This window comes from Medicago truncatula, chromosome 3, assembly GCF_003473485.1.
Source record: "Medicago truncatula cultivar Jemalong A17 chromosome 3, MtrunA17r5.0-ANR, whole genome shotgun sequence".
NCBI lineage: Eukaryota > Viridiplantae > Streptophyta > Magnoliopsida > Fabales > Fabaceae > Medicago > Medicago truncatula.
This window is the reverse complement of record NC_053044.1, coordinates 20,480,516-20,552,604: the sequence shown is the minus strand read 5'-3', so window position 1 is coordinate 20,552,604 and position 72,089 is coordinate 20,480,516. Positions and strand designations below refer to the sequence as shown.

General features: G+C 34.9%; 5 protein-coding genes across 8 annotated transcripts in view; 1 reads left to right on the top strand and 4 right to left on the bottom strand.

Moving 5' to 3' along the window:
- Positions 1-4,698, bottom strand: part of LOC11413574 (uncharacterized) — a 9,380-nt gene extending 4,682 nt beyond the window's left edge. For both annotated transcript variants that reach the window (XM_024779869.2, XM_003599824.4), the window contains exons 1-6: positions 4,327-4,698; positions 3,563-3,606; positions 3,356-3,476; positions 3,157-3,250; positions 909-1,489; positions 48-300 (exon numbers count right to left, since the gene is read on the bottom strand). In XM_024779869.2, coding sequence (XP_024635637.1) covers positions 48-300; positions 909-1,489; positions 3,157-3,250; positions 3,356-3,476; positions 3,563-3,606; positions 4,327-4,525 — 1,292 coding nt within the window. In that variant the 5' untranslated portion in view covers positions 4,526-4,698. The remainder of the gene's footprint in view (positions 1-47; positions 301-908; positions 1,490-3,156; positions 3,251-3,355; positions 3,477-3,562; positions 3,607-4,326) is intronic.
- Positions 4,699-23,598: 18,900 nt separating this feature from the next.
- On the bottom strand, positions 23,599-28,669 carry LOC112420124 (uncharacterized). Its single transcript, XM_039831966.1, has 2 exons — positions 24,164-28,669; positions 23,599-24,054 (listed from the first exon to the last, which is right to left on the bottom strand). The coding sequence occupies exons 1-2, from the start codon at positions 28,667-28,669 to the stop codon at positions 23,599-23,601; spliced, it is 4,962 nt and encodes a 1,653-aa protein (XP_039687900.1).
- Positions 28,670-29,435: 766 nt separating this feature from the next.
- LOC112419836 (uncharacterized) lies at positions 29,436-30,587 on the bottom strand. Its single transcript, XM_039831308.1, has 3 exons — positions 29,953-30,587; positions 29,799-29,871; positions 29,436-29,576 (listed from the first exon to the last, which is right to left on the bottom strand). Exons 1-2 carry the CDS (start codon positions 30,535-30,537, stop codon positions 29,851-29,853), a joined length of 606 nt encoding a protein of 201 aa, XP_039687242.1. The 5' UTR covers positions 30,538-30,587; the 3' UTR covers positions 29,436-29,576; positions 29,799-29,850.
- A 496-nt stretch (positions 30,588-31,083) lies between these two features.
- On the bottom strand, positions 31,084-32,070 carry LOC112420123 (protein FAR1-RELATED SEQUENCE 5-like). Its single transcript, XM_024778761.2, has one exon. It carries the CDS (start codon positions 32,068-32,070, stop codon positions 31,084-31,086), a length of 987 nt encoding a protein of 328 aa, XP_024634529.2.
- A 4,326-nt stretch (positions 32,071-36,396) lies between these two features.
- Positions 36,397-43,099, top strand: LOC11407954 (proline--tRNA ligase, cytoplasmic). 3 transcript variants are annotated; one of them, XM_024779662.2, is made up of 12 exons: positions 36,397-36,731; positions 38,173-38,261; positions 39,324-39,416; positions 39,661-39,777; positions 40,047-40,234; positions 40,468-40,534; positions 40,946-41,068; positions 41,159-41,311; positions 41,422-41,706; positions 41,814-42,032; positions 42,515-42,608; positions 42,742-43,099. In XM_024779662.2, the coding sequence occupies exons 2-12, from the start codon at positions 38,181-38,183 to the stop codon at positions 42,804-42,806; spliced, it is 1,485 nt and encodes a 494-aa protein (XP_024635430.1). In that variant the 5' UTR covers positions 36,397-36,731; positions 38,173-38,180; the 3' UTR covers positions 42,807-43,099. The 3 variants fall into 3 exon arrangements, with proteins under 3 accessions (XP_024635430.1, XP_024635429.1, XP_039688361.1); XM_024779661.2 differs by having other exon boundaries at positions 36,397-36,736; XM_039832427.1 differs by lacking the exon at positions 36,397-36,731 and adding an exon at positions 37,268-37,439.
- Positions 43,100-72,089: the final 28,990 nt, after the last annotated feature.

Sequence of the window (72,089 nt, the reverse complement as noted above, 5' to 3'; positions counted from 1 at the left end):
AATAGACAAAGCTGAATATATCAAAAGTTGGAAACAGAAGAAAATACCTGGCATGCGGGAACTGAGCCAAAGAATCATCTACAGCTGCAGATTTCATCTCCAACCTACTTCTGGAAAGCTTATTAGGAGCAAAAATCTCAGAAGATGCAGAATTATTGACACCCTTGTATGTACCAAAACTCAAATGTGAACACTCAGCACCCAAGGCTTGTAAATGATTTGGAAGAACCACTGTATCCTCTTCTAGGTTGGAATCTTTCATACTTAACTGCTGGAGATCCGAAACAACAGATGACACACCTGCAAGGACATCATTAGAAAATTTATTAGAATGAAGCAATTCATGACCTGCTCTTTACAAGGAAAAGGGTGAAAAATATCTACTGTAGGTGAATATTGAATTGCTTGCTCATTTTTGCTTTTAGTATGACAATAAGTAATGCTTAAAGAATTGATCATTCACAAAAAGAAAAAATCTGAAAAATAGAACGGTGTTGCATTTGGGTCAACAACAACTTAATAAAGCATTTGTTCAATACATATTTATAAGCTAATTATATGCAAAGCCAAATACCTATTTGTGATTATATATCATAAGATAAAGCCAAATAAGCTATAGAAATGCTCTTCCAAATGTCTTTTATTTACTCAATAGTTAGAAACTATAGCTTTTGGAAAAAAGCAATCTCATAGAAAGCCTGTTTTCTAAAAGGTATTAAAGCTGAATGCAAGGGACATGTTCACTCATAAGAACTTCACAATTTTCGTCGAAAGCCTATTTTTTGAAGTTACCATATATCAAAATAAATGAGAATTTCACAATATTTAGAGTAAATGATAGCATTTCCCTATGACTCATGCAAAGAAGGTTTAATGCCATGTTCTAAAAGCTGAGTCACAGTAGTTACCTTCATGATGCTCATAAGAACTACAAAAATTGGAGGTAGGAGTATTCTTTAAATTAGAGTTGGAATGTGACCCTGGTCTAGCGTTGTTAGATATAGAAGCAGATTCAATTTTTGCAGAAATAGCATTATCACCACTAGCGATTTCCTCCTGTGAAACTTGGGCTGCACCTAAGTTACAGTTCTTGTGTAAACTTACTTCAGTAACATGCAAGTTAGGATGCTCAAATGGACCGTTAGCCTTCGGTGAAGAGGACATGTTTAGTGTCTGTGCATCTCCAGTGATTGGTTGTTCAATTACAGGCCACTTATCATGAAAACCTTGTAGCTCAGAATTATTTTGATAGGGCAGACTCAAGTTGGACTCCAAATTTCCAGATAATGAAACTCCTAAGGAATTACAATCGTTATGTGAAATGGTATCTTGAGATGCTGTGCCCATTCTTACAATGTCTGCCATCGAAAGATGTCCTTTGCTCACTCCTACCGACCAGGGTTGAGATGCTTGAGACACTTGGGCAGTATCTGACATGGAAACACCTGATACTAATGACTGTCTTCCATTATCAGTACTTAATGAATCGCTGCACCAAATTTTCAAAAAAATGAGGCAAATACTTGGAACAGTTTATTTGTGAAAATAATCACAACAACATTCTAATGACAGTGATATCAATAAGTCAGGCAAACAAAAAAATACGTTCACATTTCATATTAGTAATTTAGCAAGGAAAAAACTCATAAAACAGAAATATTAGTACACTAGTAGATAGAGAAACCCGGGTTCCACCATAGCAGATTCCAAAGAAGGGTCAGACCAATTACAGGTCTATAGGAAGGCAGTCTTCCGTTGCATTTACAACAGGATGATTCCATGATTGGAACTTATGACCTATTATTAGGCAGATGAAAGTAACTCTAACAGTTGCATTAAGACTCCCCATCAGATATTAGTACACTATTTACTGATTATTTATACCATAAAAAATACAAGTAATGCATACAAAAAAAATGCAGAGTTCAGTTGCTGTCACTAACATCCGATAGCAGTAAGAGATACCTCCCATGACCTGCATGTCACACTGAAACAAACATAGCTACAGTAGCTGGCAGAACCACGGATCAAAACTTTCAGCATTTCTAATTTTCAAAATTTTATTGAACACAAGCAAGAGTGAAAAACAATGCCTATGAGGAGATTTTTTAAATAAGGGAAAATGATTAAACATCCATTAAGTCTTCAAATTCATCCGGTCACCAACCATAAAGTTCCCTGAGGATTCAAATGGGGCCACTAAACTTTTAAAAGACAATATGATAATGGACTTATGAACAATGACAATCACATGAATATACTTTTTCCAAGAAGAAAGGCAAAAACAGAATAACAATAGATAAAGCAGCAGTGTTGTCAATTGCGGATTGTGGAAAATGGTGATTTCTTCAAATTCCTCTATGCTGCAACACGATAGTGCTGCTATAGTTGCTATTTGACAGCACTATGTGCGAAATAGCATATTGCGGTACTATAGCAATTTGTTCAAATTCCACTAATGTTATAGCCGCTATTGACAACATCAGAAAGCGACAAAGAGAATATTCACAAAAGGATACCATATATGAAAATCATCATCAAAACTACTATTGGGCACTGGTACGGAAAGCGACAAAGAGAATATTCACAAAATGATACCATATATGAAAATCATCATCAAAACTACTATTGCGCCCTGTTACGTGGTGTTCCAGTCATCAACCATATGATAATGGACTTATGAACAATAACAATCGATGAATATCCTTTCAAAGAAAAAACAAAAAACAGAAGACTACCAAGAGTATTAAAGCGACAGTGTTGTCAATTGTAGATTGTGGAGAATAGCAATTTTTTCAAATTCTTCTATGATGCAACACGATAGTGCTGCTATAATCGCTAGTTGACAGCACTATGTGTTAACTATCATATTGCGGAACTATAGCGATTTTTTCAAATTCCGCTATGCTATAGCCACTATCTGACAACATTGGAAAGCGACAAGGAAAACTATGGCAACGTGGCAACATCGGGAAGCAACAAAGAAAACATTGACAAAATGATACGATATACGAAAATCATCATCAAAATCACCAATGTAACATTCTCAGCACATGGCCTGTCTCGTGGAATAACTGACATCAAGCCACAAGCCATCAATAGCAAAATTAAGCATTAATAAAGTCAACGCCAAATTAGATTTTAAATAATACTCACACTTTTGTATTTTTCGCTACATAATGAGCCGTCGAAGACGTAACCGATGCACCAACTGACCCAACCTCTTGCTTGTCAACCGCTTTACCATGTTCTGACATACGTTACACATATTCAACAACGTAAGACAGTGCAATACTAAAAACCAATGGCGCATTAAACGACAGATTATTAAATGTTTCACAGTCAATGAAGATACCTTTATAAGCCGCATGTTGAAATCCACTTTGCACAACACCAGGATCATTAACAATGCTGATTTTGCTTCCCTTATACCCCGTACTCTTACTCTTTGGCCTCGTCTCTGTCGCCTCCTTCATCTAAAGTCAAAATACATACACACATTATTCATCATCAAACTCAAATTCAATCTCATATCAATATTAACATAACGTAACAAAATTACCTCTTTTCTTTTTTCACGTTTGCTTCTCACCTCACGAAACGTATCTACAATTAAAACATTGCACACTTACAATTAAATTCACACACAATTTGCATTAAAAAATATATTTTTTATAAAAGACTACCCATCATTTGTATATACAACTAACATCCCAGCTATGTCGGCATCCAACCAACCGCTAATGATCATTTGCAAAACTTATAAAAATCATCAAACTGATTCATAAATCACAAACAACTTAAAGGTGTATCATCAACACTTCTGATCGAAGGTTTGTCTCGATGTCCAACACCGACACAACAGTGATTACACTTAAGTATGTCACTGTTTCAAAAAAAAAAAAAAACTAATCGACGTGTCAGTGTCAGTGTCTGTATCCGGTGTCCATGCTTCATAATTAAAAAACAATTAATCAAACATAAACAAATGTATCAGCATCGACGTGTCCGTGTCTATATCCGTTGTCCGTAATTCATAATTAAAGAAACAATTAAACAAACATAAACAAATGTATCATCAATAATTAAAAAAACAAATAAACAAGATAAACAAATGTATCATCAAAACCTATAAAATAAACTCAAAAATCACTTTTTTTTCACTCTGAAAACCGTAACAAAACATCAAAACCACACAAACACACAAAAATCAAAAACCGATTTCATCATCTTCACTAATTTTCTTCCATGCAACAAAATCAAAACGTTAGAAACGTAACCGAACAAAAAAAAACGATAGCGAAAAATTCTCAAGAATCGAAAAACCTTGAGAGAGAAGCTTCTCAACAGCGAGATTAGGGTCCATATCACACTCCCTAAGAACATCATAGATCTCTTGTTCCGTACAATTCACAATCTCTTTAACCGCCGCAACGACATTCTTCGCCGTCGTAACAACTTCTTTCACCGCCTTCACTCCTCCACCGCCGCCGCTGTTACGGTTAACAACACTCTCACTCCCCATTCGGATTATTTCAACCGCGCTTATTTTAATAATCGCTTTTGCGTCACGGCGAGGTTTTTTCTGATTAAGAACGGAACAAAAAGAAGAAAAGCTTTTTGTTTGTGTGACACTAAAATCGCTTTCGTTCTATCGCGCTTTTGGGTTTTGATGATGATAAATAAATTAATTATAAATTATTTGTTTGTATATATAGCGGTTTTTTTTTTTCTTTCTTTCTTTTCTTTTGCTTTGCTTGTGGACTGTGATTGAGTAAAGTGTTGTAGTGTATCTACACAAGATATTTGGGCTGTGTGTTATGCTTACTTGTTATGATTTTTTAGGCTAAATTACACCTGAAATCTTTTAAGTTTGAGGTTTATAAACGCATTTAATTTTGAAGTTATTTGGATCATATATATAAATAAGTTTGTAAACGCTTTCAATCTATTCATTCTGTTAACCAAACGAATAACAATGATGTGGTAGAATGATTGAATAAAAAACGTTTACAAATTTAAATGATCAATTTGTTACAAACCTCAAACTTAAGGATATCCGGTGTAATTTAACCATTTTTTATTAGCTTAGATATTATGCACTGACGATGTAAAATATGCATATACAAGGAAGTTTGCTACATCAAGTAATGAATGAATGAGGAAATATACGAATTATCATATTTACTAATTGACGTCCCAACATACCATTTGATTTAATGAATATGTAAAATAATTATAAGTATATAAATTAAACTTTATTTTTTACACGATTAAACTCTTTTAAAAAAATGAGTTTAATAATAAGGAGTTGACGGTCTAAAATAATTTTGCACACACAATCAATCAAAACATTTCGAATCGCCACATTAATTTATGTTTTTAATTTATCTGGAAATTCTAAATGTTCGGATTGATTGTGTGTGCGCAAAAATGTATAGATACCATTAAATTCTTAAAAATTGGGATTATTTATTAAGGGCCCGTTTGTTATGGATTAAAATAAAAGTGATTTTTCCATAAAATAATTTAGATATTATTTTATAGAGATTTTATGAAAAATCAGAATCTATTTTGCGTTTGTTTACCCTAATAAAAATCATTTTTGTAAAAAAAATGGGAACATGCATTGATATTGTTACATGCATTGATATTGTTACGAAACAATTGATCTTATTCAAAACCAGTGAAATAAGAAGACAATTGATGTATTGTTACGACTCACGGAAGGGCGAGTGGAAAAGCGGAAAAGGAAGAGCAGTGAAAGTTATTCTCAAAATGGCTGAGGACTTTATACCAGATATCAAGTAATTAGTACACATACTATGCTAGTATGCTGGATAGAATTGAAAAAGATCAACACATGCATGATAATTGCACCAGCCCTCAAACTACTCTAGAGTTTGTGGAAGATAACGAATTGTATCTAGGATTGACACAATTTCTATTGTACCTGCTTTATATTGTATCTCAGTTTCTATCGAATTGCATCCTATTATTGTTAATATGTACCTTATTAATATTTAATATTGCCTCAACTTATACTCAATGCATAGAGATTGAGCACATTCTACTGATATCGCTTTATTTTATTTTTTTGCCCTTTTCTTTATGAATACTTCAGGTTGAACAAAATAAAGTTCATATTTTGTAGTATATATGTAGTCCACGAACAAATTGAAAACTAACAACACTCTATAAAGACTGAAAAATTAATATCATATGTCTCTATTGATGATCGCAACACAACACTTTTAAGTTCATGTCCACAAAGCAAAGTACTTTATGCCAACAAAGTATATATATCCTACAATCAGGTGATCTATTTAGTAGTGTTTATCGTATTTTCATCATGGTTTACTATCTACTAGACTGATTTTTTGTAATAAAGTCCAAAATGAGCATCACAGTGAAAAATTCTACCCACCTTCTATTAAAGGTTGTAGAGAATCAACACTGTCATTTGCTTGAACATGGACAGAAAATCACATACAAAGTAGTTTATTGTTATCTTCAATTGTCAATTCCTTTCCCTTTTGGAAAGAGAGAACAGGGCAAAATCAATCAATTGCACAAGTGTTTGTATTCTGGACCAAATCAAAAGCAAATACACAATGGCAGTGGCAGCCAACCACAACAGCACAAGGTGTAACGCCCTCTTTCAATTATTTAATTGAGTCTAGAAGTTATTAAGATGAGTTTATATTATATTTATATGATATATGTGTGATTTAAGAGGTTTATATGATTGAGGTGGTTTTACGTGATTTTATGAGGAGTTGTGACTTATTTTATTGTTTAATAAAATAAGATTTGAAAATAAAATAAATATTGAGTTTAGGGGTTGTTTTGAGATGTGAGAGTTTTGTGGGAGAAAGATAAATAAGATAAGATAGATGGAAGAGCTATAAATAGGAAAAACCTAATTAGAAAAATAAAACGTACGTATGATCAGTTTTTCGAAAAAGGGAGAAAAAGCCAAGAGAAGAGCAAGAAGACCTAGGAAGCTGTGATTTTGAGTATTAAGGTAAGGGTGAGACTAACTTTGCAATTCTATTAAGTTTGTGATTCAATGGTTAGGTTTAACATGATGTAGGATGAGTTTTAGAGGTTTTGAAAACTAGGTCAAAATTGTAGAATTAATGATTAAACAGTGGAAACTTGTTAGATTGATGTAGAAACTGTTCCTAGACCTTAGATGATGTGTAGGATGAGTTCTGGAATCAATGTTAGACTTAAAACCATGAGAAAAGATGAATTTTCGTGAAAACTGCACTTCTGCCCAAGCCAACATTCATCGCTCGCCCTCGCGAACGATGATCCTCACCTCGCGAGGGATGAACTTCATCGCTCGCCACGCGAGCAACTTTTACCCGCCTCGCGAGTTGCACGTCGCCGCTCGCCATCGCGAACAGATGAACTCGCCATAGCGAGCATGACCAGAGAGCTATCCAAATTTCGTAATTTTGACTTTTGAGTTGATCCTTAGATGTTTCTGAGTGCCTGAACATGTCTAATAATGATTAGGAAAGATTGGAGAATGAGGTTGAACCTGGGAAGACTTTAGATTGAATTTTGTGAATTGAATCCGAACTCGTCGTGGCGAGCAGAGGCTCTCGCCTCGTGAGTACTGGTGTTACAGACTGCCTTGTTTAGGTTAAATGCGCTCTTTGTCGCACGAGTTGATGTGAGTTAATCTTAGAGGTTAGAAACTAAGTTGTTTATCTTGCTGTTGTTGTTCCAGTAAGACTAATCCATATGAATTGATGTTGTTTATAATGTTATATAATTTTATATACATTAAATGAATTATGTTTGATATTTGAGATGTTGTTGATTGCATTCGATATTGTTATATCATGATGATTTGCATACTGCCTATGTTGCTGTTCGTTGTTTAACTAAGCTGCATGAGTCGGTCTAAGTTGATGATGATGATGTTCCAAATTATTGGACTTATAAGATGATGTTGTTTTAAGTTGCTAAGATGATGTGTCCATGCATTAACATTCATTGTTGGGGGCTTGATGCCCTGGAGCCTTTGCTCACTATGTTGGGGGCTTGATGCCCTGGAGCTTTAGCTCAATTATGTTGGGGGCTTGATGCCCTGGAAGTATATTAATACTTATTACGTTGATTGGTACCACATGCATATAAGATGTATGAGTCCCATAGTCGCATTTGTCGAGTCAAAGATGATAAGTTGTGAAGTTGTGATTGTTTATATGAACCATGAATGAAGTGATAAATGATACATTATTATCTATGATGAATATTATGATGATTTCTTGTTGTTAAATATAATTGTTGAATTATATTCTTAATATTATTGTTTTGTGAAATCTCACCCCTTCTGCTTGGAAATGTTGCTCTTCGTATGAGTAACTTGCAGGTGATCAATTTTAAGTAGCTGGTGTTGCTGTCGTGAGTGGTCGTCCCTCACTGTGTCCTTTTAGGTGCTCTAATACGTAACGGGATGAGATCTTTTGTGGCTATTTCTTGTTCCTTTATGTATTTGATTTATGAATAAGTTGTTTAACTGAATTTATGAGATATTTTGATGAGGCGTGTGTGCCAAGACTTTTATATGATGATGAATTTAATCCGCTGCAATGTTTTGGAATTTGATTCATGTGGAAAGATAATTAGTTAATTATCTTATTTATGATTTTTAGAAGTGTAGCATTCCGGTTATATGTTGATTACTCTGATAATATGTTTGAAATTTTTAAGTTGGGAAATCGGGGTGTTATACACAAGGCAAAAAAGAAAAACCTGCAATATATAGCAGGAAAAAAAATGCCCCTGCCAAAGATCCAAAACCACAAAAACAACAAAGGCCACTACAGTACCAAAACCCGGCTGCCGACAACAGACGATCGCCATAAAGACTGAAAATTAATATCATATGTCTCTACTAACGATCATAACACAACGCTTTTAAGTTTATGTCCAAGGAGCAAAGTACTTTATGCCAACAAAGTATATATAGCCTACAATCAGGTGATCTATTTAGTAGTGCTAATCATATTTTCATCATGGCTTACTATCTACTAGACTGATGTTTTGTAATAAAGTCCAAATTGAGCATCACAATGAAATTTTTTACCTACCTTCTATGAACGGTTGTAGAGAATCAACTATGTCGTTTACCTGAACTTGTACAGAAAATCACATACAAAGTCTTAATGACATATCCATTCCAATTAAGCTACACCAATGGCCAAGACACATTAGGCCAATGGAGATCACTCATCAAACACAACTCACACCCCTTATAAAATACAAAGCAGATAGGAAAATAAAAATTAAGATAGAAGCAATGCTAAAAATAAATAATCAAGGCAACTCCATAAATATAATAAAAAAATAACAAAAGTTTGGGCAACTAGGCCAATATCCAAAGAAACAATCAATACAAATAAAAACAACTGGCTCATTAAAAACCTTGAAGGAAAAAAGAGTGCAGTGTTAAACAACATTAAACAAATCTAACCAAAGTAATCAAAAAACAAAAGGAAGCAACAATAGAAGAAAGTTCCTACAAGTTAATGCGAGTGGCTATTGTAGACATGCGTGCAATATCCTAGAAAAAAAAATTAGTTGAAATATTTTGATTGCTCGACATTGTTCATATCGTGCCACGCTTTTTCAGCTTTCTCCACCAGGATGTCTTTGTATTCATTATGCTCACCCAACAACAAATCAACTGCCACCTTCATTCTAACAACATCTTCTTTCATCTGTAAGATTAATTGACAATATCAATACTGATGCGAAGACTTAATTGATAATGTTGCAAAAATAATTGAATATGTTAACTTCATGATACCCACCACGACATGTATGTTAGGTGTAAAAGATGAACCCATTGCTAGCCATTGTAAGACCCAAACAGCAAAATGTTGACTGTTTATTTAAAATGTACAAATATCACATGTGATTCAAAGTAGTGTATATAAATGGAAAGTGAATATACAATAGTTAAAATAAATTGAATATTTTGTTACCAAAATCCTTCAGAAACAAGTCCTACAGGCTCAGCCATATCCCAATTGTCTATGTGCTGAACTTCACATAGAAAGTGGGGTGGAAATTGTTCACTTTGAACCATGGTTTGTACCATTTCATTAATAATTTGCCACTACAAAATTGGTAAAACATAATAAGATAATAAATTAACGAAAAGTTCAAATACAAACTATCACAAGTGTCAAGTACTTACCAATTTATTAATGTCGTTTTGTCTAGGGATTATATTTCTTTTCTCAAAACCTGGATCTAGGTGGTACGAAATTTGGTCATCAATGAATGCAACCATAAGAAACCAATTGCAAACACAATCATAAATTGGCAAATAAATCTGTTGAAATGGTTATAGTATGTCAGGTTATACACATCAAATTGCATCATAATATGTTTATTGGAAATTTAACGTGTAATGAAAATAAATTCATACATGCTTTAGATTTTCAATTGGAGTCATCCAATTTTTCCCATACTTCTCGATTAGCTCTTCAATTGTATTACGACGGAATGCATCTCTCTACAAAACATAAAAAGAATAATGTAAAAATCTAGTTTGTCTTACCATGAATAAGCATATAATATTTTAATTACTATCACTAACAAATACATACCACAAATGAGGGGGGAGTGACCATATACTTGGTACATCAACGTTCCTCTCAATTCATGTCACCTTAGAGGACATCATCTGAAGTATATACAATCATTTAATAGTATTATTAATTGACTGCAAACAATTATTTTAAAAGTTGTGGTCTTGTAAGTGAAATTAAATTACCTTAGTGTCAACTATTCTTCCAGGACATAGAGTCTGAAATTCATTTCGTGAGCCTATGAGGGTTTCAACCTTGAACAATTCCTCACTACATGCATCAAAAACAATTTAAAGTTATATATGATGCCATTATTTGTCAACATGGAATTTGAAAATGATTACTGCTTCAAAATCAATACCTTAGATCATTCTTGGAATGAAAAACATAACATGAAACATGTTCTTCCACAGGTTGGAGTTTCATTTCTGATGTCGTAACAAAGTTGGTCTCAACAAACTGTTAATTAGAAATTGATTACATATACGATGTGAGAAAATAAAAATACAAATATATAAAAATATAATTTAATGATATATGTTCACCTTAGACATCATATTAGCCTCCTTGATATCTAACTTAGGAGACTTAAAATGTCTCCACGTGGGTAAGGTTGAGAAGGACAATCTTCTTGACATTGTTGAAGAAAACTTGTTTTTCTTCTATGACAATTTAGAAATTGTAACTAACAATATAATCATTTTAGGATACTTGTTATAATTGATTTTTAAAAATGGTTGCCACCGACTTGTGCTTCCCTTCAAGTAGGTGGACTGAATGTTAGAAGTAGTTTTTGATTCTTTCTTGTCTATGTCGTCATCGTCCGGTAACAGGATAACATTGTCGACATTGTGTTCTGACAAAGATTTGGAACGGCTAAATGGAGACTTAGCAACAAACTTTTGTTTAGAAACCATATTTTTGCTACTTTTTGATGTTGGGGGAGATCCTTGACTCAAGTTGAGTCCGCCGATTTTTGTTGGCTTCTGCAACGTTGAGTCTATCATGACAATTTTGCTTAACATGACGTTTGCCATGTTTTGTAACCCATCCAACTGAGATGCATGAACCTGCCAGCCATGATTTGTTGGCATTAATAAGATAACTTGACTAGCATGTAATCCGCTTTTTTCATTGCGCTAACTTACATTTATATTAAACTGTATTTATTTGTATAAATTGTTTGCAATTTAACTATGTATAGATTACACAAACTATAGAAATACGTGCAATAAAACATGCAAACCCAATACTTAATAAGTTGGTCAATAATAAGGCTGAATTGAAAAAAGAAGAGTAAGAGTATTCCAAGTGGTTATATATGTGTTTGACAATTCCATGCATTTTCTTGAAAATAAATGAATCCAATTACTCTAAGAGAAATGATAATGTGTACGACAAACAAATTCGTGCAAATCCCACTAATATGTGAAACAATGAGCTTGCCATTCAATTCAATTACACTCGACTTCTGTGTTTTTTAATTCCTATAATTTTATGAAAAGCTGAAAGAAAAAACACCATTTGATCCAAAGTTATCACTTATCATCATCATGAAATATATATGTAGTTTAGTAAAGCACTATTTTCTTTTATGCAAGTTTTTTCAACTATTCAATGAAATTAGACAACCAAACCGTGCATAAAATTAACATAATTATATAGACCATTCTTCCTATATAGTGTACAATCACTGTCCCACAATATCCAACACAATAGCATCTACATGAAGAAAATGAAATAGCGAGTTCCTAGTCCTCTTTTATAGGAAGCATAAACAAACGTGATATGGAACTTAGATAAATCTTGGTTATCACCCATGCAAAAAGCCTAATAACATGTTCATTTAAGAAATAGTGAAAGGCAGAGAAACAGGGACAAAGCAAAGAGTAACGTTGAATCAAGAACATAGTAAATAAAGAACTTAAAGAACATATTAAATAAAGAAACAGAATGTTCATGGCCTTAAAGATAACTTATAAAGATGATGACTTTAAAGAACTTAAATACAGTGAGTTGGTCATACCTGTAGAATTTTCGTGGCCTTATCTATTGCGGAACTTAGAGCTTGAACGGTAGTCAAAACTTCACCCAAAGATTGTGATTAAATTTGTAAACATTAACAATAGTTTAAAATAGATGGGTTGAAAGGAATAAGAAACAGGGGGATAATGTAGAGAGACTTACCACTTCAGCTTTTTGATATTTGACAGAAAGTTTCCCCTTACTAGTGCCATTGATAGTCATTTTTCTCTTGCAAGTGAATAAATACAAAAGGAAGATCAGCAATGTTTTCAATGAATAAATACAAAAGGAAGATCAGAAATGTTTTCAATGAATGAATACAAAAGGAAGATCAGCAATGTTGTGTATATACTTCTATTTGGCGGTTACAAAAAAGATGAAAATTGACAATATCACGTGCTGCACAAATAGTAGCACTTCCCCACTATCTCCACGTTTTCTGATAGAAGTGTAGCGCCAAGTTTGGACCTGTTCCCATTCTTCCAGTTTTCTTTTTAAGTTTAACCAATATTTGACACCTGGCAATATAAAATTTAATAGCTCAGATCAAAAAGGTAAATAATGGACCACTCCAAATCGCATGCCACCGTTCATATTCCTCCATCTCTAGATTGCATGCCTCTTTCTTTGAACTTTTTCTTTGGCTCCCTCGGAGTTACACCTTTAAAAATGCACAATTTCTTAAATAAGATAAGATAGATGGAGGAGATATAAATAGGATAAACCTAGTTAGAAAAACATAACGTACGTACGATCAGTTTTTGGAGAAAAGGGAAAAAAGGCCAAGAGAAGAGAAAAGACCTAGGAGTGCTGCGATTTTGATTATTAAGGTAAGGGTGAGACTAACTTTGCAATTCTATTAAGTCTGTGATTCAATGGTTAGATTTAACATGATGTAAGATGAGTTTTAGAGGAATTGAAAACTAGGTCAAAGTTGTAGAATTATTGATTAAACGGTGGAAACTTGTTAGATTGATGCATAAACTGTTCCTAGACCTTAGATAATATGTAGGATGAATTCTGGAATCAATGTTAGGCGTAAAACCATGAGAAATAGTGAATTTTCGTGAAAACTGCACTTCTGCCCGAGCTAACATTCATCGCTCGCCCTCGCGAACGATGATCCTCGCCTCGCGAGGGATGAAGTTCATCGCTCGCCTCGCGAGCAACTATCCCTCGCCTCGCGAGTTGCACCTTGCAGCTCGCCATAGCGAACGGATGAACTCGCCATAGCGAGCATGACCAAAGAGCTATCCAGATTTCGTAATTTTGACTTTTGAGTTGATCCTTAAATGTTTTTGAGTGTCTGAACATGTCTAATAATTATTAGGAAAGATTGGAGAATGAGATTGAACCTGAAAAGATTTTAGAATGAATTTTTGTGAATTGGACCTGAACTCGCCATGGTGAGTAGAGGCTCTCGCCTCGCGAGCTAACTAGTTACAAAATGTCTTGTTTATGTTAAATGCGATCTTTGTCGCACGAGTTGATGTGAGTTGATCTTAGAGATTAGAAACTAAGTTGTTTATCTTGCTGTTGTTGTTCCAGTAAGACTGATGCATATGAATTGATGTTGTTTATAATGTTATATAATTGTATATACATTACATGAATTATGTTTGATATTTGAGATGTTGATGACTTGCATTCGATATTGTTATATGATGATGATTTGCATATTGCCTATGTTGTTGTTTGTTATTTAACTAAGCTGCATGAGTCGGTCTAAGTTGATGATGATGATGTTCCAAATTATTGGACTTATTTAAGAGATTGTTGTTCTAAGTTGTTAAGATGTTGTGTCCATGAATTAACATTCATTGTTGGGGGCTTGATGCCCTAGAGCCTTGCTCACCACGTTGGGGGATTGATGCCCTGGAAGTATATTAATACTTACTACGTTGAGGGCTTCATGCCCTGGATTGGTACCACATGCATATAAGAGGTCTAAGTTGCATAGTTGCATTTGTCGAGTTAAAGATGACAAGTTGTGAAGTTGTGATTATTTATATGAATTATGAATGAAGTGATAAATGATACATTATTATCTATGATGAATATTATGATGTTTTCATGTTGTTAAATATAATTGTTGAATTATATGCTTAATATTATTGTTTTGTGAAATATCACCCCTTCTGCTTGGAAATGTTGCTCTTCGTATGAATAACTTGCAGGTGATCGAGAATAGTTACAGTTGCTTTGCTGTCGTGAGTGGTTATCCCTCACTGAGTCTTTAGGTGCTCTGATACGTAATGGGATGAGATCTTTTGTGGCTATTTCTTATTCCTTTACGTATTTGTTTTATGAATTTAAATGATAAGTTGTTTAACTGAATTTATGAGATGTTTTGATAAGGCCTGCGTGCCAAGACTTATTTATGTTGAAGAATTTAATCCGCTGCGAATATGTTGATGATTTATGTTGAATGATAATTAGTTAATTATCTCATTTATGACTTTTAGAAGTGTAGCATTCCGTTTATGTGTTGAATACTCTGATAATATGTTTGAAATTTTTAAGTTGGGAAAACGGGGTGTTACAGATTCAGTGTTGGAACAAAAAATTAAATCATGGCTAATTGGCTATGAATATTAAAACCCCAAACTCTTAGAGAAAAAAAACTACCGATCAATTAAATTGCCGAAACATAAACGAATTAATTATAAAACAATAGAAAATGTGAAACTAGTTAAAATTTGTGAAAGGATAAAGTGATTTGAAGAGATGAGAAGTACTCACGGCGGTCACCATGTGCCTCTTTCTTTATTCTTTATTCTTTTTTATTTATTTAATTATTTTTTTAATATGTGGCTTGTATATTATTGTTTAATTTAAAAGTTACCGTGACATCCAACTCAATTAAGTGAGTAGCCTATGAGTTATACAAGGGGGTAGAGTTAAGGGGTTGAAAATTGTGTTTAAACCAAAAATAAAATTACAATATGAAAGAATAAATTAGTTTTTTCGGTAAAAAAAATAAATTAGTATTAATAATTATGTTTGTGGTTCGGTTTTGAGAAAGTGATCCGAAATTCAATCTAATTCTAGCAGTTTTTACGAAACCACATCCAAACGCATCGAAAATTATTCGACTTTTTGCGGTTTTCAGTTTTTTTGGATTGGTTTGCGGTTTCATTTTGGATTGGTTTGGATTTTAACACCCCTATTGTGTACCAAAGGAGATCCGATCGGGTCAATATGCGGGTAAAATAACATGATTTTGTTTGATACCATTTGTCGTTCTGGTAAGTTTCAGTTGACGAATAAATGTACTTCCAATTTGACTAGGTTTCTAAAGGGATGGTTTGATTGGATCGACTTACTTCTAAGATTCCGACACTGAAAATGAAGTTCCTGGTTCATTCAGTTAGGTCATGTCCAATAGTCGAAACGCTTTTATTTTATACTGTTTGTCGTTTTTGTAAGTTTCAATTTACGGACAAATGTATTTCCATGTTGACTAGGTTTCTAAAGAGATAGTTTGTCGGATCGACTAATCTTTAAGATTTTGATCGATGAAATTCGAGTTCCTGATTCATTCTTAGTTCGATTAGATCACAACCAACGGTCGGAACGATTATGTTTGATACCATTTGTTGTTTGGATAAGTTTCAGTCAACTTAGAAGAGTACTTCCACACTAACTAGGTTTATGAAGGGATAGTTTGTTAGAGCGACTTGTTTCTAAGATTCTGATCGCCGAAATTCAAGTTCCTGGTTCATTTTTAGTTCATGTAGGTTATATCAAATGTTCGGAATGATATTTTTTGATACCGTTTGTCGTTTTGGTAAGTTTCAGTTGACGTATAAATGTACTTCAAGTTTGACTAGGTTTCTGAAGGGATAATTTGTTGGATTGACATATTTATAAGATTTCGATCGCCGAAATTTGTGCTCCTCGTTTATACTTAGTTCAATTAGGTCATTCTTAGGAATGTCTCATAATTAGGTAGTTTTAGGTTGGGATTATCCTGATGTTGAATATTACGTAATTATATTTGTTTTCTTATTCCATCGTACTGGTTTTTAACCCAACTCATACTCAAAATCAACTTATCATATTATGTCGTGTGTCTTCACATACTCGATTAAGACATTTTATGACAAATAGTTTCAAAAACTACTTTTAAAATGTCGATAATTTGATTATTCACACACTATTCTCATTCAATAAGCCCAAATAAACTCAAATTTGATATTTTCTAGTTACACCACAAAAATATACGGTTACTCCTAAATTATTATAAAATCAAACCATAATTTGAAAGACAAACACAAAATAGCTAAGACATTCACAAACACATAATTAGGGAACATAATTTGACCCGTGAGTAATACGATTGCTCATAACAAAAGTGCAATTTCGCACATTTTGGTTGAAAAATAAAAATAAATTGAAACTTCTTTGAAATGCTACAAAACTTTGCAGATCCTTTTTATGTATTATATAGATGTCTCTGCAAACATTCAGCTCAAAATTCAATTTCTAGGTACATTCATATTTTTTTCTTTATTTTTTTGAGTTTTTGGCGCTTTAAAAATTCATAATTAATTCATCATTAGTTGAGAAGTTCTAATTTTATGTGTACATTCATATTTTAACCTCCTAAAGATGCTCGAAAAAAATCATGAAAAAATTCAACCTCTAAGTAGAGTTTTTGGACTTCAACTATATTACAGGGCAAAAAATTATAAGGATCTCAAATTACAGGGTTATAATATGTATTTTTTTATTTTACAGGGTCAATTTTCAGACTTCGCATATATTACTGGGTCAATTTCAATAATTAACCCTAAAAAAAAACAACATTTGGCATCGCATGACTTGAACCAGCGCCCCATGACACGATATACTCTATGTTGAAGATTAAGTGTGAAGACTCTACAATTTAAAAGTCCCAAAACTCTGTCAAATTTACTACGAATCAAACATTTAGAATTTTTACAAACTTTCATATCTTAGAAATTCTCAAGTATAAAGTCTGAACTGTTTTGAATTTGAGAACACCTCTGATTATATATCAAGTGTTCAACCAAACAATTATTTCTTTGTAATTGTTGTTTGTTAGAAGTCTCTTCCTTGTGTGCTTGAGCATAGAAATTCTTTTGCATGTGTGCTTGAGCGATTGTAATCTTGTGTGATTATAGTGAAAAGTGACAAGGGAACATGACTACTTCTGGATTGTAGAAGGAACCAGGATAATTGCTTATCTCTCTCTCTCTCTCTCTCTCTCTCTCTCTATATATATATATATATATATATATATCTTTTATATTCGCTGCACTTAACTTTGAACATTGCTTCAGGTTATGAACTCTATCATAAGCTGAACTTTGTACTAAATTTAAAAGAAGAAAAAGCTAACACAATCCAAACCCTCTTCTTGTGTTTTTCTCACCTTCACTCTAAACATCACAAACTACATTACGCATAGAATTATTTACAAGTGTACTTCCATGTTGACTAGGTTTTTCAAGGGATAGTTTGTCAGATCAATTTATTTCAAGATTCTGATCGCCAAAATTCATGTTCCTAGTTCAAGTAGGTCATATCCGACAGTAGGAATGATTTTGTTTGATACCGTTTGCCGTTTTGGTAAGTTTTAGTTGACGTGTAAATGTACTTTCAGTTTGACTAGGTTTCTAAAGAGATGGTTTGTTGGATCGGCTTATTTCAAAGATTCCGATCGCCGAAATTTGTGTTCATCGTTTATTCTTAATTCAATTAGGTCATTTTTAGGAAGGACTCATAATTAGGTAGTTTTAGATTGGTATTATCCTGATGTTGAATTTTACGTAATTATATTTGTTTTCTTATTCAACCATACTGGTTTTTAACCCAACTCATACTCAAAATCAACTTATCATATTATGTTGTGTGTCTTCAAATACCCGATTAAGACAAGACATGATACATTTATCATATCTTGTTTCTTATCCCATCCTACTAAAACTAATTTAGAACTTTCATAATTTAAAACCACAAAAACCCATAGTAGAAGAATCAAACGGACAACACTAAATATTTGAAAAAGTAATCAAGACAATTTTGGCCAACATCAAATATTATAGCAAGCATTATTTATGTAAAAAAACTTTTTTTTTTGGGCTCTAAATGTTTTTTTTTATGTAAGGTACTAAAATAATAGTCATATACAGTTAAAAGTGAAAAATTTATAAGTTGATAATGGAGCTTGAGTGGAGCATCGACCACGTGGTTAATTGTGTGGTCATGAGTTCTAGCTCCACTAAAGTGGTTTTTAATAATTTTTTTAATTGGTGTTTTTTTTTTGCTCAAATTTTATTTTATTTTGTTAGTTTTTCAAAGACTACAATCGAACCTACGAATTGTTTAAGACAACATAGTATATCGGAAAGACAAAGTACTATAAATATAAACAAATTCAATTACTGCCAATAATTTTCAGAAACAACTTTTAAAACGTCGATAATTTGATTATTCACACACATCCTTCTCATTCAACAATCCCAAATAAACTCAGATTTGATCTTTTCTAGTTACACCACAAAAATATACGGTTACACCCAAATTATTTTAAAATCAAACCATAATTTGAAAGACAAACACAAAATAGCAATGACATTCACCAACACAAAAATTGATCATCAATTGAAAATTGCAAAACTCAAAACACACGACAACAACAAAAACAAAATATTCCCAAATCAACTTCACATAAAAAAACTACAAAATATTATGGTACACAAAAACAACAAAATATTCCCAAATCAAATTTAAATTCATATAATCATATCCCAACACACGAAAGATTTATTGATATACATAAAATAAAATGGAAGATATAAGTGACAGGAAGGAAAAAGGACGAAGATAAAAGATGGGAAATAGAAAGAGAAATTTGGAGGAGTATAATGGTAGAAAATTTTAAAATAGATGAAGGATATTTTTGTCAAAAGGTGTAACTAAAAAATTCATTGGTGTAACCAGATTTTTTATTTATTTTTTGCCTTATATCAATGAAAGATAACAGTTCAAATTAACAAAAGATATATGCTTGTACTTGCATAAAAAGTACAATAAGAATTCTAGGGTTAAGAATCGTATACTAGGGTTTTTAGACTGGTTATTAGATACTTGAGAGTGTTCTCAAGGGTGGTATTTATAGCCTTCTATGGGCTTGGGTCTTGGTTGCTTAGTATCCAAGTAATAGGGTTATTTATGTATTTAGGGCGGTTTCTAGAAGTTTCTAGAGATTTAGTATGGCGGCGATATAATAATGCGCGCCTTGGGCTTTTTGGCTTCTTTTAAAGGTACTAAGGCCTTCCTGAGGGGTCTAAAAGTCCTTTTGGAGGTCTTGGAGGTCTTTCAGGTCCTTAGGAATATTATGACGGTCCATAGCCCCCAAGCACAAGTCTTGGCACAAGACGTGGTGCTTTTTAAGCTGAAGAGATCATTTAGGCAAGTTCTGAGGATCTATAAGGCCGACGTCTTTTTAGGAGAGGGCGCCTAAACCCAACAGACCCTTTGGAGGCCCTTTTCAGGTCCTCTTAAGCCCCTTTTGGAGGGCCTTCTACTTTTGAGGAATATTATGACGGTCCATAGCCCCCAAGCACAAGTCTTGGCACAAGGCGTGGTGCTTCAGTTCTAAAGTGATCGCATTGGCGTTCTCAAGCTTCGATCGAGATGGTTGACACTTAGATTTTCTTTTCATCCAACGGTCCACATCTCCTGACCTTTGCGTTTCCAATGGCGTGTTAACTCTTCAACTAATCGTTTACACGTGTTGGCGATCCGCTGAATGCGCACGTTTTTCGAGAAAATGAAAAGTTTATTTTTTTTCCTTTAAAAGAGGCGAAAAAACCTTCACTTTTCATTTCACTTCATCGTTTCCGTTTCTCCCGTGGCAAAGAACTCTCTTTTCTTGCTTCTTCTGCTTTTGCCTGTCCGTTCGCACAGACTCAGGTAATCCGCTTGCTCCTTTCCTCTTTTTATTTTGTTTTAGTAAACCATGGTAGTAGTTAGGGAGTGCGATGAGAGTGGGAGAGAAATACCTCCCTCGGATCCTTTAGACCGACAAAAACTATGATTACAATGTTTGAAGCATGCGACTCGAAAAAATGGTTTAATCAATTGGAAAGTGTATGATTCCACTTATTTTAGTCATATGACTTTCTCCAACATTTCTAGCGAGAGTGACTGTAGCGATTCTGACAATAGTGATTGTGTTTTATTATATACGACCCCAGGAGAAAGTTGTGGAAAAGAAATCGTCGAGGTCTCTTCTTCAGAAATGGTTCATGGAAAGGGTACTCAGCTTGCATGTCCGGAAAATGATATTTGAGAGCTTTTCAGACGACGTGCAACGATACGAGTCTACATACAATGATGAGGCGAAGATAAACTTCTTTAGTAGTAAGCTCTCGGTTTCGTCGACGACAAGAGAGGAGGATATTGTCTTGGCGCCCTGTCCCCCCGACGAGAAGGTGTGTTCTATGCGCCCTAAGGGGGTGAAAGAGATCTTCCACATGTATGGCGCCGTATTGGAAGAATTTGGGGTAAGAATTCCCTTTACCCTGTTCGAGATGGACGTTCTACGCATGCTCAATGTTGCCCCAACTCAGATTCATCCTAACAGCTGGGCTTTCATTCGAGATTTTGAGATTTTATGCGACGCTTTAGACATGGTTCCTTCAGCCGGAGTCTTTTTCCATTTTTACGGAATGAAAGGGGTGGATAAAGGTTCCTGGGTTCCTATTAGCGCTCATCCTGGGAAGCAGCTTTTCCCTCCTTTTGCTTCGAACTTTAAGAAGGATTGGAAAAAGAGTTTTTTGAGGGTTCAAGCGTCAACAGATTCCACAGTTAGCGTTGCTAGTGTCGCGGGCGAGGTTAAGTTTCCTTTAGGGTGGACTGCCAATCCTTTGGCTGTCTCAGGCTATCACTATCTGAAGATGACCCCCTACGAACAAGGTGTAGTTGGCTTTTTAGATCGGATGCGTCATACGGACATTCGAAAACTTTTAAACAAAGAAGGGGATTCGGAGGACCTTGAATTGTACCTTCGTGAGTGTTGAAGATTCATGTTCTTTTCTTTACGAAATTTCATTACGTGTTTTTTTTTTTGTTTTGGTTGATTTGTCTGACTGATGTGGTTTTTATTTTTCCTGTTTGTACAGTGCCAATGCTGCCTTTATCCGGAAAAGAAAGAAGGAAGTACCTTGAAGCACTCAAGGAAAAGAATGCTTCTGGCGAACATATCTCCTGCGACCCTGCTGGGGTGATTCTTCGTAAAGGTGCGAAGAAAAGAGATAACCCTGCCAGCTTTGAACCTGTCGCCGGCGGGGTTGATGCTATGTCTGAGAAGATAGCTGAGGGCGAGGTTATGGTGAATGAGGTGAACGACGCGACCATCTTTCCCCAGAAGAAGAAAATGAAAACATCAAGGAAAGGAGGCGGAAGAGCTTTATCAGTGGAGGCTGACGCGGCGTTTGAAGCTTCATTTTGGCACCGTGATTTCAACTATCGCCGCTATATGGAGGATAACGTCCCATTTTCAGCAGTGGATAAAGACGCTGCTTTTCATGGGAAATTTGACGAGCTGGTGCAAGATGCCGGGACCAGTGCTCTCCGAACTTTGTTATACATTCGGTCGATGGAGAAGAAACACGAAGTCTTAGAGAAAGAGTATCAGGATTCTGTGAAGGATGTGGAGAAATTCAAGCACAAGGCTATAGCTTTTGAAGAGAGGGTGGAGGGGCTTTTGAAGGAAAAAGCTGTGTTGGAGAAAGCAGTCACCGATGCAGAGAAAGAGAAATCGGACTGGCAGGTAGAGAAGGGCGAGCTTGACGCCCAGAATACCAAATTAAAAGATGACTTGAAAAAATCGAAGGATGAGGTCGAGAATGGCAAGATGGCGCTAGCTGGGTTCTTTGAGGATGGTTTTCAAAGGGCGAAGTCACAGGTGGCCCATTTCTATCCAGAACTGGATTTGTCGGGTCTTGATTCTCTAAAGTTCGTTCAAGATGGCGAGCTGGTTGAAGAGCCTTGAAGATTTCTGATGCTTGACTTTTCCTTGTAGTTGTTTATTTTATTTAGGCTTATTGCTGTTATGGGCGCTTTTGAGTTGTAACGCCTGGCTTCTTTTGAGGCAAATATTTATTTTTGTGGACAACTTGACTTTTACTTTTTTTGAGAACCTTTCGTTTAACTTGACTTTTACTCTAATAGTTTTTATTTTGCTTTGTAGAATCCTCTTATTGGATCTCTGTTCACGAGTATCTTATTCGGAATATATTTTATTTTCACGTAGATTTGCATATCACTTGATTTTGAAATTTACGGAACCTTTATTATAATTGATCTCGATTTCTGACCGGGCGACAAGTACAGAGCCTTTAACAAGGTTGGTGTCGAACTCACGGATTTTTAACCGAGCGACAAGTACAGAGCCTTTAATAAGGTTGGTGTCGAACTCACGGCTTCTTCCGACCGGGCGACAAGTACAGAGCCTTTAACAAGGTTGGTGTCGAACTCACGGATTTTTAACCGGGCGACAAGTACAGAGCCTTTAAAAAGGTTGGTGTCGAACTCACAGCTTCTTCTGACCGGGCGACAAGTACAGAGCCTTTAACAAGGTTGGTGTCGAACTCACGGATTTTTAACCGGGCGACAAGTACAGAGCCTTTAACAAGGTTGGTGTCGAACTCACGGCTTCTTCTGACTGGGCGACAAGTACAGAGCCTTTAACAAGGTTGGTGTCGAACTCACGGTTTCTTTTCGTAATACCATAAAAGATCACACATTTTTGAAGAAATTGGGGTGCCTCGTTAAAAACCCTGCCCTTGCAGGGGAAAAAGAGTGCTCCCCCAATTCTTTTATTCCATCTATTCAAGGAAAGAAAAACATAAGGTCGTCTGCAAAAGAAACATAAAGAGTTTTGCAAATGTCAAAAGAAATAAAAACTTGGCGTTCAGCTATAATAATGTCGTAAGTTGATTGCATTCCAAGTTCTTGGTACTGTCTTCCCATTCAATTCTTCCAACTTATAAGCGCCATGTTGGAGTTTTTCTTTAACTCTATATGGTCCCTCCCAACTCGGCAACAACTTTCCTATCCTGGTAGGGGCGACGACTTGTTTCAAAACAAGGTTGCCTTCTTTCATACTGCGAGGGATGACTTTTGAATTATATCGCTGGGCAGCTCTTTGTTTGGCGGCGAATTCTCGGATATGTGCGGACTCACGTACTTCATCGATCATATCCATCGTACACTGAACTCCGACCTTATTGGCTTCTTCACTGAAATTTTCTCGTCGCCATGTTGGGGTATCAATCTCCACTGGAAGCATTGCGTCTGCTCTGTAAACCATAGTGAATAGTGTCTCTCCGGTAGTAGAATGTGGTGTTGTGTGGTATGACCATAAAACCTGTACTTACGCATTTTATGTAGACAAAAGACCTTTATTTCTGGTTCGTTTGTTAGTGACAAAGTTAATTAAAAAGTTTCTTTAAATCGAAAGACATTCAAGTTTTTACCTCGTAAAGCTGCTCTGCCCAGAGTCCTTTGGCTGCCTCAAGCTTCTTTTTTATACCATTCAGAATTACTTTGTTGGCGGCTTCTGCTTGCCCATTTGCTTGAGGATGAATTACTGATACGAATTTTGTTTCGATTCCTAATTGTTTGCAAAAGTCAACTACTCTGGTGCTGGCGAACTGAGTCCCATTATCTGTTACGATGTTCCGAGGAAGTCCGAAACGACATATGATTTTCTTCCAGTAGAATTTTATTACTTGTTCCGCTGTTATTTTAGAAACTGCTTCTGCTTCGACCCATTTGGTGAAGTAATCTACGCCGACGATGAGGAACTTCAACTGTCCTGGAGCTGGGGGAAAAGGTCCCACAATGTCAACTCCCCACTTGTGAAACGGCCAAGGAGAAAACACTGAGGTCAATTCGTTTGCCGGAGCTATTTTTTTATCAGAAAACCGTTGGCACTTGTCACATTTTTTGACAAATTCGCAGCAATCTTGGGTCATCCTAGGCCAATAGTATCCCGCACGCAAAAGCTTGGCGACGAGAGATCGTCCGCCGATATGACTTCCACAAACTCCTTCGTGTACTTCTAAAAGGACCAGCTCTGTTTCTTCCTCTCCTAGGCACCTCAACAAAGGAGTAACCGCCCCTCGTTTGTAAAGTTTCCCCGCCACAATAGTAAACTTGGCGGCTCTCTTTTTGACCGACAGTCTTTCTTCCTCGTTTGCAGGCTCAAAGGAACCTGTCAGATATTGCAAGATTGGAGTCATCCACCCCTTTGCTTCTTGAGTCGTGAAGAGGACTTCCGTTGTTTCATAACTTGGAGCGGACACTATTTCTTGAATCACTGTTCGGTTATTGCCTGGTCGCTTAGTGCTAGCTAGTTTTGCTAACAAATCTGCCCGCGCATTCTGCTCTCTAGGTACATAGATCACTTCGAAGAAGTTGAAAGACTTCGCGAAACTCCGTACGCTGGTGAGATATTTAGAAAGCTGCGAATCTTTAGTTTGGTATTCCCCGGAGATCTGATTGGTCATCAACTGCGAGTCACTCCGAGCTCTGAGGTTCTCCACGCCCATCTCTCGAGCTAAAATCATTCCAGCTATTAAAGCCTCATACTCCGCCTGATTGTTACTGGCCTTGAATTCGAACTTTAACGATTGTTCAATGAGAAGATCGCCAGGTCCCTCCAGGACGATACCCGCTCCACTTCCTTTCAAATTCGACGACCCATCCACTGATAATGTCCAAACCAAAGGCGTGGTAGTTTCAATGGGAGAAGAAAATTCAACCATAAAGTCCGCCAGTACCTGGGATTTGATGCTGTTTCTGGGGGCGAACAGGATGTCATACTCTGAGAGTTCTACTGCCCAAGACACCATCCTTCCTGCTAGATCCGGTTTGCTGAGAATCTGCTTTATTGGGTAGTTGGTTCGGACGATCACTCTGTGACTCTGGAAATACGGGCGTAATTTTCTGGCGGTTGCTACCACAGCCAATGCTAATTTCTCAATCTTTTGGTACCGTAATTCCGCTCCCTTGAAGACTCTGCTGACGAAATATACCGGTTTCTCCTTTTCTTCAGAGTCCTCGACGAGGACGGAGCTCAGGGCGTTCTCTGACACTGAAAGGTATAGGGACAAGACCGCCCCCTGTGTTGGGCGATGAAGAATAGGAGGTGTGGTGAGAAACACTTTGATCCTCTGAAAAGCTTTGTCACATTCTGGGGTCCACTCAAATTTTTCTTTTTTCTTGATCGAGGGAAAGAAAGAGAAAGCTTTGTCTCCTGCACAAGAGAGAAATCTGGACAACGCGGCCAACCTTCCCGTTAACTGTTGAACTTCCTTTACACTACATGGGCTTCTCATGTTGATGATGGCTTGACATTTATCCGGATTAGCTTCAATGCCATCTTTGGTCAACAAAAAACCCAGGAATTTGCCCGCATGTACTCCGAACGTGCACTTGGCGGGATTAAGGCGCATGTTCGCCTTTCTTACTTGTTGAAAAATTTCTTTCAAGTCCACCGAGTGTTGGCCTTCAGCGGGCGTCTTCACTACAAGATCGTCCACATATACCTCCAGGTTCCTTCCAATCTGGGCACTGAAGATTGTATCCATAGAGCGTTGAAAAGTTGCTCCAGCATTTCGTAAACCAAATGACATTACCTCATAGTGATAATTTTTCTGATTCGTCATGAAGGCAGTTTTAGGGGCGTCCAAAGGGTCCATTTTGATTTGGTTGTAGCCGGAGTAGGCATCCATAAAACTCAGAGTTTTGTACCCGGCGGCATTATCTATCAGATGGTCAATATTCGGCAAGGGATATGGATCCTTAGGACACGCCATATTCAAATCCGTATAATCCACGCACATCCTCCATTTCCCTGAGGTTTTTTTTACTAGAACAGTGTTTTCCAGCCATGTAGGATATTTGATCTCGCTGATAAAACGAGCTTCCATTAACTTTTTTACTTCTTCGTCTACGGCCTTTCGTTTTTCCTCGCCCATCTTCCGCTTCTTCTGTACCACCGGTTTTACGGATGGGCTAACTGCCAGATGGTGACAAGCCACCTTAATATCAATTCCAGGCATATCAGAGGGGGACCATGCGAAGAGGTCAAAATTCTCTTGCAAAAGCTGAATCAGGTTTCGTTCCTCCGCTTCTTTGAGGGAAGCTCCGATCTTGGTGGTCCGATTAGGATCGGATCCTATCACTATATCTTTCAAATCTTCGATAGGCACTATCCGTTCCTGCTGGTAATCTTCTCGTGGATCAAGGTCAATGAGATTTACGCCGAGTGTCTCTCTGCCTTTCCCGCCGAGCTTGAGGCTGGCGTGATAGCATTCTCGCGCGATCTTTTGATCACCTCTTATTACCCCAACTCGCCCGTTGTCCAGGGGATACTTCATCATCAAATGTTTAGTAGAGACAAAGGCATCTAAAAGATTGATGGAAGGACGTCCAATGATAGCGTTGTATGAACTGGGTGCGTTGATCACCAAATACCTGATCTTGATGGATTTTTGTTGATCTCCGGTTCCGAAGGTCGTTTTGAGAGTGACATAGCCACGTGCATGTACCTTCTCCCCAGTAAAACCCGACAGGGTCCCTTTGAAAGGTTGAAGCTGTTCTTCGCTCAGACCCATCTTACTGAAGGTGTCGTAATATAGGACATCTGCCGAACTTCCGATATCTATGAGTACCCGTTTGATTTCCCAGTTCAGGAGCTGAAAAGATATAACCAACGGATCATCGTCATGAGGGATTACCTGTCCGAAGTCTTCTTGGGAGAAAGAAATAGTTGGGATTCTCTCTGGTTCATGGGCATCTCCTAGAAGTATTACCTGGCGAGCATACTTCTTTCGCAACTTTCCTGACTCTCCGCCTCCGGCAAAACCTCCCGAGATGGTATGGAGTGTATGTTTTGGCTCTAGGGCAGGTTTATCTTGGGTTGACTCCGGACGGCGCCTATCGTCGGCGTTCTTGGTATATCCTCTTAGTTTTCCGCTCTGGATCAGCTTCTCAATCTCTCTTTTCAAGTGAATGCAGTCGTTTGTGCCATGTCCAAGCACTTGATGGTATTTGCACCACGCATCTTTATTCAGACCCATATACTTGAACCGGGGTTCCGCAGCTGGCGGGATTACTCTTGATTCGAGAACTTCCTTGAGAATTTTCTCGGGGCGTGTGTTCAAGGGGGTGAAGTGATCAGGTGCATAACGATGTGAACTCCTATCGTTAGTCTTCTTGAAGGCCCCTCTATCCCTGTTGGGCGGGACATAAGGGTTTCGCCGCTCTGCTCCTGAACTCCCTCTCTCTTTCGCATCTCTAGCTTTCCTTTCCACATTAGACTCTTCTCCCTTCACATAGCACTCGGCCCGAGCAATTACTTCTTCTATTGAATCAGCGGGTTTTTGTGCCAGCGATTCGTTGAATTGGCCAGCACGCAAGCCATTCTGAAAAGCTCCAACGAAGACCTCCTGATTGGGATTGGAGACTTTGATTGTTGACTCGTTGAAGCGGGCGAGATACTCTTTTAGCGATTCGTTTGGTCCTTGACGAACATTGAATAAGCTTGTGGATAATACTTTTCGGTGGCGGCTACCAGAGAACTGCTGGGTAAACTTCTTAATCATATCCTGATAACCCACAATGGAGAAGCGAGGGAGGCTCATGTACCAGCGCAAAGCTGCGTCCGCAAAAGCACCCGCCAACAATTTGCACTTAAGAGAATCGGCGACTCCGTATACGGACATCCGGGTGTTGAATACTGTCACATGTTCAGACGGATCGCCCCTTCCATTGAAGGTAGGCAGGTGCGGCGGTTTGAAGTTCTCCGGAACTGGAGCGTTCCATATTTCAGCTGAGAACGGCTGGGGTTCCGGTTCATCAAGCTCGCCATGATGAGAGTCCGTCCTCTCCTGCATCTGCTGCTGTTGGATGGTTTCAACCGAGGCGAGTAAAGCTTCATTCTGTTCCAACAGCTGGGCGATCTGACTTTTCATCGTTTGCGCCTCTTCCGGTGTTGTCATGATGGATTTTCTCTAAATCGTACGTGAGGTGCGATTTAGGTTTGAGTAAGGGTTAGGGTATCAAATCGCAGAGAAAACTACGACTCAGTTGTTCCTTGGATCGAAAACGCGATACAAAGAATCGTGGTTAAGGCTAGTTTTACCGTTTCCCACAGACGGCGCCAACTGTACTTGCATAAAAAGTACAATAAGGATTCTAGGGTTAAGAATCGTATACTAGGGTTTTTAGACTGGTTATTAGATACTTGAGAGTGTTCTCAAGGGTGGTATTTATAGCCTTCTATGGGCTTGGGTCTTGGTTGCTTAGTTTCCAAGTAATAGGGTTATTTATGTATTTAGGGCAGTTTCTAGAAGTTTCTAGAGATTTAGTATGGCGGCGATATAATAATGCGCGCCTTGGGCTTTTTGGCTTCTTTTAAAGGTACTAAGGCCTTCCTGAGGGGTCTAAAAGTCCTTTTGGAGGTCTTGGAGGTCTTTCAGGTCCTTAGGAATATTATAACGGTCCAATGCTAATAAACAACGGTAAACATTCTAATTTGGAAGGCATGTTAGCTTCAATATTCAAATTCTAAAATAACAATTATCATTAAATCACAATATCACCAAATCATGAATCTCACTTTATAAGAATAGGAATGTAATATGTATTTTCTATCCGTGTTGAACAAAGTTTGGTAGCTTAGAACAACTTATTCTCCTTTAGATGACAAGCACTAAGAGAACCTATTTAGCAACAATTCACGTATTTTATCGAATCACAAATGTTCCTCTTCTCTAGTTGTTATTTCTATGAACATTCTTTATTTAGCCATTCAACAAATTCTCTGATGATTGGTCTCTTGAAAGGATCCATGTTGACTCACATGCATGCCTCATCAACCTAACAACCAAAACATAAATAAAAAGAGAAGTTTGAACTGCAGGCGATGTGGAGCAGATAAAAAATACAACATAGTAAACCTGATGCTACACATTACTATGTAATTTATACTATGTTCTCATTTACTTGTTTTTCAAAGAAAATTGAGGAATCAACTATGTAGACCCTACATATCAGAGTATACTCATCACACATCCAACTAATTACCAACTGCAATTTTACCACACAAGGTGCATCACTTTTCACACTTCTTTCGCAAATGCACTTTTACAATTCAGTCAAGATCATCATACAACTGCAAGTTTAAAAGATAATTATAACGATGGGTAATATATATAAAAATACTATTACATAAAAACTTATAGAACTTGCTTACAGAGTTGTCACTGAAGTCATTGTTGTGATGATCTACATGTGGTGAATGTGTCGTGTTAGCATGATGTCGATGTATTGGACACGTTTGTTTATTATGCCCGACTTCTCCACAAGTAGAACACCGAGTTCGCTTCCTTTTCTTCCGAGTACGTGACGAAGCTAAAGCAGCACATCCTTTACTTCTTACCGGAGCAGGATCCCTCAATATCTCATGGTCACTTTGACTTGAATCAGTGGCTCCGCCATCATGTAAACCCATCTTTGTTTCCAATTTCTGAATATCAGCAGCAGCTTGCTCCATATGATCATCGAAATCATCACCACTCTCACTTGCTAATTTGCTCAAACGCATATATCGAAACAAAAGAGCAGAATATCTAGACGACTTATGTGAATCCCAATATTTTGGAAGAGGCTTATTTGTGCTACATACTACTTCCTTCGCATTCTTTGTACACCTAGGTGCTACCAGAGTCTTCGACAATTCTGCAACATCAAAAAAAAAAAAACAATAGTGCAATAATATGCTCGCATGGGAGGCCAAATGACTCCATCTTCTTGCAAGAACACTTGAACACATCATCATCTGGATAAAATGATATGTTCCACTCCCGTTTAGATGCTTGGTACTTACAAAGTTTGATTGCATGCTGTCACGACCATATCTGCAGACCGTGCAAGAATATCACGAAATATTGAGAATAGTTCTCGAGTAAATAACTTTCCAGCACAACGCTGCATGCTTTGAAATCTTGTTTGTAGTACAGAATCACCGTAATTAGAAGAAAAGTCAGCTTCAACCTCCTTAAAACGCATGTAATTAAGGCATCGATGAAAATTTAGCAAAAAGTCAGTCAAATTATATCGTGAGTTAAGAAACTTCCCCATTTCTGAATGTAACCCCTCAACCCGGGAGGTAGTCCTGAACCCAACAAAAAAATTGCCGCGTATGTGTGCAGTGGCCCACATCTTTCTCTTTGCATACAACTCTTTAACCCACTTGTTGTCATGCAACCCAAATGTATCAACCATTTCAGTCCACTTGCGCCGAAACTCACCCAGATCATAATCACCCAACATGCATATCCTGAATCGACCCACAAACTCAGGAGCTCCAACGTTAGATGTTGCATTAATTGCGAATTAGATGCCAAGCACACAATCTATGATAAGCATTTGGAAACACCTTTTTAATAGCATTCTTCATTGCAAGATCTCCATCAGTAATGACAGATATAGGCGACTTGCCTGACATTGCTTCCAAAAATTGTTCAAGAACCCACACATAAGTTTCTTCCTTTTCATTTGCAACAACAACACCAGCAAATATAACATTATGATTATGGTTATTAACGCCAGAAAACACCACTAAGGGACAATGATATTTGTTCGTTCCATATGTTGCATCAAATGCCAACACATCACCATAGACACCATAATCCATTTGGCTAATACCGTCGCACCAAAACAGGTGTTCAAGCCTACCTTCTCCGTCAACGGTGTGGCGATAAAACATCAACGAGTCATTTGATGCCAGCCCATGAAGATATTGTAAAGCATTTTTACCATCACACCGTTTCAAAAGGCGTTCCTTTCCTATCTGATTATATATATCCTTCTTTCGAAACCCTATCTTTTCATACCCTCCTGATTGGTTTGCCAAAGAACTATAGAATTGAGACGGCCCTATCCCAACCTTCAACATGTCGTTCATCTGCATTATATCCGACTCTTTCATTTTTCGATGTGCAGCAAGCATTCCATGGTACTCTTCATCTAAAAGCTCATGGTTGTGTTGATCGGTAAAAACAGTTATCAACCAACGTTGTGAGAACATATCTATATGCACCCAAAATTTTGCTTCACATCCACACCGAGTCTCGGGTTTACACTCACGCTTCCGGTTTTCTATTGTTAAACCTTTATTCTCCCTAAACCCTTGTCTGTGGCAGACAAAGGTTTGCTGTAATATTTCCCCTTTATTGCTTTTAATCATCTTGCTCTTGCGGACCGCAAACCCATTCATTCTAGCATACCAATTATAGAACTCATAAGCCATATTCAAGCTTGAAAACTCAAATTTCCTTGTCTCATGGGGACTTGTTCCCTTCAGGTCCATGCAAAGAATATCCTCCTTGTTATCAATATATATAATTTCTTCGGTACCTTCCCCAGCCTCAACACTAGCATCATCATCATCGTCATCACTTACCCCAGTTGACAAGCCTTCTAGTCCCTGCCGCAACAAACAAAGCTTCAATATATGTACCAAGAAGAAAATACAATAATATTGGTATTTAACAAATTTCTTATACCTCCACAGATGCAACAGATTCATCCATCTGCATATTCTCTTCAACATTATTTTCCATCTCAAACACGTTCAAACAAAAATGTCACCTTTCACTATTCAGTTAAATGTACCGATGCTCCTTTTCTATTGCCCTACACATATTATGGCATCCATGTTATTTTCAAAACAAAAATTTACAAATAAATTTACTTTTTTTTTTTTGAGCAAACAAATAAATTTACTTAACTTCTTAAATACAACCATTGTCATATGTTAATCCTATATGAACCTTATTTTTTTCATCTAGCATAAAAATATTCAGATAGACTAAGACCTCTGTTAGAAATGAAAGAATTTTGTTTTGGCGGTAGAATTTATAAGCATAGATTGCGTTTAATAATAAATCTACAAAAGAAACATTTATTAAGCACTTAATAACAAATCTAATTTTAAAGCAATGGAGTAAATATTAAGAAATACTAGCAACAAAAATTAAGTGTAGAATGTTCAATATATTGGGAAAAACCGGATAGATAAGACTCTTGATAAAAGTTTATATAAAGGAGGCAATCATCACCTTGCAAGTCGGTTTTTTAAGGTTGAGTTAGGCCCCCAATTTCAACACAATAGTACTTATCTTTGGTGCGAGTAAAATGCTGCCATTACCCATGCAACAAAGTTTTGGAACATGTAGCATCAATGTCCTAGAGATAGTTACTTATAGCACATGAACCTATTTGTATTTTATCTCAATTTAGGAAAAATTGTCACACTATCTAAGATGAGTGTGTATATGAGGAAACATTTTAAAGTAGAGTTTAACAAAGTGCATTGTGGTGTATGGCTTCTAAATTTCTATGTCCATATTACTTGTTATTTTCACTTATATTTTTGGTTCTTGTGTGTTTTTTCCTAACAAAAATGAATTTTGTTATAAAATCTCAAGCACAAGATGAACATGAGACATGTCAGTGTCGACATCAACATAAGGGGTTATATTCAAATAGTTCACTTTCACAATTTATTAATGGTGTCTACATGTCAATGCCGTATCTACTATTAATGTCGGGCTTCATAAATCAAAACACAGAATTTCCGAACTTGTTATGTATTTGGTTGTATGTGTGTGTGAATATGAGTCTTTTAAGGTACTATAATAGCAGAAAGTAAAAAGAGAACTAACTCATCAATGCTTAATTTATTGCCTATCTTCATAATCATGCAAGTACCAAATATAGACTTGTTAACAGAATGGCAAGCATGCACAATATATATATGGTAATTGCATGACTCATCCCTAGCAACTACAAGTGACTCATCAAGATAGATAGCAAGAATTCAAAACCTCAGTGAAAGGTAAATTCCAAAATCACAAAGAATCATCAACACATTCCAATAATTCTAAATTCTCATCATTACAAAGGTCTGAAGCAAAAACAAAAAATAAGGTATAAGAAATTACAAGGAACCGGAAATTAAAACTAAAAAGGGATAAAAGGAAACTATTAGAGGATTGCAAGGTGAGGATTGCCTCCTTTATATAAACTAACTAAAAAATCAGAGATGACGTCGACTCCCTCACTTCACCAAACGCCGCAAGTGAGAGCTTTCAATTTGATGAATTTGATTTGTATTCTGATCTTGGACTGAAAAAGGGGAATTGGTGTTTGAAGAAGAAGATTTTAATTTTTAATTTTAGGGTTCATATAGTTTGATTTTCAAATTTGATGGTTTGAGGGGAAGAGCAGTTATCTGATTATGATTATGGACGAAGAATTACTACACGAATCGTACATAGGGTGTGAAACTATTAGAGGATCTGATTGAATGTGAGCAGTGTTGGAACAAAATGTGTTTCACAATAAACCTTAATGAGTTTTGATGATAACAAGGTATTAAAAATTGTCAATTGGTTATTGCTAATAATTGTTCAAGTGTACATGACCATAGGCAAAGTCAATCTATTTCAATAGGTCTTGGAAGAACAATGGAGAGCAAAGGAATCCAAAGCATCTGAAGAAAACTGCGTCTGAAGCTAAGAAGTGCTTCTGAAGTAACAAGTGCCTCTGAAGTAATGAAGTCATCAGAAGCAGAAGTTCATCAGAAGCAGAAGACCATCAGAAGCAAGATTTCATCAGAAGCTATATCATCACCAGAAGCTACAAATGATCAGTAAATTTTAACTGAAGATTCAAAGGAGCTGTTTTTCGTTTCAACCTCGTCTAAGAGAATGAAGAATTGAAAGGGAGGTATCAACGGTCATTTGAAGAACACTGAGTACTTGTCCTTCGTTATCAGAGTTGACAAAGTACAAGTGTACAACCACTACCTCCACTACTCTGTTTTTGTCTACGCTACAAGACAAGACAACAGCTCTGCCTGCAGCAATGTTCCTTCAAGATGGGAATGAATTTGAAGTTGATTCTTCAAAGGACTACACCCAAATCAGGCAAAAGATTACTGGTGGATGATCAAAGAAACTCAACGACTCTTTAGACGTGCTCAAAATCTCAACGTCTCTTTCACACCTCTATATAAAGGAGTGAGGACTTGAAGATTGGCAAGAGATATCAATACAAGTTAAAAGCGCCAAAACTTTGCCAAATTTGATTCTACAAAGCACTTTGAATTTCTGCACTGATTTGATACATCTTAGAAATTCTCAAGTCTAGAGTCTTTATTGCATTGTATTGTGAACACCACTGATTGTATATCAAGTGTTCAACATCAAACATTTTCTCTGTATTTTTGTTTGAATAGAAGCCTCTTGCCTGCGTGCTTGAGCATTAGAAGACTCTTGCTTTAGTGCTTGAGCATTGGAAGACTCTCGCCTGCGTGCTTGAGCATTTTGAGAAGTCTCATACTTAGAGAGTATTGAGCATTTGTAATCTTTGTGATTATTAGTGGAAATCTCCTTGGAAGTGCAAGGGGGACTGGACTACTTCCGGTTTGTGGAAGGAACCAGGATAATTGCTTGTGTCTCGCTTTTCTTCTCTCTGCTCTGTTTTATTCTGCTGCATATTTGATTCTGATCATCACATCAGAAGCATTCCTAACCTGCTTCTAAAGTATTATCAGAAGAAGAATTTTTAGAGAACAAGAAAACACAATTCAACCCCCCTTCTTGTGTTTTTCTCACCATCAAGCAGTTCTACATTTTTCCACTTTTAATTTAAATAAATCTGAACCACTTGTTTAATCTATTGATATTTTTCTCGTGGTCCATTGGTGAGGGACCTAATTGGACCCTCACCCTAGAATCCACCTTATTATTGTATATGTGTTAATATTTTTATTAAATTCACTTAATTTTATTTGCATGTGCATCTATAAATTTACGAGTATTTATAATATGATATATTTTATTATATTTGTTTGTATTTATTAAGATATTCATCATATATCAATCCATGATAAATTTTATTTGTGGTTATCATACATATAATTTTTTTATCTTCTTAAATATGTCTAACCCGAGCAACGCGAGATAAATACACTAGTAATATTAGAACCAATCTTGTCTTCTATGTGATACAATGACATAATACAATCATGTCCCATGAGCTTAGATACACACTATAACATTATATTCATCTTCCCCAAAAACGAAACGGTATATTTATCTAATGTCAGTGACCACAACTTGTCAAAAAAATTATGGAAGATGAAATATGAGTTCTAAAATTACAAGATAGAATAAAATCAAGAATAAACCTTTAATTTGATCTTATAAAGAATGAGATGTTGTCACAAGTCTATTAAAACTGGTGTATCCAAATCAGTAGGCCATACTGAATTTACAAGACAGGAAATTAAGAGCCTGCCCTCTCCCTAGCCAACCAGTTCCTAATAAAGTAATTCAATACCTAAATGGGTATTAATATTTGTTGCATTATTAATTTGATTATTCATTAAGAAATAAAAAAATTAAAATAAAAAGTTCCATTAAAAACTTTTTTTGTATAAATATAGATAGTTTAATTTTTTTTTTTTTGAAAAAAAAAAGACTGATTGGATTAATTAATTGGATTAATTAATTAGATAGTTTAATTTTAGTTAGATATATTATATTAATTTTTTAACTATTACTTACCAAATTATGTCAAGCGTTTATTTTTAAAGGATTAATAAAAATATTAACAGGCTTTTCTAATGGGTTTTTGAAGCCCAATTTCAACCTCATCTCTAACCTAGAGAGAGAGAGAGAAGGTTGCAGCTATGCAAAGCTTGAAGCAGCGCCGCCGTGAAACCAAGCAGCGCCGCCGTGAAACCAAAATTGATCAGTGAAACCAAAATCATCACTGCCTGTGTTGTTGGTTTGGAGGATACGATTTATAACACAGTGGTTCACGTTTCTTCTTTCCTCCAGCCGAGAATCGCCGGAAACACAAACACCGTGGTTCACTCACTTCCTCCACCAAGCACCAGCTCGCCGGAATCACTTCCTCTAGCAGCTCACTCTTCCTCTCGCAGTGTCATCAAGTAAGGTAAGGTAAGCCCATCGATTCTCCAATTTTTCGTTCCTTCTCCAATTGATTGTTTTAGGGTTTCAGAATTGGGGATTGGGAATTGTTTTAGGGTTTCAAAGAGTTTGGAAAATTGCTTGCTAATGATAATACCTAGAATGTTCAAATCCATCAAATATTGTAGTATTGTTCCATGTACTTGCTTCTTCATGGCTATATTTTCTCTCTTCACCTTGAGCATTTTCATAAAGTCTTTCATATCATTCCACATTGTCAATGGGTTTGTACTCATGGAGCTGAATATGTGAGTTGAACATTCTATGGTTAAAGTCAAATGTTGATACATGTAGGTGAAAGATTAAGAGGAAGTAAGATTAGGATCTACGGTCTATAGATTTGTGCATCAAATTGCTTATATATCTGGTTTCTATAGTGAAATATATAGGAAACCAAACTATTTTTGTTGTCTATGTCTATGACAAAACTAATGCATATGAACTTATTAGTTATTACAATGTACGGTGCTAATGTTCTTGCTATTGGCTTATACATATAAGCGGTCCAAATTTCACGTACATATGTACGTGCTCTACCTACAGTTAGATCAGCAGGAACCAGATACCTACAATCAACAAAAAAACGACACACCATGAATAAAGATGAAAACATACCTCACGCATGGACTGCAGTTAGAAATATAAACGGCACATTAAGTTGATTGTCAATATTGTAAGTAGAAATATGATTTATTGCACCAAAAGTTACTAATGGCATGCTAGATATGTCGATGTCTATTATAGAACTGTGTTCCACAACCACTTTTGCTGCTTATTTTCTCCAGATTCAAAAGTCATTTTACAAAAATAAAGGGATCAAACTTTTCATTGAAAATGACAAAACTCTAAAAAACTATGCAGAAAAAAAATGAAAGAAAGAAGTAAGTTTTATGTGCTAATTAATTGCAATTGAGTGAATATTTGATGTTATTTGTTCTATTGATTGTGATGAAAACACAACAAAATTGCCCAAAAAACACAAAGTTTAGAATAATATTGAAGTTGAATGCACAAAAGAAACTAACTGCTAAATGACTGCATCCTTTATATATGGCTACTTCCAGTACGGTATATATATACCGAAAGTTAAAAAAATCAATTTGAAAAGTGTGCCTCCGGACTCTATGTACCGGAAGTGTTAAAAATGCGATTTCAAAAAACTGCATCCGGTATATACATACCGGAGGAGTAAAATGTGGAATATGAAAATGAACCATCGGATTTTATGTACAGGAGGCTCCAATTCATAAGTACAAAGGTTAATTTTGTATTTTTGGGGGGCCTAAAGAGATATTTGGGGGCCTAAAAGCAATCTTCCAATACACGAGCGTTTGTTAAGTTGGTCTATTGCCACTCACTCACAAAAGAACATTCATAATAACTAGTGCATCCGTCTCGTCTTACAGGTGAGAAGATGAATAACAAGGTGGATATAGAGACCGGCTTAAGACTCATCAACAGGAAGGATGAAAATTTCGAAGAGTGGTATTCCGAGGTACGAAAACTACTTGGTTCTTTCAATCAATTATTTCTTTTCTACTTTCTGTTTTTGTCATTGAACCAATTAAATTGAAACCTTTCTAAAATATCCCCAAATTCATAACTCATTTTTATACATTTTCCTTTGAACGATGCAATTTAAGAAACATTGGAATGTATTCTCATTTATTTCTCTGTAACCCATTGTCAATATTTGTCTTTTCTTTTCCCATAGTTCGATCAAAAGTATTTGTGGGTAAATATCTTATTAGCAGCTTACAGCACAAGCACTTGAATAATCTTGCATAAGCTATTTCTATAGCAAAAGTTAAAATTAATTTAAATAGTTTTTGTATATGTTATAAGCTGTCTTCATAAGTTATCTTGAAGAATTGATGAAAATAAGCTATATAAAACTCATGAAAAATGTCATAAACTGTTTTTACAAGTTCTCTCAAAAAAAGTATCACAAAACTTATGTCATTAGATAAGCTCAAATAAGTCAATCCAAACAGGTCCTAAGTGTGCAATGTACATATCCCTTTTGTTACAGTTGATCATACAAACTTCTCACCATGCAAGATCAATTACTTTTAAGGAAAATAACGTGCACTACCATGTCATAGCATACCGTCGTTTGTTGTGGTTAGATTATATCCATGATTTAAAATACAAAATCACAGTTCCAGGAAGTTTAAGTTGGTCGGTTGAAAAGATAGAACAAGATTTGTCTTTCCAACCACAAGAATTTTGATCTTTGGTCTTCTGATTTAAACTTTGCAACACTGAGAGAGTTAGAAATCCAAGTATAGATAGTCAGACAACAAATACACCTCTACTATTCTCAATAAAATTGAGAAAAGAGTGATCATTTATATGATTTTATTTAGTGTCTCATGTACTATAGCTTCAGGAAACTAAGCAATACATTATTTATTGTTCTCGTCCACACAATATTTTGTTTTTGTTCTCTATTTTTTGACAACAAACTCTCTCTACTCTTATATTAATATATTTAAAAAAAAAAACAAACCAACACTCTAACCTGTTTGACCATGGCTTTTGATTGCTCTAATAGGTTGTCGCTAGTGCGGAATTGATTGAGCACTATGATATTTCTGGTTTATATATTCTGAGACCATCTGCAGTAGAGATATGGGAGACTTTGCAAGTATGTTTCTCAACGATTTGAATGCATTTATATATATTGTACTTATTTTATACTCTTGATTAGCTAGCTATGGAGTTGATGCAGAATAAATAAAATTTATGATTCTTTCCAAATGGTGATGTTTTAGTTTTTGGTAAAACTACGCTTCTTTATTAGACATAGATGTAGAATTACATAGTTCTTTTCTTTTCTGTTAAGCTTTACTTAGCTGAGAGTTGCTTTCATATCTCAAACAAATGTGCAGGCTTTTTTTAATCCAGAGATAAAGAAAATGAATGTTGAGAGCTGCTACTTCCCTATGTTTGTGCTAGAATGTCATTTGAAAAAGGAGAAGGCCCATTATGACGGTTTTAAGCCAGAGGTGAGAGTTTTTAAGTTTGTTGGGTTGGGCTATTTAACATTTTCCTTGCATATCATGCTTATTGGTTTTCTCTTAAATATTTGAAAATCATTGCATTATTAAATCATTTGTTTGTTCCTAATTATTTTATCAATGTTTCTCATTTTCGTTGATGTTTTGTGTTGAAATGACTGCTTTTAACGATTTTCTTTATAATAGTCTATATAAATTCATTGCTTTTTTTGAGGATATTATTTGTATTTTTCTGATTATATATGTTCGTTTTCTAGGTTGCTTGGGTAACAAAGTCTGGACAGTCTGATTTGGAAACTCATCTTGCTGTTCGTCTAAGTAGTGAAGCTATAATATATCCCTATTACTCTAAGTGGATAAGGGGACACCGCGACTTGCCTTTGAAACTTAATCAATGGTGCAATGCGGTTAGATGGGTGGTTGGAGATCCCATACCATTAATCAGGCACTTTTTTTTTTTTACCATGTTTTCCTTTCTCTAAATTAAACAATGTGCTGACCACCAGAACATAATCACAATTTTTAAGCTTTAATCACGAGGCTTAAAAAATTTCAAATATTGATAATATGCATTTTGATTATATCGGTTACAATATTGTTTTTATCACGCACATCTACTTTGTATTAGAACTTGCATATATAGTATATTTTAAGCAGTTAGACAAATTTTGATTGCAGGAGTCGTGAGTTTCTTTGGCAAGAAGGACACAGTGCTTTTGCTTCTGAGGAAGAAGCAGATGCAGAGGTATTCCATCAAGTAGTTGTTTTAGGAATTTGCCTTAATATTTGCATATTTGGCTGTAATGAGTCTCCTATATTGTGTTCCGTGAACAATTTCCTTTGTATTTTTTAATGTTTTAAAAATGTTTTTTTTTTCTTGTAAAAAAAAAGATTTTTTGTCACTACCTTCGCTTGCTTAAATTAGTTATTGTTTTGCTTTTGGTACATACAATTTACTGATACTAACACATTTGCACTAATCAAACCCGGGGATAAATTGTCTTTCATATGATGATGAGGATGGTATCATGTGGATTGATCCTTTCTCTTCACATTTATATATTTGTATTCCATAAATGTGTCATTAATGAGCACAAAGTGTATATATTTAAAGTTGTGTTGTTTTTTCAAAATACTCTGGATTGTTGTTTTTCAGGCTCTCGAGATATTGGAATTATATAGGCGTATATACGAAGAGTATTTGGCAGTTCCTGTCATAAAGGGTACGAAAAGTGTAGGGGATACTTGTGGCGGTGCAATTTTCACCAATGCTGTTGAGGTATATGTCAACATTATGATGTAGACGCTGATATGTTGTTTGAATGGTACATTGAAGGCTTATAAAATCTTTGATGTTCAATTTTTCTAGGCTTTTATTCCAAACATTGGTCGTGGGATACAAGGTGCAGCTACCCATTGTTTGGGACAAAAGTTTGCTGAGAAGTTTGAGATAAACTTTGAAGATAAGAAGGTAGAGAAAACAATGGTTTGGCAGAACTCATGGGGGTTTTCTACTCGAACTGTAAGCTTTCAATGTCTAAATTATACCATCTCTGTATATGATTAACATTTATATTTATGGAAGGATTCCTCTATATATGATTACATTTATATTTCTTTATGTTGTAACAGATTGGAGTGATGGTGATGGTTCATGGTGATGACAAGGGATTGGTGCTACCGCCTAAAGTAGCATCAACTCAAGTCATTGTGATTCCAGTGCCTTACAAAAACGTTGATTGTGAAGGAATCAATGACGCTTGTAAAGCAGCCGTGAAGATGTTGCGTGAAGAAAAAATTCGTGCCGAGTTAGATTCTAGAGATAACTATTCTCTTGAAAGAAAGTATTCTGAATGGGAAATGAAAGGTGTCCCTTTAATGGTTGAAATTGGGCTAAAGGGTTTAGGAAATAAGCAGGTTATTAATGTTGTTATATTATTGCACTTGTATTCTTTCATATGTCATTATGCTTTTATCTTTTATTTTCAATGCAAACATCAATAAACCTTTTCAATTTTGCATAGGTTTGTGTTGTTCGACGTGATAATGGTGCAAAGATTGACATTGCTAATGCTGATTTAGTTGAAGAAATAAAAAAGTTGCTCAATAATGTTCAACAAAATATGTTGGATGTTGCAAAACAGAAACGAGATGAATGTATTCAAGTCATACATACATGGGATGAGTTTGTAGAAGCTTTGAATCAAAGGAAGATGATCTTAGGTCCTTGGTGTGACGAGAAGGTAGAAATTTAGTATTTTCTTATGCAATTATAAATTTGGTTAGCATTCTCCAATTTATGAGAATGCTGACCAATACCTATAATAATTCAAAATGTTTCCCTATACTAAAGTCTAAATTTATGAAGAACTGACACATGCACTTGTACATAGATATTCATAAAGAACCGATGCATGCACTGTTACATAGATATTGGTAGTTGAAAATATAGGTTGGCAATACAGTTATATATAATTAGATGAAATAAAATGAGCACTATTTATAAAAATCTAAATTTAGAATTAGATTTATATATTCAATACCATATCAATAGAACTTGTTTGGGTATTACATTTTTATAAAGTGTCTCACCAAAAAATACCAAGAGAAATCATTAACAATTTGAACAATTCTACGGTTGTGTTGTGTTTTAGCAAACTAAAAATAAAAGGTTATTTAAAAGGTGCTTTCTTGGTAACTATTTTTTATCTGTACAACGCTTCAGGTGGTAGAGTTAGATGTTAAACAATGGACAGAGAATGAGATGGGAGCAGCAAAGATTCTCTGTAGTCCCTTTGATCAGCCAGAACTCCCAGAAGGTATGTATAATCCTTATTCCAATGTTTGTGTTATGTGATTGAATTTAAACAACTGCTAGTTAAGTTAAAATCTGTATCTACTGTATCACAATTGTTCCTGATGTTGCTTAATTGTGTGTTGTTGGTTTTACAGGCACCAAGTGCTTTGCATCGGGTAAGCCTGCAAAGAAGTGGTCATACTGGGGCCGAAGTTACTAGTCACAACATCAACATTCTTCTCTCTGATCCAATTTCAGATTTTTTTTCTCTCTAGCAAAGTGGGTTCCCCATCCCTTTCCCTCGTACATATATGGAATTGACATGCATGAGAGATTTAAGTAAAGGGAGTAGTAAATGTGACATGCTGTGCACATAAAGTATTTGATGTTTTAGGCGAATTTGACTTTATGTGTGTGGGGTTTAAACCAACTAGACTCTAACATGTGCGATGCACGATTTTTTTGTTAATTCATATTCATTTGAAATTCAGTAACATTTAACTATGATAACTATGATCACTATTATTGTGAAAATTTTACATGCATAGAAAGAAACAATAAAAGAAAAAGAAAGAAACAATAAAAGAAAAAGAGAAAAAAAAGTAGAAGATCAATTCTCATAATTTAAAGAGTACGAAAAGAATCTAAAAATCATGATGAATCTTCAGATCACTTCAATTAATACACCAAAGTTCTAACAACAATTAATACACCAAAATATCTATTTAATTTAAATTCATTAAAATAATTGCTTGAACAAATATATAAGAACCAAAAATGATACGCGTAACTGAAGGGAAAGAAAATGACGGTTTATTGAGAAGTGGAAGAGGTGGGACAAGAAGTGGTTAATAAGTGAAAAAGGTGGGATAATAAATGAGGGTGCAACCATATTTCTAACAACAATTAACATACCAAAATAACTATATGAGAATTAAAAATGACGTGGTAGAAGGGAGAGAAAATATATGTTTATGAGAAGTGGAAAAGGTGAGATAAGAAGGGGTAGGCAGTTTTAGAATTTGAAAGCAAAATTAATTCAACAAAAATTTGTGTAGCTTAATGGCAAAATCTTTGAAGGATGACCATTTGTAACATGTTTAACATACATATACTAGACCATCGACCCGCAGTAATAATTGACAATGAAATAAAAAAGAGTAAATTACACTCCTTTTCCCTCAAAGATGCTTGAATTACACTCCCATTCTCTCTTATGTTAAAATATACACTCACATCCCTTCTTATTCAAAACATATTAGAAAATATTTCACTCCCCTCCCTTGAGAGAAGCTTGAATTACATTCCCCTCCCCTCTTAAGTTAAAATCTACACTTTAGTCCCTCAATAATTTTTTTTTATTTCTAATAATTTAGCAAAAAAATAATCTAACACACTTCAAAGAAAAATAGCATTGTGGGTTCATTATAATATAATCAAATTTTGAATACATATCTTTCTCTATTTTTTATTCACAATTTCATTAACATGCAGTTTTAAATCCTATTATAAAATATGAAACAAAACAAAATAAAATTAAAATATGTGAAAATTTACTAAAGTCGATTAAGTATGATTATTTAAAAGTGAATTTTATACTCTAAATTATAAAATTGATAACAAAAGATTTAAATTTAACTGTCATTGATATTTAGATTATAAAGAAACAATTTTTTTTTTTTAAAATGGTGATTCAAAATTAATATATATTATAAAAATATTTATTTATGTTAAAATAGATTAAAGTGTAGTTCATATTTAATTATTAAGGGAGGGAGATGTAATTCAAGCATCTTATAGGGGAGGGGAATATAAATTTTACTTTTTAAAGGACGGGAATGTATATTTTAACATAAGAGGGGAGGAGAGTGTAATTCAAACATCTTTAAAGGGAGGCGAGTGTAATTTACTCAATAAAAAATAGTATAAAAGTGTGATGGTATAGTTCATTTTATAATGAAACATTAACTCTGGGAATATAACATAATATTGAAATAGCATGAGTCGTTTAACACAAAAAATTTGATACTTTGCTAATACCTTTAAAAGGAACATATGTCGGAAAAAATATATTATACAACGAAGTACTACACATTACAAAAAACTTTTTTATAAACCACATTCGACGTAACATTGGTATCTTCACCGTCTTCATAATTTATCAAGATCTTCAAACCATCTCTTAAAATAACCCTTGATATTACAACATACAATTGTCCATGTGAAAAAACAGGAGAAGGTAAATAGACACCAACATTTTTTAGTGGCTAACCTTGACTTTCGTTGATAATCATTGCAAAAGAAACAATTAACGGAAACTGATCTTGGAATATCAATGTTGATAGTTTTTTGTTATTTACAAATGATATACTTTATTATATATTTTTTATTTTGGTGCATGATATACTTTATTACTTATCCTCATTGAACATGTAACACATTCTTTCGGTCTTTGGAGTGAATTTTATCCTCCAAGCATTTCTTTAGTGTTTAATAAATCATCATATTTTCCTTTCTTTTCTTATTATACTTTTAACTTTGGATATTATTTCTTAATTCCTTCCACATATTTTTCTTTTGATAGTCTAAAAAGCTTATTTTAATCAAAATAGCTTGTTACGATCTCTTTTTAAAAACAACTTAATCAAAACAGCTTATTTTATGCAAAACAACTTATTCAAAACAGCTTATTTTATGCAAAACAAATTAATTTAAAAATTAGCTTATTTAAAATAGCTTATTTTATGCAAAACTTATTTTAAAAAACAGCTTATTCAAACAACTTATTTAAAAAAAAAACAGCTTGTTATACCCTGATTTTGGACCTAAAAATACTCGTTCAAATTTCTTTTCTAACACTGATATTTGTCAATTCTCTGTTATTTTGCTCTGAATCTTTGCTCTCTTTTCATCTGCATATTTTACTGTCTCTGCCTCAAAGTACGTTCAAGTTTGATTTTCTTGCATAAAATTATTCAAAGTGTCTTTTCTTGCATTTTAAGTCATTTAAGAACTCTCAGAAACATCGCATTACTTTTCTTGCGTTTTATTTCAAAAAAATCATACAAAAGGGTATTTTGGTCATTTCCTGCAGTGGAACCCATTTTAGTCCCTGTGTTTGCCTCTGAGTCTTTTCAATTTGTCTGTACAAATCATTGTTGAGTCTTTGTTTAAAAAAAATCATTTCAAAAATTGCATCTGAGTCAGTTTGGGTCAGTTTAGTCCCTGGGGGCATTTTGGTCTTTTCCTGTCAAAATTTCGGCAGGGAGGTATTTTAAAATACCTCATGTCAGTAATTGGTTCGTTTTAGTCCTTTTGTTGATTTTATTTTAGGTTTCACTTTACTTTTTTTTTCTTTCAAATTACCAATTTTAATTCAATTTTCTTTTAATTGCATTTTGGTCCCTCAAAAGGTTTCCAAAATTGCATTTTTGTCCAAAACTTCTCAAAATTGCATTTTTAATCCATTTTTATTAATTGCAGTTTAGTCCTCAATTTTACTTTTTTGCAGAAAGGTCCCTAGATCACAACAAGTCCAAGGCCGAGCCAAATCAAGTCCAATTCCAGGTGGCAGTGTCCCATTGGGTCTCAGATACAAGTGGCAGCCTATAAAAGGCGCATTCAATGCACAAGTCAAAAAAAAGGATCAATCACGCGCCATCATCACAAACACCTGAGAAATTTCTCTCTCTTGTCAGTTAGATCAAAATTCAGAGAATCACCAAGAACACCAAGAACAATCTCAAACCCTAGATTTCCAGATTCACCAAAAAGGCATCAAAATTATCATTTCTTTCTGTAATTCTCAGAGATTCTTTGCGAATCTTCATCATCGAATCAATCCCTTCGCAATTCCAGTGCGAATTCATCACCGTTGGCGACGAATTCAAACACGATCACGAAGGATCCGAAATTTGAGAAGAAGAAGAAAAGAAGCAAGGTTTAAATCGGCGAAGAAGATGAAGAAGCAGAACCAGTGAAATCACCGGTTTATTTCCGGTCCAGCAACCAAATCAACAACACAGAAAACGAAGAATCAAGTGTTTCCGAAGAAATTCAACAAAATCTCCATTAAAACTCAGGTAAACGCTTAAACTTCAATTTTCTTCCTCAAAAGCAACAACGAAGCCAAGACAGTGTAGATCTTTGAAAAAAAAACGTTTTGGTTCAAAAAAGATTGAAAACCTAAAAACGTCATCAAAACCGAAAATAAATTCCAAGATCTACGTCGTTCAAAGCCTCGTTTCCTTTATTTTCTTTCAAAAATATCAACCAGAAACGAATAAACATAGATCTGCGAAGATTTAGAGGTTTCTCTTTCAAAAAGTGTGAAACCCTAACTTTTAAAACCGGAGAAAAAAACCTCAGATCTACGACGATTCAATTGTTATTTGTGAGAATCAGCGGTGAAATCACGTTTAGATTGAAGAGAGGATTTGATTGATGTAAAATTTTTGAATTCTGGAAATTAGGTCACCGGAAAGTGCATAATCTCGCTGGAGAAGATGAAGTTTCCGGCGGACCTTCAAGGTCTCCGCCGTTGCTTCATCCTCGCCGGTGGTGAGTTCTAGAGAGAGGCGAGAGGTCTGAGAGAAGAGAGAGGTTTAGAGAGAGAAAGAGCAGGGAACAAATGAATAAACCGGTCTTGAGACATATATATAGGCCACTGAACCGGTCTGGTTCAAGACCGGTTTATCTTGTTTGATCTTGAGCGTTGGATTAATCCAACGCTCCCTGTGTCATCAGGCTGCTGAGTGTTGGGCTTTGGGTTTGGGCCTAGGGTTCCTGTACGTTTTTGCTTTGTTTTGCTATTTACACCTTGTTTTCTTGCTGATTGAACCCCTGCTTGCTCAATTTTTCTCTCAAAAAATTCTAGAAAAATTCCTATTGTTTTTAGTTCATTTTTGGTTTATTTTGTGATGCTTTTCACATGTTTAAAAATGATAAAAATATATGTGCTTTTTTTGTGCCAAGAAATAAAGTGTAAAACATTCCTATAATTGTGTTATAATGCTTGGCTTGTATGTGTCCTTATTATCCTCACATTATAGCTCAAAATCAAACCCCTTTAACATTGCTATGATGAGAGAATTATAGGTCATGTGCATGTCTAAGTGTTATAACCAATTTTAGGTATATTTTGCCATTTTATTTCATTTCATTGCTCTTTTCTTTTTTACTATTCTATTCAATTTTGTTTACCTTTTTTTTACCATTTTCATGCCTTATATCACTAACCATTTCATTTCATGTTTCATTCATCCCATGAGCATTTCACCTCTTTCATTTCAATTTCTCATAGTTTAGACATTATCTCTTTTTTCTTTTCTTCTTAATTTCTATGTTAAGATGGTTATGTAATATTTTAGGCTAGTTTAAATTCATCTTTTAAATTCTTGCAAGACCATAGCATGTATTTAGGACTCGATGTAAAGGACTATGGACACTATAAGTGATGTACACCGACACAAGCACCGACACATGCACACACCCCACATAGATATTCTAGATGTATGATTAGGGAATGTATGTTTAGATGTATGCTTAGGTTTTACAACGCTTAGACAAAAATTATTTTCCCAAAAAATGTGAATAACCTCACTTGAAAACCTTTTTTCTAAAATAGGAGTCAAAACTCCTCATTTTCCTTTTATTTTCTTAAGAAAAAAATCTTAATGAGTTTTAATCATACTTAGACTTTATTTTGCAAAAAAATAGCTAATTCCACCTCACATTTTCCAAATCTCATGCCCTTGAGGCCTCTCATCTCCATTCTTCAAAATTCCTTTTTTCAAACTTAAAATCAACCAACAAAAACAAAAACACTTTTCGAGAACGAACTACGTTTGGTTTTGATCCCTTAAAAGGGTACGTAGGCAATGAGTTAAAACTCCTCCAAGCCAAGTAAAATAAAATCTCAATCATCTTCTCTCCCCCATTCTTCACTCAAATAAAACTTCTTTTCTAATAAGTAGGCAATAAAAATAAAGCGTAGAAAGAAACTTAGGAGAACGGTTCTTATGGAATACCATAATCGTTCCGGGTGCTTAACACCTTCCCGTAGCGAAAACGACCCCCGAACTTAGACTCTAAGGGTTTTTCTCAATTTTGCCCTTCCCAAGAAAAAATAGAGAATATCAAAGATTGAAAGGTTCAAGCCTAATTAATGACTTGACACCCGAAAATCGCGATAACACAGCTTATTTTAAAACAGATTATTTTATTCTTATGTTTTGAATAAGTTATTTTTTTTTTGAAAATAAGCTGTTTTGAATAAGTTATTTTTTTTTTGAAAATAAGCTGTTTTGAATAAGTTGTTTTTTTGAAAATAAGCTGTTTTGAATAAGTTGTTTTAAAAATAAGGTGTTTTCATAAAATAAGTTGTTTTTTTTTTTTTTTTTTTTTAAAATAAGCTGTTTTGAATAAGTTGTTTTTTTTATTTATTTAAAATAAGCTGTTTTTTAAAATAAGGTGTTTTGCATAAAATAAGCTTTTTTGAATAAGTTGTTTTTTAAAATAAGCTATTTTGCATAAAATTAGCTGTTTTCAATCGGTTAAATTTAGGGCAAAATTTTGCTTACGGGTTAACTTTAAGTAATAAGAAATAAGAGATACAGATAAAAATTTATATGTTTTAGTGTTTCTTAAGATTCTTGATCTTAATGAGTCATGTGGATTTGTTTCCTTTTTGTATTCTTAAATTTGAAGTAAACAGTTTAGAAAATTAAGAATTACCCTATGAGCAAATGATGACTTTTGTTGTTAAATCATCCAAAATGGCTTTGGATTATAGAATTCCTCATAAGACTTGTTACTTAAATATACCTAAGTTAAGAATGTACCATGAATTGAATTGTGTTTAAACACAGATAGTTACTTGACTGAGTATAGAATTTATATGTTAGATACTTGACAAATAGTGTTTTGAAACTAGAGATTGTCCTGGATTGACGTCTTTCACACATGAAGGATTTCATACACCAAACCTATATACATTCACCCTTTCCAATTGCAAGAATCTTCACAAACTCCCCAATTTTATTGCCTCTCTCACATCTCTCCTCACATTATTTGTACTTAGATGTCCACATATTGAATAATTTCCACAAGGTGGTTTGCCTTCAAGCTTAATTCTACTCTCTATTGCATAGTGTGACAAACTTACATCACAAAAGAAATGGGGATTGGAAAATCTCAAATCTCTGACTACATTTAATATTGAAGGTACGTGTATAGGCATGGAGTCATTTCCAGAGGAGAACCTACTTCCTAGAAACATTATCTCTCTAATCAGCAAATTTAAGAGTCTTAAAAAGCTGGACGAAAATGGGTTTCAACAACTTAATGCTCTTCGTACACTTGAAAATTAATTATTGCGACGTGTTGCGGTACTTGCCAGAACAAGGGCTTCCTTCTTCCCTAAATCAGCTATGTATCAGGGAATGCCCAATGTTGACTCCAAGACTTGAACCCAAGACAGGAAAGTACTGGCACAAGGTGGCTCATATTCAACATATAGAAATTGAAGACAAGAGAGTTTGAGAACCTTCTTATAGATATTAATGAGCAAAAAGCTAGGTGTGACTTATGTACTCTAAAATTCATTTTCTCTACACAACTTTGTAGACTTACATTCTCTTCACTTTTTACCTATAGCTCTAATATTTTTGTGCATTTTCATAGCATAAAAAAGAAGGATGAGTTAAACTTATCACTTACCTTATGACAAGCATTGACTTTGTATAATTGTATCTAACATTTTCTGCATATTCCATCATAAGATTTTGTGTATGTCAGGTATATAATGTTATGTGTTCATTAAGATTGAAAAGAACATTGTTGAAAGCCTTAAAACTAAATTGCTACAAAAATTCATGTTATGCCTGGCTTAGAAACTGATAAATTGTAGCGAGGAGGTAACTTTGTTAATAAACAGTTGTACTAACATTTTTCAAAGGAAGAAGCATATAATAGAAGATATAGTGAGAGTAGCAGCACTTTGGACCATAAATGAAGTTATTTCAATGGTAGTGCAAGATGAAAGGCGACAATAGTATGGATTACCTACATCAACAAGTAAGGAATCCAGTGTATCAGTAGATACATCATATGGTAATGGTGCATTGGTAGCGGCCAACACTCGATGGGATTTAGTCCCACATCGGATATATAATATTCTTGAGAAGAGTTTATAAAGATGAGACACTCTTCACCGTACAAGCTGGTTTTGTAAGGATGAGTTAGGTCTCGATATTCATTACATGGTATCAGAGCCTATTGGGTCCATCTTTGGGCTTCTTGCATCGTCCACGCTTCAGGCCCATTGGGCCGTGCTGAAACGTGAGGGGGTGTGTTATTGTCCTCACTTTTTCATATTCTGGATTTTCTACAAACCGGCCGAGTCACCAGTTTTTGGCCAGTCAAAATGGTTTTCACTAGTTTAAATACATAACCGACCTGACAAGCGGGTCGAACCGGCATATGTAACACCCTATAGAAAGCAGGGGGCTTTGTGAGGCAGCAATGCGAGATCGCCCTCAGATCTTTCTTGTAGCCTCTGGGGTACTTATTTATGCTTAACTCAAGGAGTTTCTACTATACGCTTCGGGTCTTACCTTATTTCATGCTGATCGAAGCGCTATCCCTTCTTATCCCCTCTTTGTATGAATCTTTCCGTCTTGGTCCGATCGGCGATCGTTGTGTCGGTACGAATAACATAAGTGGTTGCGGAAAACGAGAGGCTTTGTATCACGCACGTGGTAGCTTCTTTTAGAGCTTAAGATGATGAGTAGGGGTGGGACCCCTAATGGTTGGTTGAAAGCTGTAGCCCCGAGGGATGGACCCGTCGCTTTCTCATATGAGATAAAAGCACTCTCTCACTCAAAGACTTCCCCTAGTGGCCCTTCTGGAACTTGCCCATGCTGCGCAGCCTCTGGTTGAGGTGCGGGCTCTCCTCCGGGCTGTTCCAAGTCCCTAAAGATAGCGTCGTAGAAGCTGTTCCTAGTAAAGATTATGGTTCTCGCGGTTACGGCTAGACTACTTTGCTCAGCCACTCCTTGCTTCATTTTTGAATGGAAAAGAAAGGCGGAAAAAACAATATGTATTTTTCTTTTTCTATTTGTTTAAAAGATTAAACAAAAGGATTGGCAAATTATTTGATTATTTTATTAGATTTAGAGTCTATTTATATGTTTTATTAGATGGTTTTGAGTGCCCTAACATGTTTAGGAATGATTAGGCAAATTTCTGGATCAAATTTGGGCATATGGAAGTTAAAATAAAAATTGGATTTTTGAGTGAAAAATGTCAAACTCCCGAGAGCCTTCAGTTTTAACTCGCCACGACGAGTACCTTGTTCGCCATGGCGAGTAGCCTTTTGTTGAACTCTCCATAGCGAGTAGAGTGGCTCGCCTTGCGAGTTACTCATTGGCAATCAGCCTTACCTAGTGTTCTTGCGATCATTGTCGCACGTGATGTTATGAGTTGGTCTTTGGGGTAGGAATGGAAGTTGTTTACAAAGGTATAACCTTTCAGAGAGTTTGAATTAAAATGATTAATGTTGTTGGTTATTTTGAAATACATATATTATGTGGAAAGTGTATGATATAGAAATGATGTTGTTAAATCATTCAAGTTATTATTATCAGTTGTTGCATGTTGTAAGTTGTTGATGTTGCTGTTTTTGTTGTTAATGATTATTAATATCCTTATGTTGCAAGTGTTGGTAAAAGTTGCAAAGTTGTAAGTTGTTGTTCCAAGATATTGGAATCATATAAGTTGTTGAAGTTGTCTAAGTTGTAAGTTGCTGAGTCCATGTGTACCCATTTAAGTTGAGGGCTTGATGCCCTGTGAGCCTATTTGCTCTACTAAGTTGAGGGCTTGATGCCCTGTGAGCCTATTTGCTATTTACGTCGAGGACTTGATGCCCTGTGAGTATATTTATGCTCTATATGTTGAGGGCTTGATGCCCTGGTTGGTACCACATGCATGATTAAGATGTTGTAGGTGCATTGTCGAGATAATTAAGATGTTGTAGTTGCATTGTCGAGTTGAAGTCGTTGTTGTAGCATTGTCGTTACTGTTAAGTTGTCATTTATCAATGAGTTGTTAATGATGAACTATATGAAGAATTAATATTATTAATTGATGTTGTTTATGTTGTTATATGCATTTGATGAATTATATACTTATTATTATTGAATGTGAAATCTCACCCCTTCTGTTTGAATGTTGCCTCTACGTGGGTAACGTGCAGATAACCAAGGATAGCTGTTGAAGTGAGTTCACTCTCTGACGTGTCGTCTTAGGGTCACTCTGATACGTAACGGGATGAGGATTTTACTTGTTTTCCATGTGTTACGTAAATGTTAAGATTTCATGTTGAAGAATTGCCTTGAGTGAATTTTAATAAGTTGTTTAAGTTGATGCCGTTGTGCCATTACAATGTTTAATTTAATGTTTTCCGCTGCAATGAAATTTAAATTGATAACATGAGACGATTTTATCCAAAAAAAAATTAAGTTGGGAAAACGGGGTGTTACAACATATTACTTGTGAAGGTCCTGTCCATATTATATTTTAGCTTCCCTGTTGAATGTTTTGTTTTGACCAGTTTGTATCAGATGACCTTGCATTATTGGCATGAGAACTGTTTACTTTAAAATTTGTCCATTGCCATTGTTGAAGGTAAGTTACCGCTGGATGACAAACTCCAGATGTACTCTTCATGACTTTCTCCCATAATTGAAGATTGTTGTTTCTCCAGACCCTCCCATATGAGAAAATGATGATTTTTGTTGTTAATCATCCAAAATGGCTTTGGGCATCGAAGTATAAATTATAGAATTCCTCGTAAGACTTGTTACTTAATTATACTTAAGTTAAGAATGTACCATGAATTGAATTGTGTTTAAACAATGATAGTTACTTGACAGAGTATATAATTTATATGTTAGATACTTGACAAATAATGAATTGATATGTCAAACTGATCATGAAACTGACATTATGTAATGGACCTTAGTAAAATCCTTAAACTATATACCTTCGCCCTTTCCAATATAGTGTTTTGAAATTAGAGATTGTCCTGGATTGGTGTCTTTCACACATGAAGGATTTCATACACCACACCTAAATACCTCCACCCTTTCCAATTGCAAGAATCTTCACAAATTCCCCAATTTTATTGCCTCTCTCACATCTCTTCTCACATTATTTGTACTTAGATGTCCACATATTGAATGTTTTCCACATGGTGGTTTGCCTTCAAGCTTAATTCCACTCTTTATTGCATACTATGACAAACTTACATCACAAAAGGAATAGGGATTGGAAAATCTTAAATCTCTGACTACATTTAATATTGAAGGTATGTGTATAGGCTTGGAGTTATTTCCAGAGGAGAACCTACTTCCCTGAAACATTATCTCTCCACATCAGCAAATTTAAGAGTATCTAAAAGCTGGACGAAGAGGGGTTTCAACAACTTAATGCTCTTCGTACACTTGAAAATTAATCGTTGCGACGTGTTGCGGTACTTGCCAAAACAGGGGCTTCCTTCTTCCCTAAATCAGCTATGTATCAGGGAATGCCCAATGTTGACTCCAAGACTTGAACCCAAGATAGGAATGTATTGGCTCAAGGTGGCTTATATTCAACATATAGAAATTGAAAACAAGAGAGTTTGGGAACCTTCTTATAGATATTAATGAGCAAAAAGCTAGGTGTGACTTATGTACTCTAAAATTCATTTTCTCTAAACAATTTTGTAGACTAACATTCTCTTCACTTTTTACCAATAACTCTAATATTTTTGTGCATTTCATAGCATAAAAAAGAAGGATGAGTTAAACTTATCACTTACCATATGACAAGCATTGACTTTTGTATAATTGTATCCAACATTTTCTGCATATTCCATTATGGGATTTTGTGTATGTCCGGTATATAATGTTATGTGTTCATTCTGATTGAAAAGGACATTATTGAAAGCCATAAAACTAAATTGCTACAAAAATTAATGTTGTGCCTGGCTTAGAAACTGATAAATAGCAGCGAGGAGGTACCTTTGTTAATAAACAGTAGTACTAACATTTTGCAAAGGCAGAAGCATATAATAGAAGATATAGTGAGAGTAGCAGCACTTTGGACCATCAATGAAGTTTTGTCAATGGTAGTGCAAGATGAAAGGCGACAATAGTTTGGATTACCTACATCAAAAAGTAAGGATTCTAGTGCATTGGTAGATAAATTATATGGTAATGGTACATACCCATCGGTTCCCGGTCGGACCGGTTCGACCAGCCGGTCCGAGCCGGTTTTTAAAACTATGATTGAAACTACTGATATTTTGATGATTAAACGGAAACCAAGAATATGTTTATAAACTGTATGTACAAACAATTTAGAAAGAAAAATATAAGGCACCCTTCTTCAATATAACATACACTTTGCCTTCTTTTACTGCTAGCATGGGTGTATAATTTTGGCTCTAACAAACTGAATTTGGTCCTTGATATTTTGTTTTAGTCATTGTAAAATTGACACATATTGGATTTGGTCCTTGTAATATGTAGAATATTTGATTTTAGTCCCTCAAAATAAGGACTAAAATGAATATTATAGGGACCAATTTCAATATGAAATGATTTTACAAGGATTAAAACAAAATATCAATGACCAAAACCAAATATTCTATATTTGCAGGGACTAAAACCAAAAAATATTTTTATAGGGACTAAAACCAAAACGCCAGATATTTGCAGGGACCAATTCCATATTTAAACCTATGTCTCTATAAAATTAGAATATTTTAAGTTTAGTCTTTACTTAATTTTAATAGTTTTTTAAGTCTTTATAAAAAATTTATTCACTTAGTTTTAGTCCCATCTAAATTGAAATTTGTTAAATTATACTTAAACTCCTAAATTTTGAATTTTTTTTTTGACCGTGTTAAGAACACGTTACTAGAAGTTTCTTTGCAAAAAATTAGTTTAATCATTATTAGAAAGTGCATTCTTAGTCCACAAGTTTGACTAGAATATTTTTGGAACGCAATCTAGGATATTTTGGAACACAATCTAAAATATTTTAGTAGGTAATCTAATATATATTAGAGTATGATCTGAAAATATATTTTTGTAGTCAATAATATATTTCTGTAATGAAAAATATATTATTGTCCTTAATATAACATATTTTGGTACTCAATTAAGATATTTTTGTACTAGATCTAATACGTGAGTTACTTGTTCCTAAAGTTTTTCACTTATTAGTAGAGAACTTTCTCTATAAATGGAGGGCTCTCAAAATGCATTTTTCACGCCGAAAAACACAGTTGATGCTTCCTGTGCTTTTAAATAGATCCCTACTCAACTCAAAACAACCAACTCAATCAACAACAACAAGAACCAACAATGGCTGACCGTGTGGCTGATCCCAATCTGAACCGTGAGCATGCAATTAGAGGTGCCGAAAGAGCCATTGAAAATTTGGATGAGAAGATTAGCAAACTCAAGAATAAGGTAGTAATGTTTAGAACCATTCGGTATCTTGATCCTAAACAAGCAAAGGTGGCTAAGATGGAGGGTGAGATTGAGGAGTTTGAGAGGCAAAGGCATGTTCGTCAAAATGAGCTCAAGCAGCTCATTGTCTTGCAGGTTGAGGAAAACAAAAAAACAAAAAGTGGTTGATGATGGTGTAGTGGGATGAAAGCAGCCATGACAAATATATTTAGCTTACAAGATTAAGATTATTATTTTTTTTATATTTATATTTGTGTCATGTGAATATTAAGTAGGGTTAATGGTGCTTTACCTCCTGTAAAATATTTCCAATTTTTTTTTTTAAAAATAAAAATTCGTTTTTGTATGGCCTATTAGGGGGTATTCTGGAAAACAATATTTTGCAGGGGGTAAACCCAGAAATGACCTATATTACAGTGGCGTAAAACACTATTAACCCTATTAAATATTACGTTTTTTATATTTGTATTTGTTATGGGAATGGGTGTGATGAATATGTAAAGCTGACTGTCATGGCTGTTTAATATATATATATATATATATATATATATATATATATATATATATATATATTATATATATATATGTGTGTGTGTGTGTGTGTGGTTGGTTATATTTCCTCTCTTACATTCTTTTATAAATTCTTCCTCAAAATGAAATTTATGATATACTCCATTGAAATTCACATGGCGTCAAGGTTATAAAAGATAAAATGCTATATAATTAATTCACACAAGGTTACACATATATACAAACATGCATACATATATGTATAGACGAAAATTCAAGTATAAGGAACATATCAAGTGCTAAAAATAATCACTCCTAATAATTCCTGAAATCTATAATCGGTGTTAATAATTTGCCTCAATGATGTTAGTTACTAATACTCATGTAAATGCTGCAAAAATGTGGATTTTAGAAGCACATAAAATCAAGTAATGTTTATGTTCAGAATCTATGCAACTTAGATCAAAAAATCCAAACCAGCTTGCATAATTTTTTTTATCTTGTAATGTAGGGAAAGTTCGGAGCAAAATATATCTAGTGACATAGCCACCGTGAAAACGAATGCAGGAAACAAATATAATAATATGTTTTTTTTTTTGTATTTTTTTTAAATGGTCCATATTCAATATCTAGAGAAAAAAATTAAGAAATTCAAAAACTGATCATTTTAAAATTGAAGAGAAAGAAAAAGAAAAAAACAACAAAAAAAAAAAACGCGAAATCTGCAGGAATGTTTACACAATGATTACTTTTAAAAGCTATTGTGAGTCATTTTTTGGTCTAAGTTGCATAGATTCTATACAAAAGCATTTAAATTTAAGTTTAACCGAACCCTACCATTTTTCATTATCACCTTGGACCTAACCCTCTTAAACCTATCACGATACCATCATTAGATCTTACCTACATTGCATCAAACTCAATTGGTTCACTTGTTTCATAACGAGTGAAAATTGAGAACACCACTTTTACGTGTCATTGTCAATCTTCAAGTTTAAGAATGGTACATATTCGTCTGGACCGGTGGAATGGCAGTGATATTCAATGGGTACAGTCTTTTTAGAGGATATTCTCACCATTTCTTAATAAATACAATGTGATGTTTTCTATAAAACAATAGATTCAGGTCATTGTTGTCCAAAAACTAGCAAAGGTATACACCACCATACCGTTATCATGAGCACTGATTAATAGGTGGAATCTCACAAACTAGTGCGTCAACCAATTTTTCCCTTTTATCCAACACCTACATTATGGACAGGGTATCCAGTATGGTTAAAAAGTTTTTGGGTATGTTTCGCGAGACCAATATGTTACCTTATGGCAGGTTTATTGGATTTTGATTGACTGTTATTGACATTTTATGTCGTAGCTGCAGTCAAATTGCCATCACTTATTTTATAATCCTAATTAAGACTCCAGAGCCCATCATAAAACCTTACTTTTCACCCTCATAAACGATGTAATGGACCTTAATTAGGGCATTTGATAAGAAATTTAAATTAAGAAAAAAATATCTTGAAATTTATGCATTCGACACTTTTTTTTATAAGCAAGGAGAGATGACAGACATCAAGAGGCATCATCGACATCTCAACTAGGTTGACATCCCGAGAAACCTCCATCCTATGCTGCCAAACTCTAAAAAATATATTCAATACAATACATTGAAATATAAAAAAAAAAAAAAAACTTATTTACGTAAAAGTTATCGATTGTTTTCATTTTTGAATCATTAACAAGTGTCATAAGCACACTTGTTAGCAAGACTCATAGATTATCTCAAAGGATAAATATCCCACTTTGAATCGTTGAGTGTGTGTCTTTGCAAAGCAGTTCTACATGGGAATCCAAGCATGCCAATAATAGTTGAGAAACATGCATTTTAATCTATGGGCTGTGTTAACTTACAAGTTAAGAATCTAAAATTGGAATTAAATCATAAATTATGTCTTGAAAAGATAAGATTTTAAATTTCTAGAATATTGAATGCACAATTTCCAACAAAATGTTTCTATCTTTGGTTCAACTCCCACCAAGGAATTTTTTTCTTCATAAAGATTTTTTAAGCTAATGAAAAGGGGCGGGATTAGGGTTAATTAGGATTGCTTGCAACACTGTTTAACATTTACATAGATAAAGATTTATATGTTTTAGTGTTTCTTAAGATTCTTGATTTTAATTATTCATGTAAAGATGTTTCCTTTTTGTATTCTTAAATTTGAAGTAAACAGTTTAGAAAAATAAGAATTACCGTATGAGCAAATGATGACTTTTGTTGTTAAATCATCCAAAATGGCTTTGGGCATCGAAGTCTAAATTATAGAATTCCTTGTAAGACTTGTAACTTTATTGCCTCTCTCACATCTCTCCTCACATTATTTGTTCTTAGATGTCCACATATTGAAAGTTTTCCACATGGTGGTTTGCCTTCAAGCTTAATTCTACTCTCTATTGCATATTGTGACAAACTTGCATCACAAAAGGAATGGGGATTGAAAATTCTCAAATCTCTGACTACATTTAATATTGAAGGTACCTGTATAGGCATGGAGTCATTTCTAGAGGAGAACCTACTTCCCAGAAACAATATCTCTCTACATCAGCAAATTTAAGAGTCTCAAAAAGCTGGACGAAAAGGGGTTTCAACGACTTAATGCTCTTCGTACACTTGAAAATTAATCGTTGCGACGTGTTGCGGTACTTTCCAGAACAGGGGCTTCCTTCTTCCCTAAATCAGCTATGTATCAGGGAATGCCCAATGTTGACTCCAAGACTTGAACCTAAGAAACGAAAGTACTGGCACAAGGTGGATCATATCCAACATATAGAAATTGAAGACAAGAGAGTTTGGGAACCTTCTTATAGATATTAATGAGCAAAAAGCTAGGTGTGACTTATGTACTCTAAAATTCATTTTCTCTGCACAACTTTGTAGACTTACATTCTCTTCACTTTTACCTATAGCTCTAATATTTTTGTGCATTTTAATAGCATAAAAAAGAAGGATGAGTTAAACTTATCACTTACCATATGACAAGCATTGACTTTGTATAATTGTATCTAACATTTTCTGCATATTCCATCATGAGATTTTGTGTATGTCAGGTATATAATATTATGTGTTCATTCTGATTGAAAAGAACATTGTTGAAGGCCATAAAACTAAATTGCTACCAAAATTCATGTTGTGCCTGGCTTAGAAACTGATGAATTGTAGCGAGGAGGTACCTTTGTTAATAAACAGTAGTACTAACGTTTTGCAAAGGAAGAAGCATATAATAGAAGATATAGTGAGAGTAGCAGCACTTTGGACCATAAATGAAGTTATTTCAATGATAGTGCAAGATGAAAGGCGACAATAGTATGGATTACCTACATCAACAAGTAAGGAATCCAGTGCATTGGTAGATACATCATATGGTAATGGTGCATTGTTAGCGGCCAACACTCAATGGGATTTAGTCCCACATCAGATATATAATATTCTTGAGAAGAGTTTATAAAGATGAGACATTCTTCACCGTACAAGCCGGTTTTGTAAGGATGAGTTAGGTCTCGATATTCATTACATGGTATCAGAGCCTATTGGGTCCATCGTTGGGCTTCCTGCATCGTCCATGCTTCAGGCCCATTGGGCCGTGCTGAAACGTAAGGGGGTGTGTTATTGTCCTCACTTTTTCATATTCTGGATTTTCTACAAATCGGCCGAGTCACTAGTTTTTGGCAAGTCAAAATGGTTTTCACCGGTTTAAATACATAACTGACCTGACAAGTGGGTCGAACCGGCATATGTAATGCCCTATTTAATTATTTGATTATTTTATTGGATTTAGAGTCTATTTATATGATTTAAGTGATTTAAGTGATCATGTGGTGTCTTGTTATTTTTATTAAGAGGCTTATTTTATTAATTAATAGAGTAAGATTTGAAAATAAAATAATATTAAATTGTGGGGGCTGTTTTGGAATTTAGAAGAGTTTAGTGGAATAAGTGGAAATAAGATAAAGAGGGTTGAGGAAGTAAATAGGAAAACTAAGGTGAGATAGTTTTCCTGTTTTTGGAGAAAAAGGGAGAAACCAAGAGAAGAGGAGAAGCTTTCGATCGATTAACCTAAGGTAAGGGTGGGACTAACTTTCTCTAATTCTAAGTTGTATGATTCTGAAATTGGGTTTAACAAGTTGTATGTTGTAGTTTTGAGGATTTGAGAATTAGGTTTAGAAATTGGAAATTGATTAATTAAGAGTAGGAACCTGTTGAATTGATGTAGAAATAGTGTCCATACCTTAGATTATTCATAGAACAATGATTAGAATCAGTTTTAATGTTAGAACCATGGAATTGAGCTGACATTCATCGCTCGCCATAGCGAGTAGCTGCTCTCGCCTCGCGAGTGATGATGATCTTCATCGCTCACCTAGCGAGTAATTTCCCCTCGCCTCGCGAGTGAACCCAGTTGTCGCTCGCCATTGCGAGTAAATTGCTCGCCATAGCGAGTTACTTAGTGAGAAAAACATGATTTTGTGAATTAATGTTAGAGGTTAAGTTTTAGATGGTTTTGAGTGCCTTAACATGTTTAGGAATGATTGGGCAAGTTTCTGGATCAAATTTGGGCATAGGGAAGTTAAAAATTGGAATTTTGAGGTAAAATGTCAAACTCCTGAGAGCCTTCAGTTTTAGCTAGCCACGACGAGTACCTTGTTCTCCATGGCAAGCAGCCTTTTATTGAACTCGCCATAGCGAGTGGAGTGGCTCGCCTCGCGAGTTACTAAGTGGCAATCAGCCTTACCTAGTGTTCTTGCGATCTTTGTCGCACATGATGTTATGAGTTGGTCTTTGGGTGTAGGAATGGAAGATGTTTACAAAGGTATAACCTTTCAGAGTGTTTGAATTAAAATGATTAATGTTGGTTATTTTGATATACATATATTATGTGGAAAGTGTATGATATAGAAATGATGTTGTTATATCATTCAAGTTAGTATTATCAGTTGTTGCATGTTGTAAGTTGTTGATGTTGTTGTTTTTGCTGTTAATGATTATTAATATCCTTATGTTGCAAGTGTTGGTAAAAGTTGCAAAGTTGTAAGTTGTTGTTCCAAGATATTGGAATCATATAAGTTGTTGAAGTTGTCTAAGTTGTAAGTTGCTGAGTCCATGCGTACCCATTTAAGTTGAGGGCTTCATGCCTTGTAAGCCTATTTGCTCTACTAAGTTGAGGGCTTGATGCCCCGTGAGCCTATTTTCTCTTTACGTTGAGGGCTTGATGCCCTGTGAGTATATTTATTCTATATATGTTGAGGGCTTGATGCCCTGGTTGGTACCACATGCATGATTAAGATGTTGTAGTTGCATTGTCGAGATGATTAAGATGTTGTAGTTGCATTGTCGAGTTGAAGTCGTTGTTGTAGCATTGTCGTTACTGTTAAGTTGTCATTTATCAATGAGTTGTTAATGATGAACTATATGAAGAATTAATATTATTAATTGATGTTGTTTATGTTGTTATATGTATTTGATGGATTATATGCTTATTATTATTGAATGTGAAATCTCACCCCTTCTGTTTGAATGTTGCCTCTACGTAGGTAACGTGCAGATAACCAAGGATAGATGTTGAAGTGAGTTGACTCTCTCACGTGTCGTCTTAAGGTCACTCCGATACGTAACGGGATGAGGATTTTACTTGTTTTCCATGTGTTACATAAATGTTAAGATTTCATGTTGAAGAATTGCCTAGAGTGAATTTTAATAAGTTGTTTAAGTTGATGCCGTTGTTTAATTTAATGTTTTCCACTGCAATGAGATTTAAATTGATGACATGAGATGATTTTATGCAAAAAAATTTCAAGTTGGGAAAACAGAGTGTTACAACATATTACTTGTGAAGGTCCTGTCCATATTATATTTTAGTTTCCCTGTTGAATGTTTTGTCCAGTTTATATCAGCTGGCCTTGCATTATTGGCATGAGAACTGTTTACATTAAAATTTGTCCATTGCCATTGTTGAAGGTAAGTTACCGCTGGATGACAAACTCCAGATGTACTCTTCATGACTTTTTACCATAATTGAAGATTGTTGTTTCTCCAGACCCTCCTCATAACCAATACACCATGTACTTTGCAAAAAATTAGTTTAATCATTATTAGAAAGTGTTTTTTAGTCCCAAAGTTTGACTAGAATATTTTTGGAATGAAATCTAGAATATTTTGAAACACAATCTAAAATATTTTTGTAGGTAATCTAATATATTTTAGAGTATGATCTGAAAATATATTTTAGTAGTCAATAATATATTTATGTACTGAAAAATATATTATTGTTCTTAATATAACATATTTTGGTACTCAATTAAGATATTTTTGTACTAGATCTAACATGTGAGTTTAATTGTTCCCAAAGTTTTTCACTTATTAGTAGAGAACTTTCTCTATAAATAGAGGGCTCTCAAAATGTATTCTTCACACCGAAAAAACCAGTTGATGCTTCCGGTGCTTTTAAATAGATCCATACTCAACTCGAAACAACCAACTCAATCAACAACAACAACAAGAACCAACAATGGCTGACCGTGTGGCTAATCCCAATCTGAACCATGAGCATGCAATTAGAGGTGCCGAAAGAGCCATTGGAAATTTGGATGAGAAGATTAGCAAACTCAAGAATAAGGTAGAAATGTTTGGAACCATTCGGTATCTTGATCCTAAACAAGAAAAGGTGGCTAAGATGGAGGGCGAGATTGAGGATCTTGAGAGGCAAAGGCATGTTCGTCAAAATGAGCTCAAGCAGCTCATTGTCTTGCAGGTTGAGGAAAACAAAAAAACAAAAAGTGGTTGATGATGGTGTAGTGGGATGAAAGCTGCCATGACATATATATTTAGCTTACAAGATTAAGTATTTTTTTTTATATTTATATTTGTGTCATGTGAATATTAAGTATTATGTTTTTTTATATTTGTATTTGTTATGGGAATGGGAGTGGGTGTGATGAATATGAAAAGCTGCAGGAATGTTTTCACAATGATCACTTTTAAAAGCAATTGTGAGTATCATTTGCAGAATTACTGTATTTGTTTCCTGCATTCGTTTTCACGGTGGCTATGTCACTAGATATATCTTGCTGCGTACTTTGCCTACAGTACAAGATATAAAAATTATGCAAGCTGGTCTGGATTTTTTGGTCTCAGTTGCTTAGATTCTGTAAATAAACACTTAAATTTAAGTTTAACCTAACCCTACCATTCTTCATTATCACCATGGACCTAACCCTCTTAAACCTATACACTTGTTCAATTCACCTTCCATGCCAAGCTTGTCATGATACCATCATTAGATCTTACCTACATTGCATCAAACTCAATTGGTTCACTTGTTTCATAACGAGTGAAAATTGAGAACTCCACTTTTAGGTCAATCTTCAAGTTTAAGAAGGGTACATATTCATATGGACCGGTGGAATGGCAGTGATATTCAATGGGTACAGTCTTTTTAGAGGATATTCTCTCCATTTCTTAATAAATACAATGTGATGTTTTCTATAAAAAAATAGATTTAGGTCATTGTTTTCCAAAAACTAGCGAAGGTATATACCACCATACCGTTCTCATGAGCACTGATTAATAGGTGGAATCTCACAAACAAGTGCGTCAACCAATTTTTCCTTTTTATCCAACACCTACATTATGGACTCAAGAGCCCTTCATTAAACCTTACTTTTGAATTGCCCTTTATTTGGATTTGAGAATGGGAGATCAGAAACAGGGAGGGAGGAGGGAGAGAGGATGGTTAGAAGAGGGTTTGTGGCTGGTCACCCACCGTGACAGAAGGCAACGGAAGGGAGAAGGAGGAGAGGAACAAACAATTGAGGGAAAGTTTCAGAGAGAGAGATAGAGAATGGTCTGGTGAATGAATGAATTAAAAAATAAAAAAAATAAAAAGGTGTATAAATTTACTAAACTATCCCTGCCACAAGGGGGTGTGTATGAGTGGTACAAGGAAAAAGGTGTACATGTATCTTTACTCTTAAATTAAATAGGGTTAATATAGTAAAATTAAGCAGAGAAATTAAGTTAAATATAGGAAAAATTTTGCTTACAGGTTAACTTTAAGTAATAAAAGATAAGAGATACAGATAAAGATTTATATGTTTTAGTGTTTCTTAAGATTCTTGATCTTAATTAGTCATGTGAAGATGTTTCCTTTTTGTATTCTTAAATTTGAAGTAAATAGTTTAGAAAAATAAGAATTACCCTATGAGCAAATGATGACTTTTATTGTTAAATCATCCAAAATGGCTTTGGGCATCGAAGTCTAAATTATAGAATTCCTTGTAAGACTTGTTACATAATTATACCTAAGTTAAGAATGTACCATGAATTGAATTGTGTTTAAACACTGATAGTGTTTTGAAACTAGAGATTGTCCTAGATTGGTGTCTTTCACACATGAAGGATTTCATACACCAAACCTACATACCTTCACCCTTTCCAATTGCAAGAATCTTCACAAATTCCCCAATTTTATTGCCTCTCTCACATCTCTCCTCACATTATTTGTACTTAGATGTCCACATATTGAATGTTTTCCACATGGTGGTTTGCCTTCAAGCTTAATTCTACTCTCTATTGCATAGTGTGACAAACTTACAAAAGGAATGGGGATTGAAAAATCTCAAATCTCTGACTACATTTAATATTGAAGGTTGTATAGGCGTGGAGTCATTTTCAGAGGAGAACCTACTTCCCAGAAAGAATATCTCTCTACATCAGCAAATTTAAGAGTCTCAAAAAGCTAGACGAAAAGGGGTTTCAACAACTTAATGCTCTTCGTACACTTGAAAATTAATCGTTGCGACGTGTTGAGGTACTTTCCAGAACAGGGGCTTCCTTCTTCCCTAAATCAGCTATGTATCAGGGAATGCCCAAAGTTGACTCCAAGACTTGAACCCAAGACAGGAAAGTACTGGCACAAGATGGCTCATATCTAACATATAGAAATTGAAGACAAGAGAGTTTGGGAACCTTCTTATAGATATTAATGAGCAAAAATCTAGGTGTGACTTATGTACTCTAAAATTCATTTTCTCTACACAACTTTGTAGACTTACATTCTCTTCACTTTTTACCTATAGCTCTAATATTTTTGTGCATTTTCATAGCATAAAAAAGAAGGATGAGTTAAACTTATCACTTACCATATGACAAGCATTGACTTTGTATAATTGTATCTAATATTTTCTGCATATTCCATCATAAGATTTTGTGTATGTCAGGTATATAATGTTATGTGTTCATTCTGATTGAAAAGAACATTGTTGAAAGCCTTAAAACTAAATTGCTACAAAAATTCATGTTATGCCTGGCTTAGAAATTGATAAATTGTAGCGAGGAGGTAACTTTGTTAATAAACAATTATACTAACGTTTTTCAAAGGAAGAAGCATATAATAGAAGATATAGTGAGAGTAGCAGCACTTTGGACCATAAATGAAGTTATTTCAATGGTAGTGCAAGATGAAAGGCGACAATAGTATGGATTACCTACATCAACAAGTAAGGAATCCAGTGCATTAGTAGATACATCATATGGTAATGGTGCATTGCTAGCGGCCAACACTCGATGGGATTTAGTCCCACATCGGATATATAATATTCTTGAGAAGAGTTTATAAATATGAGACACTCTTCATCGTACAAGCTGGTTTTGTAAGGATGAGTTAGGTCTCGATATTCATTACATGGTATCAGAGCCTATTGTCCATCGTTGGGCTTCTTGCATCGTCCACGCTTCAGGCCCATTGGGCCGTGCTGAAACGTGAGGGGGTGTGTTATTTTCCTCACTTTTTCATATTATGGATTTTCTACAAACCGGCTGAGTCACCAGTTTTTGGCCAGTCAAAATGGTTTTCACTAGTTTAAATAGATAACCGACCTGACAAGTGGGTCGAACCGGCATATGTAACACCCTATTTAATTATTTGATTATTTTATTAGATTTAGAGTCTATTTATATGTTTTATTAGATGGTTTTGAGTGCCCTAACATGTTTAGGAATGATTGGGCAAATTTCTGGATCAAATTTGGGCATATGGAAGTTAAAATAAAAATTGGATTTTTGAGTGAAAAATGTCAAACTCCCGAGAGCCTTCAGCTTTAGCTCGCCACGACGAGTACATTGTTCGCCATGTCGAGTAGCCTTTTGTTGAACTCTCCATAGCGAGTAGAGTGGCTCGCCTCGCGAGTTACTCAGTGGCAATCAGCCTTACCTAGTGTTCTTGCGATCATTGTCGCACGTGATGTTATGAATTGGTCTTTGGGGTAGGAATGAAAGTTGTTTACAAAGGTATAACCTTTCAGAGAGTTTGAATTAAAATGATTAATGTTGTTGGTTATTTTGAAATACATATATTATGCGGAAAGTGTATGATATAGAAATGATGTTGTTAAATCATTCAAGTTATTATTATCAGTTGTTGCATATTGTAAGTTGTTATGTTGCTGTTTTTGTTGTTAATGATTATTAATATCCTTATGTTGCAAGTGTTGGTAAAAGTTGCAAAGTTGTAAGTTGTTGTTCCAAGATATTGGAATCACATAAGTTGTTGAAGTTGTCTAAGTTGTAAGTTGCTGAGTCCATGCGTACCCATTTAAGTTGAGGGCTTGATGCCCTGTGAGCCTATTTGCTCTACTAAGTTGAGGGGTTGATGCCCTGTGAGCCTATTTGCTCTTTACGTTGAGGGCTTGATGCCCTGTGAGTATATTTATGTTCTATATGTTGAGGGCTTGATGTCCTGGTTGGTACCACATGCATGATTAAGATGTTGTAGTTGCATTGTTGAGATAATTAAGATGTTGTAGTTGCATTGTCGAGTTGAAGTCGTTGTTGTAGCATTGTCGTTACTGTTAAGTTGTCATTTATCAATGAGTTGTTAATGATGAACTATATGAAGAATTAATATTATTAATTGATGTTGTTTATGTTGTTATATGCATTTGATGAATTATATGCTTATTATTACTGAATGTGAAATCTCACCCCTTCTGTTTGAATGTTGCCTCTACGTGGGTAACATGCAGATAACCAAGGATAGCTGTTGAAGTGAGTTCACTCTCTGACGTGTCGTCTTAGGGTCACTCTGATACGTAACGGGATGAGGATTTTACTTGTTTTCCATGTGTTACGTAAATGTTAAGATTTCATGTTGAAGAATTGCCTAGAGTGAATTTTAATAAGTTGTTTAAGTTGATGCCGTTGTGCCATTACAATCTTTTATTTAATGTTTTCCGCTGCAATGAGATTTAAATTGATGACATGAGATGATTTTATGCAAAAAAAAATTAAGTTGGGAAAACGGGGTGTTACAACATATTACTTGTGAAGATCCTGTCCGTATTATATTTTAGCTTCCCTGTTGAATGTTTAGTTTTGTCCAGTTTGTATCAGATGGCCTTGCATTATTGGCATGAGAACTGTTTACTTTAAAATTTGTCCATTGCCATTGTTGAAGGTAAGTTACCGCTGGATGACAAACTCCAGATGTACTCCATGACTTTCTCCCATAATTGAAGATTGTTGTTTCTCCAGACCCTCCTCATAACCAATACACCACGTACTTTGCAAAAAATTAATTTAATCATTATTAGAAAGTGCTTTTTTAGTCCCCAAGTTTGACTTGAATATTTTTGGAATGCAATCTAGAATATTTTGAAACATAATCTAAAATATTTTCATAGGTAATCTAATATATTTTAGGGTATGATCTGAAAATATATTTTAGTAGTCAATAATATATTTATGTACTGAAAAATATATTACTGTTCTTAATATAAAGTATTTTGGTAATCAATTAAGATATTTTTGTATTAGATCTAACATGTGATTTAATTGTTCCCAAAGTTTTTCACTTATTAGTAGAGAACTTTCTCTATAAATAGAGGGCTCTCAAAATGCATTCTTCACACCGAAAAAACAGTTGATGCTTCCTGTGATTTTAAATAGATCCCTACTCAACTCAAAACAACGAACTCAATCAACAACAACAACAAGAACCAACAATGGCTGACCGTGTGGCTGATCCCAATCTGAACCATGAGAATGCAATTAGAGGTGCCGAAAGAGCCATTGAAAATTTGGATGAGAAGATTAGCAAACTCAAGAATAAGGTAGAAATGTTTGGAACCATTCGGTATCTTGATCCTAAACAAGAAAAGGTGGCTAAGATGGAGGGCGAGATTGAGGATCTTGAGAGGCAAAGGCATGTTCGTCAAAATGAGCTCAAGCAGCTCATTGTCTTGCAGGTTGAGGAAAACAAAAAAACAAAAAGTGGTTGATGATGGTGTAGTGGGATGAAAGATGCCATGACATATATATTTAGCTTACAAGATTAAGTATTTTTTTTTTTTATATTTATATTTGTGTCATGTGAATATTAAGTATTATGTTTTTTATATTTGTATTTTTTATGGGAGTGGGAATGGGTGTGATGAATATGTAAAGCTGACGGTCATGACTGCAGGAATGTTTTCACAATGATCACTTTTAAAAGCAATTGTGAGTATCATTTGCATAATTACTGTATTTGTTTCCTGCATTCGTTTTCACGGTGGCTATGTCACTAGATATATTTTGCTGCGCACTTTCCCTATATTACAAGATAAAAAAATTACGCAAGCTGGTCTGGATTTTTTGGTCTAAGTTGCATAGATTCTGTAAATAAACATTTAATTGTAAGTTTAACCTAACCCTACCATTCTTCATTATCACCTTGGACCTAAACCTCTTAACCTATACACTTATTCAATTCACCTTCTATGCCAAGCTTGTCATGATACCATCATTAGATCTTACCTACATTGCATCAAACTCAATTGGTTCACTTGTTTCAAAACGAGTGAAAATTAAGAACACGACTTTTACGTGTCATTGTCAATCTTAAAGTTTAAGAAGGGTACATATTCATCTGGACCGGTGGAATGGCAGTGATATTCAATGGGTACAGTCTTTTTAGAGGATATTCTCTCCATTTCTTAATAAATACAATGTGATGTTTTCTATAAAAAAAAAAGATTTAGGTCATTGTTGTCCAAAAACTAGCGAAGGTATACACCACCATAACGTTCTCATGAGCACTGATTAATAGGTGGAATCTCACAAACAAGTGCGTCAACTAATTTTTCCCTTTTATCCAACACCTACATTATGGACATGGTATCCAGTATGGTTAAAATGTTTTTGGGTATGTTTCACGAGACCAATATGTTAGCTTAATTATGGCAGGTTTATTGGATTTCGATTGACTGTTGTTGACATTTCACGTCGTAGCTGCTGTCAAATTGCAATCACTTATTTCATAATCCTAATTAAGACTCAAGAGCCCTTCATAAAACCTTACTTTTCACCCTCATAAACGATTTAATGGACCCTAATTAGGGCATTTGATAATAAATTTAAATTAAGAAAAAAATATATTGAAATTTATGCATTGGACAAAATTTCCTTTATAAGCATGGAGAGATGACAGACATCAAGAGGCATCATCGACATCTCAACTAGGTTGGAACCCCGAGAGACCTCCATCCTATGCCGCCAAACTCTAAAAATTTTATTCAATACATTGAAATATAAAAAAACAACTTATTTACATAAAAGTTATCGATTGTTTTTATTTTTCAATCATTAACAAGTTTCATAAGCACACTTGTTAGCAAGACTCATCGATTATCTCAAAGGATTAAAATCCCACTTAGAATCGTTGAGTGTGTGTCTTTTCAATGCAATTCTACATGGGAATCCAAGCATTTCAATAATAGTTGAGAAACATGCATTTTAATCTTTGGGTAGTGTTAACTAACAAGTTATGAATCTAAAAATGGAATTAAATCATAAATTATGTCTTGAAAAGATAAGATTTTAAATTTCTAGAATATTGAATGCACAATTTCCATCAAAATGTTTCTATCTTTGGTTCAACTCCCACCAAGGAATTTTTCTTCCATAAAGCTTTTTTAAGCTAATCAAAAAGGGCGGGATTAGGGTTGCTTGCAACACTGTTTAACATTTACATATATAAAGATTTATATGTTTGTGTTTACAACATTTTTTACTTTAGGCAACAACACAATTCCCTGGTTAAAAGCACCAAAAGCGTTGCCTAAACATTCATGCCACGTTTACAGGCGTGGAGTATGCGGTCGTTGCCTAAAGGTTTAGGCCACGGATTTTGTACTTCCTGCCACGGAATGGAATAACCGTGCCTGAAAGCATTGATACGCTACGGTGTTTGTGTCAGATTTAGGCCACGCTTTTATCTTTGCCACGCTTGCAAATCCGATGCCTATTCTTTAGACCACGGCTGTTTTTATCAGTTTTTGATTGCGGTTTTAAATTAAATAGGATTAATATAGTAAAATTAAGTAGAGAAATTAGGTTAAATTTAGAGCAAAATTTTGCTTACGGGTTAACTTTTAAGTAATAAGAGATAAGAGATAAAAGATATAGATAAAGATTTATATGTTTTAGTGTTTCTTAAGAATCTTGATCTTAATTAGTCATGTGAAGATGTTTCCTTTTTGTATTCTTAAATTTGAAGTAAATAGTTTAGAAAAATAAGAATTACCATATGAGAAAATGATGATTTTTGTTGTTAAATCATCCAAAATGGCTTTGGGCATCGAATTCTAAATGATAGAATTCCTCGTAAGACTTGTTACTTAATTATACTTAAGTTAAGAATGTACCATGAATTAAATTGTGTTTAAACAATGATAGTTACTTGACAGAGTATATAATTTATATGTTAGATACTTGACAAATAATGAATTGATATGCCAAACTGATCATGAAGCTGACATTATGTAATGGACCTTAGTAAAATCCTTAAACTATATACCTTCGCCCTTTCCAATATAGTGTTTTGAAACTAGAGATTGTCCTGGATTGGTGTCTTTCACACATGAAGGATTTCATACACCACACCTACATACCTTCACCCTTTCCAATTGCAAGAATCTTCACAAATTCCCCAATTTTATTGCCTCTCTCACATCTCTCCTCACATTATTTGTACTTAGATGTCCACATATTGAATGTTTTCCACATGGTGGTTTGCCTTCAAGCTTAATTCTACTCTCTATTGCATACTGTGACAAACTTACATCACAAAAGGAATGGGGATTGGAAAATCTTAAATCTCTGACTACATTTAATATTGAAGGTACGTGTATAGGCTTAGAGTTATTTCCAGAGGAGAACCTACTCCCCTGAAACATTATCTCTCCACATCAGCAAATTTAAGAGTATCAAAAAGCTGGACGAAGAGGGGTTTCAACAACTTAATGCTCTTCGTACACTTGAAAATTAATGAATGCTCTTCGTACACTTGAAAATTAATCGTTGCGACGTGTTGCGGTACTTGCCAGAATAGGGGCTTCCTTCTTCCCCAAATCAGCTATGTATCTGGGAATGCCCAATG

Excerpts from the sequence above, each read along its gene's own strand:
- LOC112420124 (XM_039831966.1), bottom strand. The coding sequence starts at position 28,669 with ATGAAAAGTCAGATCGCCCAGCTGTTGGAACAGAATGAAGCTTTACTC. Across the intron at positions 24,055-24,163 it reads GGGCAGAGCAGCTTTACGAG|GTTTTATGGTCATACCACAC; the intron begins GTAAAAACTTGA and ends GCGTAAGTACAG.
- LOC112420123 (XM_024778761.2), bottom strand. The coding sequence starts at position 32,070 with ATGGACCTGAAGGGAACAAGTCCCCATGAGACAAGGAAATTTGAGTTT.
- LOC11407954 (XM_024779662.2), top strand. The coding sequence starts at position 38,181 with ATGAATAACAAGGTGGATATAGAGACCGGCTTAAGACTCATCAACAGG. Across the intron at positions 39,778-40,046 it reads ATGACGGTTTTAAGCCAGAG|GTTGCTTGGGTAACAAAGTC; the intron begins GTGAGAGTTTTT and ends TTCGTTTTCTAG. Across the intron at positions 40,235-40,467 it reads GATCCCATACCATTAATCAG|GAGTCGTGAGTTTCTTTGGC; the intron begins GCACTTTTTTTT and ends TTTTGATTGCAG.
- LOC112419836 (XM_039831308.1), bottom strand. The coding sequence starts at position 30,537 with ATGATGATGTGTTCAAGTGTTCTTGCAAGAAGATGGAGTCATTTGGCC. Across the intron at positions 29,872-29,952 it reads ATGACTTCAGTGACAACTCT|TTGTATGATGATCTTGACTG; the intron begins GTAAGCAAGTTC and ends TTAAACTTGCAG.